The sequence below is a fragment of the Gorilla gorilla genome, chromosome 13 (genome assembly GCF_029281585.2).
Source record: "Gorilla gorilla gorilla isolate KB3781 chromosome 13, NHGRI_mGorGor1-v2.1_pri, whole genome shotgun sequence".
NCBI lineage: Eukaryota > Metazoa > Chordata > Mammalia > Primates > Hominidae > Gorilla > Gorilla gorilla.
Window position 1 is genome coordinate 50,662,546 of NC_073237.2, and position 72,089 is coordinate 50,734,634.

The window sequence follows — 72,089 nt, forward strand, 5'->3', positions numbered from 1 at the left end:
TACCGAGGTTTCTTGAATTGTATTGTATGATTTCATTCAGAAAACATTTATTATCTCTTTACTCTCCTTCAAAGCCTTGCTTAAAGTGCTACAGACCTAGAAAAGAAACTGATACTCATTAGGTACTGATTTTGTTTTTCCACATAGATTATAATAAATTCAATCCTCACTCTAATTTTTTACATTAAATATCACTATATTAATTTCACATAACTGAGGTCTCTAATATGTGAATGCACCGCAGCTAACACAGCAAATGATAGACCCATAATTTGAATTAAAGTTTCATATACAGATGAATAAGACACAACCCCTGCCTAGGAAAGCCCCAAGTTACTAGGGGAGTAATGTATTAATAGAAGATCTCAATCCAAGATAGACCAAGATTAATGTTGTAATGAGTGTGTAGCTTGGAGCTTTGCACCTAGTAAGCATTCTATAGATGTTTATGACGTTAATGAATAAAGAATATGCATGAACAATGTGGATGATAAATATAAAAACACCCTTAAGTATGAACTCTGAAATAGCGTTTGTAAGACAATAAGTTTATATTCAACCTAGGAATAAAACAGTCTATGAAAGGAATCACATGGGGCTTGGATAAATCATTGTACTATTTTCAGAATAATTTTTCAGCAACGATTTAGAGAGACTGGCTCCCAATGTTTTTGCTTGCCACACAGACCTCCAAAAAATGAGGTCATCATAGGTTACATTTCTGTAATTCATTTCTTTGCTTACCTATCCCAGACACAAAAAACCTCTCACCTCAAATACATGTCTTGATGTATTTGGGGTCCTAGCTGAGCCAAAGCTAAGTTTAATTTTTTCTGGTGAGTGGAATTGAGTGGCACTTTCCCCCTTTCTCTGTCTCACTTCCCCAAGCATCTACTTGCATTATATTAGAAGTCAAACATGGGAGTAAAAAGAAAATAAGATATATGAACCCCACCTCTTCATCAAGGATGAGCCTGGAAAGATGCAAACCATTTATTTCAGGAAGAAATCAGCTGGTCTTTGAAAGAATAAAGGCTCACTCAGAAGCCCAGCCAGAGGGCTGGAGGAGAATGAGGAGACATCTTTACAGTTGGAGCTTGGGCCTGGAACCCAGTCTGATTCAGTCAGGAGGTGATGTGCCTGCTGATGTAGAGCTATCAACGTTCCCTTTCTCTGCGTGTGACCTAAGAGAGCTCACTCAAATTGTGAAACACCTAACAGAAGCACCCAGGTACAGGCCCCTGAACAGTTACACCAAAGTATGGGAGCTCTTTCTCATTTTCTGGCCAACTACTGTTTGTTGGGGGCCCACAAGTATGAGGGACATTGATGCCTGGAGACGTTGGTGAATATCTGTCTGTTGGAGTGAGGGTGAGGGCAGCATGGAGGCTTGGCTGGCCCCAAGAGTGGCAGCAGTGAGGACATCTGGATCCACAGGTCCTGGCTCTAGCAGTCTAGAAGACAGCAGAATCGTGAGTCAGCAGCTGAGGAAAGGGTGGCTGAGGAACTTGACACTCAGGCAGCCCCACACAGCATGGTGACAGGAAGGAAGGTCCTGGGGACTCCTGAGCATGTGCAAGACACTCCTGGGGACATTCACAAAATGCCATGTGGACTTTTCAAGAGTTCCTCTGTGAGCTGGGATGTTTTCACTGTTTGAAATAATGTTTAACTTCCTCTCTGCATCAACATGAATAATTCTCAAAAACAAAATGTTGAGTGAAAAAAGCAGATTGCAAAAGGATAAGTACAATATGCCGCCACTTATATATATGTTTTAAAATACATGAAACATTGGAATATATTTTTTGGATGCATATACATATCTATGGTGGCATTTTTCAAAAACAGGGATGGGGAAGAACACAAGTTGCCTTGGGATGGTAGTTACCCCCAAGAAGATCTCCTCTGAGAAAGGGGAAACTGTGAAGGCACACACTGTGATTCAACTCCATGCATTTCATTTTCCCCCCAAAACATTTCTGAAGCAAATATGGCACAATTTGAATGCTTGTTCTCTCTAGGCAATGAGTTTTTTATTCTTGTTTTTTAAAATGTTTGTTGCAGTCTTAAATGTTTTGTAAATATTTTTTAAATAGAAAAAATCAGGTTTACATTTTAATGTTAAAACATTTGTATACACAGGTTGATGAGGCCTGAGGCTTTTGGGCTACATTCATAACTTTATTATCTTTAAGAAAAAGGATTGAAATTATCCAAGAGATCTACTTTCCTTGAGAATTAGACACATGGAAAGCTTCAGCTTTATACTTTGTATGGCTTGGAGTTATCCATACACAAAATGTTCTCTTTAATTGTTATAAAGGTAGAAATGTGATTTTTAAAATTATCCTTGCTTAGCTCAAAAGCAACTGAAGACATTATGTTCAACTTATGAAAAGTTTATTTTTGGGATAAGACCAAGATAAAAGTGCTCAGAGTCCAAAAATGTTAATACATAGAAAAGTTTTTGAATGAAAAAGTAGCTTATGCAGAAACTCTGCATATAATTTTAAGTCTAGTCTGCTCAACAATGAATGCTATTATTTATTACTCCATTTTAGACCAAGCTATTTGTCTCTACACATGCATGCCATCCCTTTGACACACGTTTTTGGTTTGGATTACTTTTGCTTGAAATCAATAGAAGAGAAAATGGAATCCTAAATACACGATTCCCCAACTTTCAAAAAAATTCAACAGTTTTACATTTTCTATTTTTAGTATTCTCCTTCCCTTCCTTTCCAGCAAACATCTTTGAGTATGGAAAACAAGTAGACTAGCTGTATTTTATTGACAGGGAACAAAATTGTGAGATGGGAAAGAGAATGTGCCTTTCTAAAATTCCAACAAATAGCACTAGAAGTCAAATGTAAAGTGACTGCAGCTTTTGGGGAAAGTTATAATTTATCTTTGTGTGTGTGCGCGCGCGTAAGCACCTGTGTGTATTTGGTAGGAGGGGGGACGGTAGAGAGGGGAGTTCTTAGACCAAACATTTGGTCTATACTAACAGGACTATGGAAGCCATTCCAATGGTCTTGAAGAAAGACAGCAATTGTCTTAGATCCTGCCTGTTTTTTCCCTTATTCATTCTTTCCCCACATCCCTCATTCTACACAGAATCAGATTTCTGCTTTCCTTTTCACCTTCTAAAATGATGACACCTCTGGTAACTTCTGTCGTATCTGTATTGCACACACATATACGTAATGCACACCAAGAGGAGCTGCGTTCTTTCTGGTGCTGCTAATAATTTCATGAGTAGTATTCTTTTCTCTAACAGGATTGTAACTTCCTTGTGGATATGGGACTTACAAGGTTTTTATTTTGTTTGTTTAGTTCACACAGCAGTACAGTAAATGAGACAGAAAGATAAATCCTAGGCACACTCTGAAACTAACTGTATATAGACAAAATAGAAGCACAGAGGGTGGAATGTTTGGTCCAGTGATATGCAATGAGGGGGCTGGAGTGAGTTCAGTCCCTAAACCCTGATGGGAATGGACTCCTACCCTGGCCTCCAGCCTGTTGGATTAGAAATATGAAATTCTGCCCCCCGCCCCCCCCCGCAGTATGTGTCTCTCTCTAAGTTTGATTGATATGGCAAGAAATCATAAAATTTAGAGTCAAGCGAATGTTACTGCCTTTAATTGGGGGAGTGGCATAACCTTACTGAGTATCCATTTGCTCATCTGTAAAAGAGAAATGATAAAACCTCTATATAAAGTGTTGGTGAGGATAGACTTAATTTGAGTAGTTGTATGTTCGTTGCCTACCACATACCAGATGTTCAATAAACTGTAGTTCCGTTCTCCTCTCTGCCAGGACCTTCTATTTGATGGCTAGCATCAGCTTCATATACTGTAAGCTTCAGGGCTTAAATCTTTTCCCAAACCAAAGGAAGTGACAAAACATGTCAACTACAGAATTGTCCTCCCTCATCTTGCACTTCAAATATGTGGTTCTTCACCCACTCTCTCATTTAGATATCACTGCAACTCAATTTGAGCCCCAGATTTTCATGCCATTTGAAACTTATGAGCTGCTGGTGGTCTTCTTTAAGCATCAGCCAGATTAGTACATGTTAGTACATGTTCTCAAAATTCCTTCCCTTTCCCATTGGTCCAATGCTGAGATATGCGGTGGCTAAGCTAGGCTTCCCTTCCATGAAGTTGGAGCTTAGATAAGATTTGAATCCAGCTGCCATAACTCTTAGTCAATGACTCCTCCTATGCTGCTTGTCCACACTAGACACCCAATAAATAGTTGCTGATTGATCTGCTGAGATACAGAAAGATGGACCAGACCAAAGCAAATGACTTTGTAACTGATGAGGAGTGGGCAGATATGTACCAGAAAGGTGGATGAGGCTGTTGGTGCATGTGGCCAGAAATGAAATAAAGGACTGAGCTGGGAGATATTGAATAGACTGTTCTATTGAAAGTCCAGAAGTGGTAAGTCATATTGCATGCTTAAAATGGTAAGATTCAAGAGTGGTTTCTTTCCAGACAAGAAATGTTCAAACCATTCAGGTTTTAAGTGGATCCATTTACTAAGTTGGCCTGCTTCTAGCATTATATTTATCCATTCTGCTATTATTCATTTGACAAACACTGACTGAGCACCAAATCAGATGGAAGAACCCTCTCCCATTTCCTTGGCCTTATTTCTGTCCTAGGCCCTCGGCCACTTGGTTTTGGAGAGTTCTGGCTCTTACTAGTACTGCCACGGCAGCAGCAGTGACTATCTCTGGGGAACACCCACTTTCTCAGTCTTCCCTGGTGAGTGCTCAGCTCCGACACTATGTCCATCATACCCTTTGCGGTAGAAGCCACACAAACCTGGAACTCAGGCTCGACTTAACAAAATTCATAAGCCTCCTCTTCCTCTTACCACTTTGCAACTTAAATAAAGCATTGTAGGCTGGGCACGGTAGCTCACACCTATAATCCCAGGACTTGGGGAGGCCACGGTGGGGGGATCATTTGAGGTCAGGAGTTCGAGACCAGCCTGGCCAACGTGGTGAAACCCCATCTTTACTAAAAATACAAAAATTAGCTGGGTGTGGTGGCACATGCCTATAATCCCAGCTACTTGGGAGGCTGGGACAGGAGAATCCCTTGAACCTGGGAGACGGAGGTTGCAGTGACCCAAGATTGTGCCACTGCACTCTAGCCTGGGCAACAGAGGGAGACTCTGCCTTCAAAAATAGTAACAATAATAAAGCATTCTAACACAGGGTCTGCCATCTGGCTTCCCTAGTGGCTTCCCTGAAGTAGGGGGATTGAGAGTACCAGCGGCTGGGTAGGTAACTTCCTACTGGAGAACTTTGATCAATGAGAGAAAAAAGGATATAAACTCCTTTCTTTTCCTTTCTCCAATCCACCGTTCTAAGGTGCAGGGACTCTGTTTAGCTCATCTGAACATATCCTTTATAGCTGAGCAACAGACTGTGTCTCTTGGGAAGCTACAGCAAGCTTGGTAATTGACAGCCCTGACTATGACCTTATATTTGTGTCTGTCTCCTTTTTCCTTATTTCACTTTTTTTCCCCTCTCAGCCTTGTTGCCCAGAGATTGTACCTCCCAACAAATAACTATCACTAAGGTTTGCCTTGGCACATCTCTTTGGCGGCTTTGCCAGCAGACACAAGCAGGTAATGTGAACCAGACACCGTGCTAGGTGTGGGACATCAAATGGTGAACAAGACAGATTTTTGCCCCACCCTTATGCAGTTTTCGACCTAGTGAGAGAGACAGCCCCTATGCTATTAAACAACAATAAACAGAAAAAAAAAAAGCACAATTTGTGATGAGTTCCATAATGAAATAAAATTTACTTCTGGTAGGACATAGTGGTGGAGGGGTTGGAGAAAATCAGTTTAAATATGGAGAATTGAAGAGGTCTCTCTGAGGAGTTTATACTTAAGTTGAGGCATGAGCCAGCCATGATAACAGCACAGGGAAGAGAACTCTCAGATGCTAGAGTATACAGCACATAGCAAAGCCCCAAAGCAAGAATGGGGTTTGAGTGTTTGAGGCACTTGTGGAAGATAAGGATGATTGAAGTGTCATGATCAAAGCAAAGAGTGGCTGACTTGAGGTTGGGGAAGATGCAAGAGTCAGATCCCGCAGACTTTGTAGGCTATTGAATCAGGCTGAATTTTATTTTAAGTGCCACTGGAAGCCACCAAAATACTTTAAGCAGAGATATTACAATAGAATCTGGTGGAATGATTCTCCTTAATTTATTAGCATAATGGCTTTTACTTATAACCTTAATAATAAAAGAACACAAGGATTATGGCTGTAAATACATGGAAGTAAAGTTTATAACATATTTTATGTGTTAACACAAGCACAAATATATATATGTACATGTACAGTTAGGTACATATACTCTATATACATAAGCATGTATATACTACATATGTACATGAATTATATGTGCTTATGTATATATAGTATATGTACATATATAGTATATATATACATGCTTATATATACATATATGTATAATATATATGTGTATATATAATATGTATAATATATATGTGTATATATACATGCTTGTAACCATCACTGTCTCCTAAGGAATCATAATTTATTATACTACTAATTTTATTTTTTTGTCCAGTTAGTCCAGCAGTGTTTGCTTCTTTGGCTGCTTTGCTCATGTCCATTCATGTTGGTTTATTTCCGTGTATTAATTTCAGAAAGTTTACAGTATTTGTGGCTGCAATTTCTTGAAGTACAGAGCTTCTTCTGTCTCAATTAGAGTTTCTTCATTAACTGTAGTTCTGTTGCTATGGCTGTCATTAGTGTAATCTGCTAATTCACAAATTCACGGAAGTACGGAAATACATTTTGCTAATGTGCATTGCAAAAGGCCCTCTAAAAAATGCCTCCTATATAATGTGATTTTCAAAATGCCTGCTGCAGCTGCCAGGGAAGGGCTTTTATAGACCAACCTGGATTTGGGTGAGAGCAATATGTCTTCTAGGCAGAGAAAGCTCTCCTCTACCACTCTATAAAGGCTTTTCTCGATGGTTGCTACCTGTCTTTGACCCTCGGATGTTTCCAAATTGCCTCTCTGGAGTCAGCTTTTTAGCCAACTCACTTCTATTTAAGCGTGTTGTGTTAAAGAGCTGGCAAGATTTTTTAGAAGAGTTTCACCAAACACCAATTCCTGTGAAAATTTAAACTATATATTGATATCACCCTTGCGCAGATCACACTGTTGCAGGCTTGGCAGTAAACCCACATGCTACGTTTTGGGGAGTAACGGAATTGTTAAATTACCAAATGTATTATTTTCTGGCCAGAAATTGCACCATGGAGATACATCCTTTTTCTTTGGTTGGAAAGCTTTGTCAATTCAGGGGATCAGTTAGTAATAATTTAGCATGGAATAGTTCACAAAGTTGATTTTCAGAAGACAATTGCCTGAGATGAAATGGGATATGGAATAGATACTGACAGAAGAGGACAGACACTGTCAGGAAACACAGCGCTACCAGGGAGGTCTATAAACAGAGAACCCCAGGGAATGCTGGGTGCCCAGGAGAGATGGCTGCATCGGTGCTGAAAGCAAAGATGGTTGTGCGCCAAATTTTAACTTCAGACTTTTGCCTCAGGCAGCACTGTTAGCACTTCAAGTCCCATTAAGGACCCTCTCTTTGGAGCAGATGGTGGCTTCAGTGATAACAAAGAAAACAACAGTGGTAGGAGAAAAGATGGCCAGACTGAGCTTCAAAGAAGCAAAACACCAAGGGAAAAGTTATTCATGTTTCTTGTGGGGAATGAATCACTGAAAAAAGTCTTTAAATGGAGATGATAGAATGGAAATAATTTATTTACGAGAGTCAGTATTATCATGTTCATGATAACCTTGGCTCTTTTCAGACTTTCTGCCTCCGTGTAGATTGGTGAAGAAATAGAGATGTATCTGATTTGAAACCAAATATAAGTGTTCCAGATTAGAACATATTTTTATACTGAGTATATTCTGTGCCCAGCTGGGATAATTTACGTGGAGGTTTGAGAAGGTCTTTGTGAGGAGAGGATATTTAAGTTCAGCAATAAAACTAAGTAATCAAAATAATATTTTGCCTTCCAGTAAGAAACTTTCATTCCATCAGAAACCACAATGTCTTTGGCTTAGCTAATTTTCAGAATTAAGCTAATTTTGATATTGCATATTTAAAAAAACCTAAACTTATAGAAATTAAGTCAGCAGATAAAATGAAAATTATTTGTTGCTTATATATACCATGTGACTTTATGCATGCAGGGAAGTGTATATCTATACATATGCTCACATCCGTATGTATGGACCTGATTAAAGTATGACCTTGTTGTATATGTGTGTATGTGTGTCTCTGTATATACACACACACACACACACATGATCATTTGGTGCCAACAAGGTCTACTTATTTCAGGTGATCTCTTATCACTGGCTCTATACTCCAAGTTTCACCTGTGAATGTGGACAAGTTTAAATTAGTCAAATTTTCAAGATTTCTTGTCATTCCTGCCACATGTTGGCTGTTTTGACTCCTTCTGATTTTTGACCCTCTTTATTGTCTTAACCTTGCTTTCATACAAGGAACTCCTCAACTCTTATTTCATATGCATCTGGCTTCCATTTCATTTGTGGTTTCTGGGCACTACCTAGCCCTTTATGTTGTTTGTCAAACACGTCTACACCTTCCTGATCCTGGATGCTCACACTGTCTCCAAGAATTATCCTGAGGTGAGCACATGGAACTTTCTACCTTCAGGCTGGTTTAATAGGAATCTAAATTTAGGAAAATGTTTGGCCTTTTATCCCTTTATTTGTGGCATCTAATAGCCTTCTATTACCTACCATATACTGATGACCTAATCCGATTTGCTGTGCTGATTTTCATGTATGCAAAGATTAATAAACCATAGTGTCTAATCCCCAAGGGCTTAGCTGCAAATGTAGTAGGTGAGAGAGACATATAAATAAGTAATTTCAACATAATACAATAAGTATTGGGATAGAAGTTGACACAAAGAGAGGAAGCATAAAGAAAAGGGAATAATGAACTTGACTTATAAGTAAGGGATAATACATATCAGTTTGCCCAGAAAAGTCCTAGGTTATGACCTTGCCTCAGAATCTATTAGAGTAAGCATTAGTCTCACGCTTTTAACTTTCCAAGGTGTCCCAGTTGAGACCAAAAAAAAAAAAAATACATGGTGACCCTGCTTGTATTAGTCAGTGTTCTCCAGAGAGACACAACCAATAGGGTAGATACAGATAGAGATATATGTCATATAGATATATGTTATAAATATATAGATATTTAGATATATAGATATATATAACCATGCTACCAGCTTCAGGGAAGCTGGTAGCACGGTTCCGATCTGAAGGTCTAAGAACCAAGAGGGGGCACTGGTGCAAGCACCCAAGTCTGAGGGCCGTGGGTGTCCCAGCTACAGAAGAGAAAAAGTAAATTCAGCTTTCCTCTGCCTTTTTGTTCTGTCGAGGCCCTCAGCCAAGCAGATGGTGTCCACCCACACTGGGTGAGGGTGGATATTGCTTACCCTGATTCAGATACCAGTCTCTTCTGGAAACACCTTCACAGACATACCCAAAAGTAATTCTTTACCAGCTATCTGGGTATCCCTTACTAAGTCAGTCAAGTTGACACCTAAATAAACCATCATACTATTTATAGTGAAAAGGTCAACGTTTGTAAGAGAATGCAAGAAATATGATAAAAAGTATCAGAAGAACTTTGCCAATCTAGTGAGACAGAAGTGGAAATTACTGGTGGAAGAAATAGGCCCAGTGACCTGAGCAATGTGTTGATCTGGAGAACGACCTATCGTTCATGGGACTGTGCCCCGTAGGAGAGGGATGACATGCTGTGGGCTGAAGAAGAAACCAGGAGCCAACAATGGTGAGCTGTCTCTGTAATGTCAAGAACCTTAACTTTTTCTTGTAGACAATGGAGTCACATTAAAGGTTTTTTTTTGAGATGGAGTTTCACTCTTTTTGCCCAGGCTGGAGTGCTGCAGCCTCAGCCTCCCAAGTAGCTGGGATTATAGGTGCCTGCAACCACACCTGGCTAATTTTTTGTATTTTTAGTAGAGATGGGGTTTCACCATGTTGGCCAGGATGGTCTTGATCTCTTGAACTCGTGATCCGTCTGCCTTGGCCTCCCAAAGTGCTGGGATTACAGGCATAAGCCACCGTGCCCGGCCCACATTAAAGTTTTTAACTGAAAATATGACCTAATTAGATGTGTACTTTAGTATTTCTATGTGGTATACATAGAAATAATGTACAGAGTAGATGAGTAGGCAATAAAATATTAGGCAGACAGAACAACTGGATCATAATAATCCAAACAAGAGATGCCGGGGGCCTAAGCTAGGGCAGAAGCAGTGAGGACGCAGAATAAGGGATGGAGCTTTAAAATAGCCATTAAGAAACTGATAAAAGAATCAGAGTCAAGATCATACTCAGTTGGGTACATATAGGTCAGGAGCTCAGAAAAGAAGTGTGGGCCACAAGTATAGATATGAGAATGTGAGTGAGTGAAAAAGAAAGGTCTGAAATTAAAAGATAAAAAGATCAAAGCCAGAGCCTGCCCTTCTAATTTAATCAGAACAATGTAAGAATATAGGATAACAAATGGCAAAGTTTTAGGAAAAAATTGTGTAAGAGATTCATAGGACCAATTCATTTTGGTTAAATAATTATGACGAATGTTGGCGCTAGAGCTTTAATTGCCTGCATAATTTTTGTTATTTATCGTATATCTTATTCTTTTTGAATGTGGTATCTCTGAACTCCCATTATGTAATGGGGATTTTTTAAATAGACAGAACAGAAAATCTTCCCCCACCCATGAAGGGTCCATTTTTGAATGATTACTATGTATAATTTAAGCTATTGGTTAAGGTCCAAGTCATATTATATGAATCAGTAGTAAGATATATTTATGACAGTGTATAATTCTAATACTGCTTGTATTTGGGCAAAAGTAGAATACCCTACTTGAGAAGAATCCTGCAGTTGCTACAATCATGTAAAAAAAAAATAGTTGAAGTATTTTTCTCAGTTGATGAGTGTAGATCTCTAGACATTAAATAGTATTAAACCTTCTGGGAACTTTAGATGAAGCTTTCAGAGTGACATTTCTAAATTTGACCAATTTTTAAGTAAAGGTAAAAATGTCCAACAAAAGAGAAATTATTGATATTATATTCATTTTCTATATTATAATTTCTGTTTTTTTCTACTGATCTATAAGTTAATTCAGAAGATAGTTTTCTATAAGTTAATTCGGAAGATAGTTTTATGTAATAAAATGTGCTCAAATTATGATACATACACTTCCATCTAAGTATAAAGTCATACATAAAGCTCAGATTTTTCTAAACATGTTGGCATTGATTGTAATATGTTCAAGTAGCTAGACCCAATACAGATAAATTGTTTATTGTCTCTGAGAATACTTTCTAAAGTACTACTTGAAGACTCAAATGTCTTTTAATGTTCTCAAGGCAATAATTTCTTTCATATCAATAATTTACACCATAGTAAGGTTTTTTTCTTTCAGACTATGCAAATTAGGAATAAGAACTAATTCAGACAATATTTACACAAAATAAATGAGAGTTTAAAACATTTGATTTACTTCTTAATTTTCAAGGTGGTATTCACCAAGAAGATGGAATTGGGTTAAGAGCAATAAAATTGATAGTTTCCTTTTTTTGAAATCAAAGAATTAGGTAATAACAAAATGTTTCAAATGCTTTCAGCTTCTGTTCTTAGCAGTTAATTTTAAGAACATATCTATTTATCATGTTACATAAAGTTAATGTTTTATAATATCTTGTGTTTTAAATTTATTTATTGATATCCATTTATATATCTTAGTATAATATAAACACACTGAGCAAAGATATTTTCAAAAAGCAGTCTGAAATTCAGTAATTTAATTAAGATTAGCTCCCTCCTTCCTACTGTATTTTTTATAATTAATTAAGTCTTTCCATGTCATGTAATCTTTGAGCAATGGCTTTTGTTTGTTATGGGTGGATGCTATAGCGTGCCACCCAGATCCCCCACTCCATCCTAGAATTGACATTTACCCCAATCTCTGGGAGGGATGGCTGCTGAGACTGACAACTCAGTCTCTCTCTGGGAATTGCCTTTTGCTGAAAAAAGCTGCCTCATCCAAGCTTGTCCCCTTCTTCTCAGGATGCAGCCTCCATCTCAAGGCTGGTCATGGAGTGGTACAAAAGTTCTGTCCCCTTGCCTCAGTGTGAGACATCTCTGTATGGCCACCCTAGCTTCAAAACTTTCTCTGGAATCAACTGATGACTTGATTCAGGCTGCATCACAGTTCCAGTCTTGCTTCCTTTACCTTCCTACAGGTGTTGCTCCTAAAAGTATTTCCCAATAAGTCATCTAGATGAAAACTGCAGCATCTCAGAGTCTGTTTCCCTGGGAAACTGACATATGGTGCCAGCAATAGTTGAAGGAACCAGGTTATAACAGAGTTTTTGAACAGGTTCCCATCATTGATGGTAGATGGGTGCAATGGAATAAACTGTGTTCCCCCAAATTCATGTACGGAAGCTATAACCTCAATGTGATTATTTTTGGAGATAGGATTTTTAGGAGGTAATTAAGGTTAAATGAGGTCCTAGGAGGAAGATTCATATTCTCTCTCTCTCTCTCTTTCTCTCTGCTTTGTGAAGGCGACCATCTGAAAGTCAGAATTAGAGCCTTCACCAGAACCCAACCATGCTGGCACCACAATTTCAGACTTCTAGTCTCCAAAATTGTGGGAAAATAAATTTTTCTTCTTGAAGCCACCCAGTCTATGGTAGTTTGTTGTGGCAGCCCCAGCAGAGTAAGGCGGGGGTTACTGAAAACCCTACCATGCAGTAGAGGTGCAATTGTTATAACTTTTACAGGTGGTGAATTCAGATGGGATTCTGGTGAAAGAGAATACACTTGTCAGTGAAATATCTCAAGTGTTTGAATAGTTCTGGGGAAATGGTAACTATAAAGATTACAGAATCAGCTTTTTCTAAGGACTATTGATGCATTGACAAAAACAATAACATTTAAGGGTAAATTAACAACCAATTCAAGGTAAAATATGAAAGCCAGAGGGCCTCCTTGACAGCATATGATAAGACACTCACACAGCTAGAAGCAGAAAATGCAGAGGATTAGGTATGAAATTGTTATGAAAGAATAGCAGATGTACAAAAAAGACTGACTTCTCAATCCCAGCAAGTCTGCTACTCTGAGGTCAGAACCCTGCTTAGCAAAGAGTAGGATCTTGAGATTTGAGAGGGGAATCTGGATCAGTGAATTTGAAAACCTTGAATTTCTAGATTATCCTCTACCCTCTGCAAAGTGGCCCGTTCTTGCCTGTAATAGCTATCTTTTTCCCCTTGTTTGAAGATGAAGCAGAAGTCTCAGTCTTGTAGGACAATACACACTTCTCTCAGGATCTAGCTCCACTTCTCCATTGGCACCAAAACAGTAATTACTTTTATACCACAACATAATGCAACCATGAAAGTGCTAAGCCTGATGAAGAAAATAGAGCATACCACAAAATTACTGCAGGTCCAAGTCAAAATGTAGCTGAGATAGTAACTAGAATTCTTAGCATTCTGATATCAAGGGTAATGGACATGAAGTTGGACAATGAAGAGTTTATTTCTGTGATACAGTTTTTAACACCCTGGCAATGATCCTGATATAAACTTAGAGAAAGCAAAGGTTCACACTGAATGAAGTAGAGCCACCAGAACTGCCATGAGACAGCAGAGGAAAGAGTTAAGAGGCTGATGGTAGTAGACTTGGTGAGAGAATACACTGAATAAGGCCAGCAAACACTCCATGTGATTCTGTTCCATGGGACGGCCCAGGGTAAAAAAAATGACCCTCTCCAAAACATAAGGACTGCTCACATCATCTGAAGCTCTGAAGGCCAGGCCAGAGCTGAACATAAGAGATGCTGCTACAACCAAGCACCCTGAGAGCAATGCAGATGATAGAATCCCAGAATGATAGAGGCCAAGTGGCTGTTCAAAATAGGCACAGTAGTAATGACAGCATGGCCAGCGTGGTAGTGTATGTTGCCTGAGCTACATAAAAACATGGAGATACTTGATAGAACCCAGGAGAAGGATAGGTGGGCAACTATCAAAGATACTGCTCAATCTATTTGATGAAAATATCAGGAGACTATTGGAAACCAGCCAGTAGAAAGTCATGATCCCTTTTCCAGTTTCCTGAATTACATTAGTATTTCAGCTTCAGAACTCACATACTGAAGGAGATGCCAAGTCCCTGGGAAGGCCCTACAACTCCACTAGTATATAAAGATGCTCCAGTTTCCCACCTAAAATAGTTTCAGCCATATTCTTAGTAACCATATACTAGAAAATAGGGTATACCCAGACATTTCAAGTAGTACGGACACAGAATCTAAGTTGATATTAGTACCTGGGGACAGTAGTTGTCATCATGGCCCTGCATAAGCGTGGGAATTGGAAAGCCAAGTAATAAATGAAGTCCTGACCCACATCTGGCTCACAGAGGTCACTAGATTCAGAGATCCAGCCCATGATCATTTTCCTGGACCCTAATATATAATTGGGATGCATATACTTAGTAGTTGGAAGAATCTTCACAATGATTTCTTGACCTGAGGTGCAATAACCATCATAGTGGGAAAGACTATGAGAAAGCTTCTTAAGGTGCCCCTATACTCCAGCCAACATAGGAAATAAAAAAATAATATTGCATCCTTGGTGGAGTGGCAGAGATTAGTGCTATTCTTAAAGATATGCAGTATACAAAAACAGTAGTAATACAAAAACATTTAATTCATCAGCCTCACTGCTGCAAAATTCAAAAATGACAATGGAGCATTTAACACTCAACCAAGTAGTAGCTCCAAATGTAGCTGCTTTGTCAGATGTTATGTCTTCATAAGCACATAACCACACAGCCCTAGGAACATGATATGCAGCCATTGGGCTGGTTTGTGTGTTCATTTTCAACTCTATTAGGAAGGAGGATTAGAAGCAATTTGTCTTTACATGAAATAGACAAATGTGTGCATATATAGTCTTTCCCCAGAGCTGTGTTAACTCTCCCACCCTCCATAATTATATAGTTAAAGGGACACGTATTGACTGGACATTCTGTAGAATATCACTTTGACCCACTATCTCAAAGACATAATATTAATAAAACCAGACTAGCAGGAAGCAGCAAGAATTTTAGGTGTTTTGTTAAGCCACATACACACACACTCCAGGTGAAAGACAAACTTTATAAAGAAAGATTCCAGGACCAACCGTATCAGTAAAGTTTTAGGCATCAGTGGGGTAGGCAGGAGCATGCCCTTGAAGTACAGGACTGTCCTTGTACTTCTCACCCCTAAGGAGGAAACACAGTGCCTGATAGGTCTCTTTGCATTTAGGAAGCAGTGTATTCCTGTATCCACATTGGAGTCAACTCATTCTGAGTAGGAGTATGATTTGTTAAATGAACAATTTGTTTTTTCAGTTTTAAGGGCATTTAATCAGAAGTTAGGGTTTGGGAAACTAACTCAGGTGTATTAATTGTTTAAGTAGAAACACAGTTTAATTTTTGCTTTGAAGTTGGTTCTTCTTAATTTTTTTAACCTACTTACTGTTGGAAAGATCTTTCCAACAAGTTCAGTAGGTTTGGGTAATAGTAAGTTGCTACTGGCTTCTGACTCATTGAATGATGGTGGGATTGCAGTTTTGTCTTCTCTATAAACTTGCTCTTCACTGGCAAGTTTAAATGACTTGGAAGGCTGTCAGCTTTGAGTAGGACCTAGCAGGAAAGCTTTGCAGCCGTTCTAGGCCGCAATGCAAGTGGCCCTGCTGCTTGGGTCTTAAGGCCTGGCAGACCCTATGTTATTATACAGAGTATATGGTATGATAACAGAGATAACTGTGGTGGAAAAGATCCTGTATGAAGTATATGGCAAACCACAGTAAAAGCACCACAGTGTAGGTACGTATGTTTCTGGAACAAAGATATGCCATCTGCACCAGAAAATTATGCCAAAGACCATGGTGTGCTACTACCCTGGTAGCATGATGGTAGGACATGAAATGATTTTGTGACCAGAACTTCCCACCATGGTTTTGGTCCTGTCAGATGCATCAAGTCATATGATGAGACAAGCCTAACAGCAATCTCTTGTAATATGGAAGTGGTGCATCTGAAATAGAGTCTAGGTCATCAGATACTCTGGTGCTTGCACAACTGACTCATGAACAAAGTAGTTATGGTGGCAGGGAAGGAGTCTTTACCTAGACTTAACACTACAGACTCTCACTGATCAAAGCTGATTTAACTACTGCTGCTGTTGAATAGCCAACCTGCCAGCAATAGAAACCCACACTGAGCCTCTAATGTGGCAACATTTCAGGAAGGACTGACCAGCCTCTTCATGGCAAGTTGATTATATTGAACTGTTTCCACTTTAGAAGAAACAGCAATTTATCTTGACTGAAATCAATACATTCTGAATATGGGTATGATTTTCTTTCTCCCAGGGCCTCAATCAGCCCCATTATCTGGGGCACATTTGATCCACAAACACAGGATCATATATCACATCAGACCAAGCAGCCCACTTTACAGCACAGAAGGGACTACTATGAACATATGACCATGGATCCACTAATCATAACAGTTGCAGCACTGCCCAGTAGCTGCTGGTCTGCTGGACCACAGGGATAGCATTTTCAAACAGCAGCTGATGTGCCAGCTTGGAGAGGGTGCTGTAAGGAGGGGGCTCCATCCTATAGTATACAATGTACACTCACATATAATGACCGTTACATGGTATTATGTCCCCAGTAGGTAGAATAGCAAGACTTGGGAAGAAAAGTGATATTGGAATTGCCCCTGATTATCTCCACAGACCCATTTGGATAATTTATGCTTTCTGTCTCTGAAACTGTGTGTGTCAAAGACCCATAAGTTCTGAACCTCAGAGAGGGAATGCTTCCACCAGAGGACATAGCAAGAGTATCACTAACTTTGAATTCTGACTGCTACCTGGTTACTTTGAGCTCTTGAATGTGGGATGTCCCTTAGATGGGGTGTGTCCTAAGAGGAGGTAGCTTTCTTTGACTGAGGTCAATGCCGAGGGAGGAACTCAGCTATGAGCCTTCAGCAGCCATGACTCCTGGCATCTGAGGTAATGAGTGTCTTCATCTTAAAGAGGGGATTGGCCAACAACCACAGCATCCACTACAGTCCATTCCTTGCACTGCTGGGCAGCGTACAGCTTTTATGGACATTTCACCCCATCTGAGAACAGCTTTCTCAGGATTCTGGTAAGTTAGTAGGAAATCAGTGACACAATTTATAATTCCCAACACTGGAGCTGGTCTTAGGGACACAATGGATGGTCATCATTTTATCCATCTGTTGTAGCCACACTACCACTCAACTTCTCCTCTGCCTCATCTCCTTACAGCTATTGTTTCTGTGAGCAAGCCCTAGTGGGCATGCAACTCTCCACCACGGAGCCTTATTTCCAAGGACTCTGCCCTTCATATCTCAATTTCCCCTTTCCTCGGAGGGACATTAAATATTTTGCAATAAATACAGTGCTTACAAATAGCCTTACAGAGAGTATATTGACCTGCAAACATAATATCATCTGCTCACCTATGACAATTTTCAGCTTGTTTCTTTCTCTAAAACTTACCTGGAAAACTGGTAGAGAATCCTCTCTAAGAGTTTTAATTTTGAGGGGACACAAGTGCAAAAAAGCAGTTACACTTGCTATATTAATTAGTTTGCAAGGGCTGCTATAACCAGCACCACAAGCTGAATGGCTTAAACAAAAGAAATGTACCTCTCATGGATCTAGAGGCTGGAAGTTCAAGAGTAAGGCATTGGCAGGTAAGTTCCTTCTGAGGGCCGAGAGGGAGAATCTGTTGTCGGCTGTTCCTCTCACCTAACTTCTAGTGATTTGCTGGCAATTTTTGGTGTTCCCTGGCTTATGGGGCATTACCCCAATCTCTTCCTTTGTCTTCACACAGCATTCTCCCTGTGTGAGTGTCTCTGGTCCAAATTTCCCTTTTTATAAGGACATCAATCATGCTGGATTAGGAGCCTACCCTATTCTACCATGACCTCATCTTAATTTAACGAATTATATATGTTATGACCCTCTTTCCAAAATAAGATTACATTTTGAGATACTGGGGATTAGGACCTCAGCATGTGAATTCTTGTGAGACACAATTCAACCCATGGAACTGAACTTTGGGGAAAAGATTGCATTTCTTTGGGAAGTTAAGTGGGAGAAAATACCAACTGCAGAAGTATTAGGCCTGGGACTCTTTTCATGTGGAAAATTTAGATCATGATTCTCCAAGAAAAATGACTTGCTGTCCACTTGCTGTTTGGGGCATCTCCTGCATGGCTGACTTTCAGATGAGGCAGCAGAAAGCACTAGACTCCATTTGTATCCTGACTTGTACCTGTCTGTTTGCTCCATCTGAAAACTGTATGGTAGAAAAAGAATCAAGTGTCTTCTCTGCATGAGTCCCTAGTAACTGGTTATAGCTAATCTTCTGGAGAAGGAGAATTCAATCTAGCAATTAGAATTATGGGCACAACTTCTGGAAGATGAAACCCTCATCATCCTGTTTGGTTCACTGAACCTGAAAGGCCTGCATGCCATCTCTCATGGCCAAATCGAACATCTGCATTTTGGTTGCTACATGCCTTTGGAGTTGGCACTGGCCCTGTGACCACAGTGCATTCTATTGCAGCTATTCTAGTGGCTTGGCTCTTTTTTATCCCCTTAGGTCTTCTGGTGGAGCGAGAGGACACCCATGGTGGAAGCCAAGAGAGTCATCTTAATGAATAGCATATTACAGCCCTTGTGAATGGGACTTGCATTGTTCCATAGCATAGCTGGCCAAATTCCTGTGATTGACGGGTCAAGTTAAATCAGGCATAAAAGTGATGTGGAGTCTTTTCTTTCAGGAAACCTGTCACAAAAGCACTCTTGTCCCAACCAAGGCTCCTTTTTGTATGCACTCTTACAGAAAAGTTAAATATTATATATGAATATGGAGCATGTCCTGTGTCGGAGGACTCTGGAACTAAAGTTAGTCAGACTTATAAAGTAAAAAGCTGTCCCATGCCCTTACTTGTACCATTCATGCGGTGGATCTGGGTGCACAGACCCCTGACTATAAAACCTGGGTCAACGCCTCCAGCTGTGGCCTCTCCTCTGACAACCAACTCATTAAACGCAGGATTCAGGAACCTGGTGGAACTTGGCCACAACTGCAAAAAACATATTTCAGTCCCGAAGTGTCAGAGTCGGGGGCAGAGGAGGGAGGATGAACCAAACGCTAAAGCAAATAAAAACATCTTTTTAAAATGTTGTCTGCTTGCTGCCAAATGGGAGCTCAGAGGGAGTGCCACCAGGAGCAGTTCCACATGGCGAGGCCTTCCGTGGAGGAGCCTGGCTGGCAGGCTGGGAGGATTCAGTAATTAACACTGTCAAAGCCTCATGAGGCCCCATTTCAGCAGCTCGATTTGGAACCGGCTGCCCGAGTACAGTCACCCTTCAGCGGCACAGCTGGGGTGTGGAGTCCATCAGCAGCTAGTGCATGTGTGGCTTAAACTTTGCTGTGAGGCAGAAGGAAATCGGTGGGGATTCTTTTGGGTGCTTTAACCCTATGGGGATGGGGGCTCACAGTATCTGATTTTTGAATAGTCAATTAAATGAGGGGCTTTAAGAATGCTGGAGCAGCCCACTCTTGGAAATAATAGCACTGAGATGGCTCCATAACAAGATCAGAGCCAGAGAGCCACACAAGGATACTTCAGGCTATAGCCCTGTACATATGGAACAGGCTGTTGTGGGCTGGAAGGAGGGCTGAGGAAACATTGGGAAGGATAGATAAAGTTACAACCTGTGAAATAGACTCTGAAACAGGGTATGGTAAGGAAGAGTGATGGCCATCTCTTAAAAAAATTAGTGAATAGGAGCTGTGCTGTAATGGAAGAAATGTAAACTGGGTTTATGGTTTCAATTCCCAAGACCAATACTCTTAGCACTGTGAAGTTAGACAAGTTACTCAACTTTTTTTAACTCATTTCTTTATATACATAAAATTAGGATTATGATAGCTCATATGGAATATTTATCATGAATATATATGTAGACCAATACTATCTAGTAAAGAAGCTATAAATATATGAATATATACACATATGTATAGTTTTGTGTATATCTGTCATTTATTGATCAACTACTATGCACTCAACAAACATTTACTGAGTACCTCCTATGAGCAGGCAAGTCTTGATATGTAACAAGTGAGATTCCTCTTCTCTTGGGGCATACATTCTAGTAAACGAAGAAAAGAAAACAGACAATTGAACATGTAAATAAATAATATATTTTCAGATTGTGGGGAGACCTATCCTCAGCATTTAAAAGGATGGTATGATGAAGAACTGATAAGACTGCTTTAGGTAGAACAGTCCCAGGATATTTAAATAATTTTCCTCATGCAATTTTGCTGATATCCCTGTTGTGGTAGGCACTACTGTTACCATTCGCCAACAGAGAAACTGAAGTTCTATAGGTTAGCTCTAACAGAGCAGGTTTAAAAATGTGGATATTCAATCAGAATTGAGTGAGCTACACTGAATACAACCTCTTTAGTACATGGACATCTAAAATCAATGGATGTTTCCAGCCCACATTCGCTTTTCTTTTGTAGGTAAAATATTGTTTGCTAGAACCTATATGTATTATATATTTTGAATGAACGACATCCACTGAGAATTTTGGAATATAGGTTACCTATCATTAAGCATTGGAAAAGACATGAAAGGACCTAAGACCATTACACTGCTAGGTTACAGACCAGGTTCCCATCACAGGCATTTCAAGCAATCTTAGGAGACTCTTTCACAATAAACCAAGACTCCTCTCAAGAGATTAAGACAGTTGAGTGGAACTGCTTCGAACAAATATCTTTGAATTGGGAAAGATCGCATCTTCGGTTTTATTCTTTTCATGTTTCTTACTAAAGCCTTTATTACTTGTCACGTTGTATATGGTTTAAGTAAAGGGCAGATACCTAAACTTGCATTGTGGGGAAAATATTGCAACGAGGAGGAGGAAATTAAATCATATACATCTTTGTCAAAACATGTTTTTAGCTAGATTTGAAGCATCGGTATCTTTTTTCTATTATGCCAAGTTATAAAATTATGTGAAACATATGTCTCCCTTGGGCCCACAGGAAGGACGCAGCTAAAGAAGGGTAAAATGGTGCTAATGAGAAGCTAAAACCATAGAGGTGAGAGCCAGGATTCAAGCTCACATCTCCATAATCATTGTTCTTTCCAGATTACTATATTGCTTTCTGCATAAAGAATCATGTAAATTTGCCAAACATCGCATCAGGCACAGGGTAGACAACAATAAATGCTGACGTCTGTATATGGCTGAGGAAATGAACGAACAAATGGATGATGGCACAGATCCCCTCCACCACTGCTTCTCTCTCTTATGTTTCACCCTCTCTTCTTACTACTTCCCAGTGAAGCCCCTAGGTTCCAGGCACTCTAATTCTTTGGTTGCCCCTGCCTAACTTTTGCTAACCTTAAATGTCTTGCCTTGTCTCGTGTTATTTTGTCACTCCTTTCTCATCAGACTTTCTCACCCCCTGAGTGTGCAAAGGCCTTCCCAGCTTCACCTCTCAAAAGGCTCCCAGACTTAGTAAATACTATCAGTCTTGTCTAAGATTTGGCCCAGATTTCTCTGACACCACTGAGTCCCAAGCACTTAATTTTCACCCTTTGTTGTCTCACTCAACCTTTAAAACAACCCATATGTGGTATGGTTCTCATTCTACACTGAGGAAAACTGGAGCCCAGAGCATTTACCAGCTTCTCCAAAGTTGCCCTGCTGGTAAGTAGTGGAGTGATAAATAAACCTATGTCCTCTGCCCTGATTTGCTGGCCAAAAGCATGACAATGGATCAACATTGGTTCTATTTACCCTTCCTTCCTTAGTGGTGAGTAGTCAATAGGGTGACAGTATGTAGGGAAGGAAAATAACTGTGAAAGAAAGATCCTTGCAAATCACCCCGTGCAGAACCAAGTAGATGAGTACTGGGGAGTGGTAACTAACATTTTGGAAAGTAGCATTTTGGTAAAACTTTGATGGTGAGCTTTGTCACACACTACATTTCCTAGATCTGCTCTGTTAAGCAGCTAATTAATTCTCTTGGGGCAATTACCCACCTACCAGAAATGGTCTGCTGCAGGCCCATGCCCCTAGGCACAGTCTGTGTTAAATAAACAGCAGAAGAACCCTGAAGTGGCAGGGTTGTAGCCACTCCTTCCTCAGGTCAGCACTTGGAACACTTGCTTGTTCTGGGCTGGGCTGCACAGCATCATGCACAGGTGGGTGTTCTGTAAGTGCTTTTTAATGATGGTGGTAGTGGTGATGTATGAAGGTCTGTTTATACTTGCAGAGAGGGTCGTGTATTTTAACAAGGAGGACTTTTGATTGGCATTTCAAAGAGGCCAGTGTTGTTGGAAAATGTCAGCACCCTGCGTAGGAGGGCACTTCATAAGTGTTAAGGGATTGGGTCTGCTAAGGGGATTAGGATAATTGTTTTGGAGTGAATGGGCAGGCTCAGTAAAGGTGACCTGAAGTCATTTTAATGGGCATCGTGGAACTCATGGTGACAACTCAGACTAGTGGATTAAGATGCTCTGATGGAAATTCCCAATCACTGCTTAGCACTGGTTCCGTTGGGATACTGGATGCCTATTGTATTGCTATGCCTGGTAGGGTGACTCAGTTTCTGGGCTCTAGTAAAGAAATGCTGATCAAAGGAACTGCCACCCCACCATGTGGCACAGGGCTCCTTTGCCTCCAAAGATGAAAGGTGCCTATTTCCATGGCACTTATTATTCAGGGAGAGTCTTTTAATGTATGCCAGTTAAAGATCAATCAGGGATGAAGTCAAACAGTCTCAGAATAGAAAGTCCTATGAATGAAAGCAAAGAAGGGAAACTTTCTCCTGAGTAAGCACCAGGCCTGCTTGCTGAAAGTTAGTATTACATCTAGTTTGCAGGCTTTAGGAATAAAAGATAAGCTTCAGAATGAATGCACACGTAGATTCTGAGTTTAAAAAAATAGTGGTTTATATTATGTACTAGTAGTCCACGTCTACCTGCAATCCTTTATATATGATAGAAATGTTGGGTAAAAAACTTAAATTTCAAGTACTGGTTGACCCAGCCAAAAATTATTGAATCGGGTCCTTTTTTTGGCCAAAGGCTGGGATGCTATCATTGCCCTTCATGTTTGGATACTTTTGCTTTATGCAACTTGAATTTCTTTGTGCATGAGACTATCCAATGGCCATAAGTATCACAACCACCCTAAAAGAACTAAAAGAAGGTATTCTCGAAACAAAAACTGGCTTTCTCTGCAACTTTATTTCATCATGAATATATGAAGATAATTACTGATTGGTGATTTCAAAGTTTATAGTGCTGTCAGCTGGCATGGGGGCTTTAAACAATAATGCTCTGAACAGTTATAGTTTATCTAAATCAGATGCTCATTAAGGAATTGGCTAGAGTGGACAAGGAGGGAAGCATAGGGCAGGCAGGGCAACACATCAGCTTAGGAGCTATGGAATGTCCAGCTTTGCTGCATTGTGAGATTTGCTCCCGCAGCAAACAAACTTTGGGTTCCTATAGAATACAAATTGAGGAACTGTATACACAAGTAGCACTCAGTCTGGAAATTCCATGCCTTCCCACACTGGTTTTTGTAAACAGAGTCTTAACACCCACATTACATACCTGGCCTGGGCTGCCTATAATCATTCCAGTTCTTTTGGTGAGTAGACAATGACTGTTTCAGATACTAGACTCTTTAAGTTTAATGCTTATATGCTGTATTTATGGAGCATAACTGGTCCAAGATAGCTCTTCTTTAAATTAAAAAATGCATAATATGTAATAAAATTTACTGTTTCTCTACGCAACATGCTCTTTCTCTACACACATTCATCTTTGAAATTCCTCACTCAGGATTCTCAAAGGGCCAAGGAGAGTAATGAAGATCTTGATGAAATAGCCCAAAACTTTGAAATATTCTTTCTCTAGAACAGTGTCAGAACCACTGTGGGTGGTTGTTAAAAATTGAAATTCCTGGAATTCAACCCAGGTCTACTAAATCAAAATCTTGTGCTGCTTCAGGAATCTTCCATTCATATAAGTCTCACAAGCACTTTTGTGAACCTCTGCCAGATGCCACCAACTTGTTTTCAGGGACAACGCTACACCTATTCTGGTGTTTTGGGTGAGTAATTCTCATGCTTATAGAGAAATTCGTCTAAGTTTGCTTACCTACATTTTTATCTGATTCTAGGGAGATGGATTAGTGTCTAAATAATTTATCTAAAACAGAAACAAGGATTGAAACAAAAATCTTCTTCCTGGTCCTTTCTGCTCCTCCCTCTCCTCCTTTTCTCTCTTCTTCTTTTCTCTTCTTTTAAAACTTTCCTGGCCTCAGTTACAAACATATGTGTCATACTGAGGAAGATAGAGGGTAAAATGCCAGATAACAATAAAATGTCAAGGTGAGCCAACCTCGTTTTTGGGATTCACGTAGAAAGTCTGAGGGGGGAAATTTTATTTACAGGTGGGTTCTCCAGAGGAAGAATGGCACACTGCAAGGCTCTTAGGGAGAGCATAGGAGAGCTGGAAAGGTGAATGCTGAAGAATAAAATAAAGACATAATTTATGAAAGAGGACAAACGGTAGTAAACTGAAGATACCGAGGGATGTAAATTTTACACAAAATACAACCCAGCGTCACTATGCTGGTGAATGTTGTGTGAGGAAGAAAAGAGTTTAAAGAAATTTATTTGACGTCTAGCTGAGCCAAAGAGGCGACTACTCACCTACTTATTACCAAAAATATGGAATCACAAAGTTTTAGCCAATATACCTCCATTGCGACTATCCTCAAGTCCTAAAAGTCACAGGAAACATACCCGGATAACTGTCTCACTCTCATAAAAATCCACATTGGCTGGGCATGGTGGCTCATGCCTGTAATCCCAACACTTTGGGAGGCCGAGGTGGGCAGATTGCTTGAGGTCAGGAGCTGGAGACCAGCCTGGACAACACAGTGAAACCTCATCTCTACTAAAAATACAAAAAGCTATCGAGGCATGGTGATGGGCACCTGGCAAAGCATGGTATGATTTGGCGATCCATAGGCCTCTTCTGGTCTTATATGATTCCCTAATCCAGCTACAGAGCTTTTATTCATTTTTATCAAGAAAGCCATTCCCTTGGCTTAAGACCGAATGCTTTAAAAAGTCCAAAATCACAAGGCACAAAAACCCACTTTACAACCAGGTGCTCAGTGAAAGTAGCTAGAAAATCACGGCCCAGGGAGGTTGGGCTGGAGAGACACGGATGGACAGATGTGGTTGTGAACTGTCTGAGGCTGGAAGCCCTGGCATTGTGTCCCAGAGTTGGAAAGCGGCTGCAATCAGGAAGAGCATTACCAGACAGTAAAGGAAACTAAAGGGCAGCATCGAGTGAGGAAACTTCAAAGACAACATTTTCTTGCTTCATAATAATTCTCAAGGCTAGGTCTGATTATGACATTAGTGGAATGAGTAAAATAGGTGGAAAACCTGAGGCAGGGAGAAGTTGGATACTTCTTTAATATGATGCATGGACATAGCCAATACTAACAGACAGACTGTGTGTCAGGCAGCTATTATTTTCTCTAAATTAAACCAACACTGAGGGATTATTTAGAGGAAAGGATAGACTGATATTCTAATTTGTCAAAGGCTAAAGAAAAATATAATCAACCTCATTCTCCTGTCAATGAGAGAACAATATTCATGTACTCTTTTTCTTTGGCAGGATTAGTTCTAATCATTCATGTCTGTGAGAACTGAATTTCCTGGAGAAAGGCATTGGGAAAGTTGAACTTAGAGTTACATGTTTTCAAACTGATCATAAAATCTTTTTCTAAGTGGAAAATAGGTTAAATAATGTGGTCTTATCTTCTTACCTACCCTGTCCCTCCAGTTTCTGGCTTCTGGTTGTGTAGCAAGGACTTTAGGGTTGGGGGAGCAAAATAGTTATAAAATGTTGAGCCCTACAAATGGTAGATTTGGCTTCTGTGATCCTGCTAATTGGGTAGGTTCCTGCCTTCTCCCTCACCCATACATCCCCAAGGGCTTCACTGCATGCATGGAGACAAGTTCAGGGATTGATTCTAAAGTAATGGGATCAATGCTCACAAACTTGTGTGAATATCAGCCTTATTTAGTTCTGGGATTCAGTTTTGTCAGTGTGCTTTGGTGTGAGATTAGGAAGTAAACAAGGCCTTTGGTGAAAAGGAAAGAGTGTATCATGTCCACATGGATTCAAATTTGTATTAAAAAACACAAACCCTGTGTAGTCCAGCAAACAAAAATAATAAAAGCCCAAATATAAAACTGCAGGTCAGAGCCTTTGCGATGCCAGTTTATGTCTTCTGTTTTAAAGTCATATTTCATATTTATAAATGCTGTTCCAAACTCAAACTGTAAAGCAGGTTTGGATTTGGGGATATTTTTGGTCATCTACCTTTCTTGCAATACTCTACTTGCCTTTCAATTACTAGTTTAATGATAAACAGGAGCCATGCATTTCTTTGACTTTTGAAATGGAGTATACATGAACCTCAAATGTTGAAATTTATCTAAGTATATATACTATTTTATTGATTTGATTATATATAGCTGAAATGTTTCTTAACATATTATTCTAAGACAGTACTAGCAAAAGGAAATGATTTTCAAAAATATTCTGAGGAGCACAAGAATGAAAACAAAATGATACCACACTATTGGGAAGCAGAGTCTGTGTAATATTATTGTTGTTACTGTTAATAATAATATTTCCTAATCTGTAGCAACATTAACTAGTATATAGTAAGAGCTTAACTCATGTTGAATTAAAAAATCAAAGTTCTATAATACTCCATCTTCTACGGCGTCTTATATTTCGAAGTCCTGGGTAGAAATGTCAGCATAATCAATAACTAACCTGCCAGCATAGCAGTGTAACAGAAGTCTGTATCTTAAGACATAAAGAAAAATACCTCTACTCCCCAGGTCCCATAGATAGAAAATGAGTCGGTGATTTTGTAATTTGCTCATGTCTCATTGAAATAATGCATTGTAGAACTGAAGCATCTACTGAGGACGAATGTGCAGCGAATTCAAACCAGTTAAACCTTAATAGTGTAAATGAAACCTTTAAATTGTGTGAACCACTAGCAGCCTTGCAACTCTTTACATGTGCAAAAAATTGAATGAAGACATATGGTCACCATCAACTTGGTTATTTAATTCTGAGATGACACACGTATTAATCTAACTGAAAAGGGGAAGCTACTATATAGCTGGTTGTAATTAGCCCACCACAAATTTCTATAACTACTTCAGTCTAAACCAAAAGCCAAAATGGCATTTCATGATTACACCGTCCCACCCAGATTTGCATTTCTTGATGAATTCCCAAGGTTAGGATATGAGCCATACTGTAAAACCAACCCTCAATTACACCTTTTTAGAGGGGAAGATTAGTGGCAGGTGGTGCCTGCTATAAAAGCCTCATTAAAACACCTTCTGGTGGAGTTTCACAAAAGGAAGCCACCAGATGGAGACCCATCTCCACATGGCAGTCTTACCTCAAATGAGAGTTTCACCTGACACTTTGGGGACAGACAATTTTTTCTCACCTAACAAGCCACTGAGGTTCAAAAGACGATCTATTAGGATTAATCGTACTTGATCACTAATCCATTGTAATGCCATATGCTGAAAGCGTTGTTCACTGTTAAGCCTGGAGCCAGGTAGAGCCCCTCTGGTAATGTAAACCCTCCCATTTTCCTGCAGCTAATCTAATTTCACCTCCTCCCAGACCTCGCATGCCAGGAATGATGCTTAACTTCCTCCACTGCCTCTGATGCATTTTTGAATGGGAGCAAATCTGATCTCAAAGGTAATGATGCTGAAACCTGCTGACTAATTGGAAAATGATTTTCCTGGTGGTGGTGTTTAGTGGGGCGAATGGATAAAAGGTATTCATTCTATTGTGCACAAATTCAAAGACTTAGCCCTGGCCTTCTTATCTGCACAGCTTGATACTACTCATCTCCTCCTCTTCCCTCCTTCTCTAAATATGTGTTTGTTGAATCTGTGATTTATTGAATTTGAACAATCAGCCAGCTGGGCAGCAAGAGTGAAATTTATGTCTCACAGAGGAAATTCCGTCACCTTATGCAGTCCTTGAAATGGCAAGTATTTTTTCCAGTGGTTTGCCTTTGGTATAGGTCCAAACCATTAAGTGCCAAACAGCTTAACTCACCACATATATGCGTGCACATACACATATATAGTTTTCTTATGTGTTTTGTGTTATGCTACTTACAAAGCACCACCCACAATGCACTTTCTTGCTCAAGGCCCCATATTTCTGAGTTGCACACATAATCATACACACAGGCGATATGAGCCCCACACATTTTGCTCTATCCCTGATCTCCAATATGAGGAGTTAAATGGAATAACTTTCAAATTCCTTGCAATATTTTATGATCACTTGGTTCCAGCCCTAAACAGACTGCTGGAGGGAATAGAGAAAATATTCCATCTGCAATGTACACTAAACAATGTCATCAAGATGACAAGAGTCGTCCTAAAGTCATATCACGCATTAAGCAAATGAGGCCAGGCCCCCAGTGCATACTAAATGCTGTGCTTCACACCTTCCTAAAAAGTGCTACCCCAAATGCCATGCTATTTAAAGCATTACTATAATTGAAAGATCTAATCAATGTTTCAAAAATGTGATCCTAATATTGCATAATGACTAGATTGAGGGAAGGTGCTTATTAAAATGCAGATTCTAAGAGAACAAAATACCTAGGAATCCAACTTACAAGGTATGTGGAGGGACCTCTTCAAGCAGAACTACAAACCACTGCTCAAGGAAATAAAAGAGGACACAAACAAATGGAAGAACATTCCATGATCATGGATAGAAGAATCAACATCGTGAAAATGGCCATACTGCTCAATATAATTTATAGATTCAATGCCATCCCCATCAAGCTACCAATGACTTTCTTCACAGAATTGGAAAAAACTACTTTAAAGTTTATATGGAATCAAAAAAGAGCCCACATAGCCAAGACAATCCTAAGCCAAAAGAACAAAGCTGGAGGCATCATGCTACCTGACTTCAAACTATACTACAAGGCTACAGTAACCAAAATAGTATGTTACTGCTACCAAAACAGAGATATAGACCAATGGAACAGAACAGAGGCCTCAGAAATAATCCCACACATCTACAACCATCTGATTTTTGACAAACCTGACAAAAACAAGCAATGGGAAAAGGATTCCCTATTTAAGAAATGGTGCTGGGAAAACTGGCTAGCTATAGGTAGAAAGCTGAAACTGGATCCCTTCCTTACACCTTATACAAAAATTAATTCAAGATGGAGTAAAGACTTAAATGTAAGACCTAAAACCACAAAAGCCCTAGAAGAAAACCTAGGCAATACCATTCAGGACATAGGCATGGGCAAAGACTTCATAACTAAAACACCAAAAGCAATGGCAACAAAAGCCAAAATTGACAAATGGCATCTAATTAAACTAAAGAGCTTCTGCACAGGAAAAGAAACTAACATCAGAGTGAACAGGCAACCTACAGAATGGGAGAAAATTTTTGCAATCTATCCATCTGACAAAGGGCTAATAGCCAGAATCTTCAAAAAACTTAAACAAATTTACAAGAAAAAAAAAACCATCAAAAAGTGGGCAAAGGGATAGGAACAGACACTTCTCAAAAGAGGACATTTATGCAGCCAACAAACTTATAAAAAATGCTTATCATCACTGGTCATCAAAGAAATGCAAATCAAAACCACAATGAGATACCATCTCACAGCAGTTAGAATGGCAATCATTAAAAAGTCAGGAAACAACAGATACTGGAGAAATAGGAATGCTTTTACACTGTTGGTGGGAGCGTAAATTAGTTCAACCATTGTGGAAGACAGCGTGGTGATTCCTCAAGGATCTAGAATTAGAAATACCATTTGATCCAGCAATCCCATTACTGGGTATATACCCAAAGGTCTCTAAATCATGTTACTATAAAGACACATGCACACATATGTTTATTGTGGCACTATTCATAATAGCAAAGACATGGAACCAACCCAAATGTCCATCAATAATAGACTGGATAAAGAAAATGTGGCACATATACAGCATGGAATACTATGCAGCCATAAAAAAGGATGAGTTCATGTCCTTTGCAGGGCCATGGATGAAGTTGGAAACCATCATTCTCAGCAAAATATCACAAGGACAGAAAACCAAACACTGCATATTCTCACTCATAAGTGGGAGTTGAACAATGAAAACACATGGGCACAGGGAGGGGAACATCACACACTGGGGCCTGTTGGGATTTGGGGAGGGATAGGGTTAGGAGAAACACCTAATGTAAATGACGAGTTGATGGGTGCAGAAACCAACATGGCACATGTATACCTACGTAACAAACCTGCACATTGTGTACATGTACCCTAGAACTTAAAGTATAATTTAAAAAAATAAAAAATATATAAAAAAATGCAGATTCTTAGACCTCAACACATACTACTGAATCAGAGTATCCAGAGGTGGAATCTGTGCAATTACATTTTTGTTAACAAATTTTCCAGATGCTTCTGGTGCACATTAGGTTTTCAAGTTGGCCAGTACAGTGGCTAACACCTGTAATCCCAGCATTTTGAGAGGCCAAGGTCAGCAGATGGCTTGAGCTCAAGAGTTCAAGATTAGCCTAGGCAACATGGTGAAACCCTGTCTCTACAAAACATACAAAAATTAGCTGGGCATGGTGGTGTGTGCCTGCGGTCCCAACTATCTGGGGGGCTAAGGTGGGAGGTAGAGGCTGCTGTGAGCCGTGATTGTGCCACTGCACTCAAGCCTGGGCAAAAGAGTGAGACCCTGTCTGTCTTAAAAAAAGAAAAAAAATTTTAAAGTCCAAGGAAAAGAACACAGGATCCCATTGCCCTTGATTCCTTGAGCCAGCAAAGCCAGGGCCCTCAGACCACTATACTCCTCTTTCCTCATCCAGAAGGCCCTGTGACACTGAGGTCAGGCAAGACAGTGGCACTGGTTGGACAAGAAAGGGGATGAAAAATACCCCCACTGGCTTTCTGGATCAAATTTGTAATGTGCAAGGTTGCTATGAGTGTTTTGTGTTAGCCAAACAGTATACATAATATGTCCCATACTGTACATGTTTACAAACCCTTAAAAAATCTTAAGTTTCTAATGACACCTAGTAAATAAATGACTCTAGCTTTGTTCTTACAGTTTATGTAGTCACCAGACCCCAGAGATAAAAATATAGCCCCAGCTTTCTGCAGCTGGAAGAGTTTATTTTGTCATACAAGAAAACTGCTAGATTTGGCTAAGCAAGAGGGAATCTCTTAGGATTTTTATTTTTACCAAAACAAAAAACACCTCAGTAGTCAATAGTAGTCTATCAGTTAAAATGAAGCAGGGAGTCCACACTTTTCTTATAATTACACACAGAGCATATTCCTTGTCTATCTGATACAACTGCCCTTCTGAAAAAGCTTGGATAATACCTAGTTTCATTAGTCTCCCCTTTTGTTCATAAGGACAACTTTTACTTTAACATATTAAGTCATGTAAGATGTAAACATTTTCTTATAAGTTTTGGTAATCATACTTCTGAGAGGTAGATCCTAGTTCATCCTCAGACAGCTGAAACTGACCTTGTCTTCCTCTACCCCACCTGTAACCCACCTCCACTCTGAGCATCCATGGCATGAGTGCTTTGATAAAGGAGAAAGGAACCCAGGAGTGAGGAGTATCCTGCACTGAAGACTGGACTCAGAAGAGACAAGTCAAAGAGAGATCAGCCAGGATAGGCCTCCCCTAGGCTGGCCCTGGGGCCTAAATCTAACCATCAAGAACCATATGATCCTCTCTCTGTATGCAGGAGAGAATTGACTCTGGCCTGGTGAAGAACATGGGGGATCAGGAAAGATCAGGAAGCAGCTGATTGGGCAAGGTAGCAATCTTTCTGCGGCGAAGTCCCCATTTTCCTTGGGACTTGCTGGGACCTGCAGGGGGGTAGCGAATTATTCCCAGGTGCGTGGGTCTCTAGAGAAGCCAGAAGCATCAGGGGGGCCTCCTACTCCTTGAGTATTTGTGAACTAGGACCTAGGAAAAGGGTCTGAAGGTTTGTGTCAACAGCTGACCAGTGAGGACAATCTGATCCCTAGTATCAAGCTCTCAGATCCTGTTTCTACCTAGAGGCTGGTTAGGCCTAAAGATTTAGGTTCATCTCTAAAAGCTGAAACTATTTAAATTTGCCCGTTGTTGCTGTTTTGTTCTGCTTTGGTTTTTTTATGGTGTGCTCTTTCTCTCCTTATCTCCTTTTCTCCCTTGCTGGCCTGCTACTATTGGAAGAGAAAATAAACTCTGCCATGGTGCTTTTCAAGAAATATGACTTCCAGTGACTCTCAGGAAGCCATAAGGGTGAGGAGGGGGAGCTCAGAATTGAGTTTGTGACATAACAAACACAAATGATTCTGAATTTTCTTTTTCTTTTTCATTTGTATTGTTTCTTTGATAGTAACATCTATTGCTATAAAATACTACACAGCCCATAAACATCAGGGCACAGTTCAAAGCTTTTAGTATAAAATAGAGTGTTCTGCTTTGATAAGAAGGCAAATTCTTACAAGGCAGCATTTATTTTTGTCTTCATCTACTATTTGTAGAACGTTGCGTTAACTCTAAATTTTCCTTGCCACATTTCCCTCAAACATGCTTTTTTCTTTTCCTTAGTTAGTTATTATTTCTTAATTTTATCAAAATGGCTTCCCGGACTCTCCCTGGTTCTGTCTGAAGGATTCTGGGTATTCCTCCTTTTAAAAGTTCCTGTTGTGGCTACAGGTTGGTCATCGCCACCTTCAGGAAGTATTTGTTCTTCCTCTTGACATTCTTTTTTTATTTCCCATTCCCTAAATAGTTTCCACTCTAAAGTCAGAATTTCTGTGTTTTCTAAGAATATAAAATATTTAAGTTTTATTCACTTGTGGCTGTTTGCTGTTCACATTTTTGTGGATTAGGGAAAAGTGAACACACGCATGGCTCAGTCTTCAGCTTTGCGTGTGCTAATATGTGGAAAAAGCTCTTGGTTCAAGAGTGAAGAGAGATGGTCATGATATCCAAACAGCAAACCCCCATTTTTTTCCACACTCCTTAGTCAATTTAGTTATCAAAATAAAATATATATTTTTTCTTCTGCAAAGCATTTACTTGTAGAGCTTTTATCTTCTCCGGTTACCTCAGATTTTTCCCAAAGAAGAAATCTAAGCCCAATTAGGGTGAGTGAGGGGAGGGAGGGGCAGAATTAGGTACCAGAATCCCCAGCGACTGCTTTCACTGGAACGGACCACAAGATTCTCTCAACCAACCCATTTTTTTCCCCATTTAACTAATAGAAGGCTGGGGAGTGACCTTTGCAGGCCAGTGGGCAGGAGCTGAGAAATACTCCCCCAAATGAGCCAGGATGTATATCTGTTTACTACACAGCATGCTGGGCTGGAGCTAATGACATTAATCCCCCTACTGCTTTTCATTAGGTGACAGACAGGGAGCCACACTTCGGAGGGCATCTACTGCTTCTCCCCATCAGCCAGCTGCGAAGAGGAGTCGCTCTGGGAACAGCGCCGCCCTCCCCTCGTTTGCTTTTCTTCCTCTATTATTCCTGACATGTTCACTGAACTACAGACTGCATATGTTTAAAAATAATTAAACGCGCTCCAAACAAATAGGCAATGTTTCCACGATCCCTGCAATGAACGTTCTGCGTGTTTTGACAGATTTTTCTGCTCGTTGGATTCATCAAGCAGCCTGGCTCTTTGCTGTCATTCCCGACAACCTTACAGATAAACCCCCAGGGCAAACTCTTTGGCCTGAGCTCCTTTCTGGGCTCTGATCTTGGGCACAGAGAACTTCCAGCCTGAGAGTCTCCAGACCTTGGGGAGAATCCGTGTCTGGGCTCCCATGGCAGAGTGGTTCGCAAATAGAGCCACTAGACAAAAGGCAGAAGCGCTAAATAAATGTGGGGCTCTGTTTTGAATGGCGCTGCTGTATTGCACGGAGAAAAGAGACTAGAAGGACATCCTATGAGAACGCTGAAAGACTACTGTGGGGCATCAGGACCATCCTCACCCCACCCCCTGGCAAATCCTGATCTTCCACATCCCTGCATGTCACCCCCTCATTCTTATTTTTTCAAAACTAAAATTCCTCTATTAAATGATGAAGATAAAGGAGAAGATACAGCTTATAAAACTACATAAAATACAGCATAACCAAAGAGATGAAAACATGTATAAAGAAAGCTAATTAAAGAGAAAATAGAGTAAACAGGTAAGAAAGAGACTTGGTGAATTTAGGGCATAACAAAGATGCTAAAATTAAGAGAAGCCTAATTGTTTTCCCAACAGAGACAAAGGTCTTCCTCATACAAAGGATACACTGGGATATCATCAACAATGTCCTCATCAGTATTCATTCAGGAAACAATTGATAAGTAAGAGTGTCTTTCTCCCTCAATATAGGCTTACTACATCTTGCATAACTATAACCACTCTGGAGGAATTTGGAGGAGTAAGGAGTGTGTGGATGTATATGTCTGAGTTGTCACAAAGGAGGAGGGTGAGGGAGGAAGGGGAGGAGTAATCAATACAGTTTGATTCTGAACATGGCTGTAATGGTCTGTCTTAATCCAAGGACAGCTTTAAGAGAAACCGTAGGAATGGATATTCTTTAAATCCTTAGGAAATATGCTCAACGGTGATTTGAATCAATATTGACAGCAATTAATGTGCAGGGACATTAATTTACCCACTGACTGCTCTAACAGTTGGTGGTGTCCAAGGAAGTCTTAATATCATGTGAATATTAAAAAGCCAAGAAGAACCTGCAGGAAAGTTCAAGTTTCTCTGCAAGAAGGGATTTTTTTAATATGCTGCAAAATTGTTCATCAAAGTACTAAATTCTACACCAAGAATTGGCAAACCACAGCCTGTGGGTCAAACCTAGCCTGCACTTGCTTTTGTATGGCCTCTGAACCATAATCTGGGCCTTTTTTTTTTTTTAATGGCTGAAAAAAAATCAAAAGAAGAATAATATTTTATAACATGTGACAATTACTTGAAATTCAATTTCAGGATCCATAAATAAGGTTTTATTGGAACCCAGCAGGCCGTCCATGGCTGTTCCTGTACTACAATGGCAGAGAGGCAGCAGAGACTGTATCGCCTACGAAGCTGAAAATATTTACAATGTGGCCCTTTGCTGAAAGAGTTTGCTGACCCTTGTTCTATACCATAAGCAATAGGTCATGACTACAATATTGTTAATACTTTTTCTGATTTCTACGCTAAAAACAAGTTCCCAATTGTTTAGGTTTTCTAGATGGCTATTTGATAATATGTACCAGATAACATAAAGCATGTTTGCCTTTTGAGTAATAAAGTCCACTTCTAAGGAATTTATGCAATACTGGAAAGTGGGAAACAGCATAGATACCCAACAATACAGCAAATGATTAAGTAAATTATGATACAGCTATACAGTGAAATGCTCTACCCATTAAAAGAATGATTAGCTATGTGTTATCAGGACAAAAAAAAATTAGTGGAAGTATTCTGGTTAGTTGCGGTGGCTCATGCCTGTAATCCCAGCACACTGGGAAGCCGAGGTGGGTGGATCACTTGAGGTCAGGAGTTCGAGACCAGCCTGGCCAATGTGGCAAAAACCCGTCTCTTCTAAAAATACAAAAATTAGCCAGATGTGGTGGTGGGCGCCTGTAGTTCCAGCTACTTGGGAGGCTGAGGCATGAGAATCACTTGAACCTGGGAGGCAGAGGTTGCAGTGAGCTAACACCACTGCACTCCAGCCTAGGCGACAGAGCCAGATCTTGTCTAAACAAAAGAAAACAAAACAAAACCAGATTGGGCTTTCATTGTGCTAATTGAGAAAAACTATGGAATTAACTGAAGCCCTGAAAGGTTAGATTTACATTTCATGGGCATGGAGCTACTTTTATTTTTTATATTTCATGGGCATGGAGCTACTTTTATTTTTTATTTTTATTTTTATTTATTTAATTTTTTTAGAAGGAAATGAATCTGGGAAAGAAATGGATCTGGATTACCCTAGACCGTTAGAGCCATGTTTGGGGCCTAAATGTATTGATTACTCGTCCCCTTCCTTCTTTGTGACAACTCAGATGTATTATATCCACATACTACTTACTCCTCTGAATTCCTCCAGGGTAGTTATGCTTTTGCAAGATGTGGTAAGTCTATATTGACAAAGAAACTCCCTATCAATTTGTTCCTGAATGAATACTGATGAGGACATTGTTGATGATATCCTAACGTATCTTTTGTATGGGAAAGACCTTTGTCTCAGTTGGGAAAGCAATGAGGCTTCTCCTAATTTGGCAAGTCTTTTTATGCCCTAAACTCACCAAGTCTTCCCAATCTTTCCTCTTTCTAGCTTATCCTATTTCTCTTTAACTTTCTTTATATGTATTTTTATTTGTTTTAGTATGTTGTGTTTTATATAGCTTTATGAACTGTACTTTTTCTTCTCCTCCTTTTTTCTTCTTCATCTTTTAATAGAGGAATGTCAATTAAAAAAGATCTTGTTCAGGGGAAGATAGACAGAGTAGGATATATTAGTGTGTTTGTTTCCTAGAGCTGCTATAACGAAGTACTACAAACTGAATGGCTTAGAACAACAGAACTTGATTTTATTCCAGTTCTAAAGGCTAGAAGTCCAAAATCAAGGTGTTGGTAAAACCATGCTCCCTAAATATATTAGGGAGGATCTGTTCCAGGTCTCTCACTTTCTCTCTTCTTCTTCTCTTTGCCTCTCATAGCTTCAGGTGTTCCTTGACTTGTAGATGTCTGTCTTCTTCCTTCCTTTGTGTCTCTTCACATCATCTTTCCTCTCTATCTCCCTGTTCAGATTTTCCTTGTATAAAGACCTCAGTCATATTGAATTAGAGCCCACCCTAATGACATAATTTTATGATTACCTCTGTTAAAACCCTATTTGCATATAAGGTCATATTCTGAGATACTGAGGGTTTAGGAATTCAAAATATATTTTTTGAGGGGGAGACATTTCGACCCACAACAAGCAGACACAATGAAAAAATTAAAGAAAACTGGATTTTAAAAGATAGAGATGAGATCTTCTAGGCCCTTCAAAGAGAACTTCAGTGAGACAACTAGTTGAAGAGAGTGTTTAGGCTGTTTTTCTATCATGCAAAGAATTCCTTCTTTGTATTTATATTTTGCTGGTCCATTTCTCTTTGACTTTTCGTTTCCTTTCTTTTTCTTCTCTCTTCTATTTTTTAAGAGGGAATATACCCTCTTGGTAAAAAATTCAAAAGGTCTAAAAATTTAAATTTACATATTTTACAAAGTAATGCAATATTTATTCATTTTATAAATATAAAAAAATTAATATGTAATCATTTTAGAAAAGTTTTAAAATGCACCATTAAAAAAGCACAACAAAAACAATAAACTTATGCAAAATTTCAAACCTAACAGATCATCACTGCCAATTTTAGGATTTATATGTTTGTTTTATATATACAATATAGTTGGATATTTTATACAATCGATATTATTTCATATACCTATTTTCTAGTCCTTTTAGCACTAACAAGCATATTATGAATATTTTCTCCTGTCACTAAATATCCTTCACAGCATGAGTTTTTGCAGTGTTCTGTGAAATAAAATACCATAATATTTTCAAAGTCTTTTGTGGTATATTTAGATTGCCTTCAATTTTACAGTACTATACAAATAATTCTGTGATGAACATATTTGTAAGTAAATCTTGATTTAACTCCTTGACTACTTTTTAATTTTCTTCTAGAAATGAAACTGCTATATTAAAGTGTAAATACATTAAAATACTCTGGATAAATGTCAAATAAATTATAGCCAAACATCCATCATGGCCACTAAAAAAGTCTCAATAAACTATTTATTAAATGTCTAGTTTTATCACATGTGACTTTCCTAGTTTGCCATCTAAGACAACCTAATTAAAAATTACTCCCTTACGTATTATAGCTACATAAGATAATTAGCTACGAAATACCTATAAAATGTCTACAAAAATGCTTGTTTTACTTCAGAAAAGTTTAGACAATATTTTTTCCCACACAGTAATCTAGTGCATGAAAATAAAATGTCCAAAAAATTTATATCAGAGTTTAAATGAGTATGGTGGTTTCTGAAACAGATGCAAATCCTTTTAACTTTCCTCCCATTGAAAAGTGCAGTCTATCTTTCCTTTCCTTCTCCCTGGTAGACTTGTGACCAATTCCACCAATAAAGGATGGTGGAACTGACACTGCAACTTCTGAGGTGACACTATGCAAAGGCCACTTGGTTTGCAGCTTCCATCTTGCTTTAGTGGAATACTTGGTTGTCATGGGGGAAGTGTTCCTTGAGCCACCATGTTGGAGAGGGGACCTACAGACACTTGGACCTATAGTCCCAGCTGAGCTCAGCCTTGCAGCCACATCCACTGAGGTGTCAAATATTAGGTTGGTGAAAACATAATTGTGGTTTTTGCATTTTTGAAATTTGCCGTTTGATATTGGAATACATTCTTAAACAAAAGTGGTTATGTTATACATCATGTTAATGTACATTTCTTTATGTTTTTTTGACAATGAATTATTACTTTAATTTTGTATTTATTTTAGACTATAGAAATGGTGTGAGACAAAAAGCAAATTTAAGCGATTTTCTTATTCTAATTCAAAATGGGTCATAAAGCTGCAGAGACAACTCGTAACATCAACAATGCATTTGGCCCAGGAACTGCTAACGAATGTACAGTACAGTGGTGGTTCAAGAAGTTTCACAAAGGAGATGAGAGCCTTGAAGATAAGGAGCACAGCAGCCGGCTATTGGAAGTTGATAATAATCAATTGAGACCACTCTTCGAAGCTAATCCACTTACAACTGTTCGAGAAGTTGCCGAAGATCTCAGTGTCGACCACTCTATGGTCATTAGGCATTTGAAGCAAATTGGAAAGATGAAAAACTTTGGATAAGTGGATGCCTCGTGAGCTGAGCAAAAATTAAAAAAAAAATAGTCATTTTGAAGTGTCATCTTCTCTTATTCTACACAACAACGATCAACCATTTCTCCATTGGAATGTGATATGCAATGAAAAGTGGATTTTATATGACAACCGGTGATGACCAGGTCAGTGGTTGAACTGAGAGGAAGCTCCAAAGCACTTCCGAAAATCAAACTTGCACCAAAAAAAGGTTATGGTCACCGCTGGGTGGTCTGCTGCTGGTCTGATCCACTACAGCTTTCTGAATCCCGGTGAAAACATTACATCTGAGAAGTATGATCAGCAAATCGATGAGATGCACCAAAAACTGCAATGCCTGGAGCTGGCATTGGTCAATAGAAAGCGCCCAATTCTTCTCGACAAGCCTGACCACACATTGCACAACCAAAGCTTCAAAAGTTGAACAAATTGGGCTACGAAGTTTTGCCTCATCCGCCATATTCACGTGACCTCTTACCAACTGACTACCACTTCTTCAACCATCTCGACAACTTTGTCCAGGGAAAATGCTTCCACCACCAGCAGGATGCAGAAAATGCTTTCCAATAGTTTGTCAAATCCTGAAGCACAGATTTTTATACTACAGGAATAAACAAACTTATGTCAAATCCTGAAGCACAGATTTTTATGTTACAGGAATAAACAAACTTATTTCTCATTGACAAAAATGTGTTAATTGTAATGGTTCCTATTTTGACCAATAAAGATGTGTTTGAGCCTAGTTACGATTTAAAATTCATGGTCCAAAACCACAATTACTTTTGCACCAACCTAATAAGAGCCTGAAGAAGTCATCTTGAAGCCAATCCTCCAGCGCCAGCTGTGGCAGTCCCCAAGGCATTTAAATCACCCCCAGTTGAGTCCCCAGATATTATGAAATAGAGGCAAGCCATCCCTGCAGTGCCCTGAATTCCTGACATGCACAATTTCTTACTAAAATGGTTATTTTTTAATGTCACTAATATTTGGAGTGATTTGTTATGCAGTCTTAACACCAACAATGATTTTTTTTTGCATTCTTTACATTGAGAGATTACATATTCAACTCACTCAAAACAGCTTCAAATAATTTAGGTACAATGTTAAAAGATATAAAGGCAGAAAATGCCTGTGTTTTGTCCCAGTGGAATTTATATGATCCAACAACAGACTATCACCATGAAATCATACTTTGACGCTAGGGTTCTAGTACAGAAGCTATGCAGAAGAATAAATAGCCAAGAGTTGAATCCAAATCTCTGCAATCTAGTTCAAATTGATTCCCATTTGTGAAATCAAAGGGCAGAAAAAAGTCAATAAAATCTGCAAAGAATCTTATTATTTCTAAACTTTTCTCCAGAAGAAAGCAAAAAGCACAACTGTCATCAACAGTAAAAAGTGTTCCTGAAGTCACTTGGTTCTTATGCAGACTGTTACCTAGAAAAGCCCAGACTAGGTTGGGCACAGTGGCTCACACCTATAATCCCAGCACTTTCGGAGGCCGAGGTGGGTGGATCACTTGAGGTCAGGAGTTTGAGACCAGCCTGGCCATTATGGCAAAACCCTGTCTCTACTAAAAATACAAAAATTAGCTGGGCATGGTGGTGGGTGCCTGTAGTTCCAGCTACTTGGGAGGCATGAGAATCACGAATCTGGGAGGTGGAGGTTGCAGTGAGCCGAGATCACACCACTGCACTCCAACCTGGGTGACACAGCGAGACTCTGTCTCACAAAAATGAAGGAAGGGAGGAAGGGGCAAGGAGGAGAAAGAATAAAAGAAAGGCCCAGACTTGAAACTTAAACTTATAATTCAAGAAAAGGACACAGGTTTTAGATTTAATGCATCTATAATTTGAGCAAACAAAAGGTTGCTCTGAATTAGCTAAAGCCAGGAAAGATTATTAAATGATCAATTTTTACCCGGTCCAAAGTATCCATTCCAAAGACAGTATAAGGAAGGGGAGTTGGCAGGGGAGTACCATGATAGATTTTCTATTTCATGCCCAGGGGATCAATTTTCCTCTAGACCTACATATGATCTTCTGTGCCATCAGATTCTGTTTTTATATAATATTGTTGAAAAGTTTTTGTTTTGGTTACTCTAGCAGTTGCAAATAATGGCCTACAGGGAAGTACTGTTCCATCAGATCGGACATCAATCCTCTTATTGAGATTCCTGTAGATAGACTAAAAGGAAGCCCTATTAACCATCCCCTTTCAAAGATGACTGACTCTCATGAGGGCCATTTAAATAAATAAAAATTAAGTTCATAAGGCAAAACCATATACACAAGCATGCAAGGCATGCCATGACTTAAAGGCTTTAAATGTTAAGACATGATTGTGTTCTGCTTGCCAGGGAGTCAGATCAGGACTAGAAGAAAAAAAAAAGCCTGTTCATTAACCCAGAAGTTCAACAGCAGCTATTCCACTTGGGAATGTCGCTGTGACCACTGACAACTTCATGACTGGAGGGAGGGTCCACAGGGAGAGAAAAACTATCCATGACCTTCCTTTGCCTTCAGTGCTCTAGAAGGACACGCTCTGTGTGTCTGCCCTTTCTTATGAGATGCAGACCTCAAGAATAGGCATGGGTGGTGGGAGAGAGCAAAGACTTTGGAGTCAAGAGGACATAACTGTAAAATGGTTAAATAATGGTACCAACCTCAGAGAAGAGTTATAAAAGTAAATGAGGTTATGTACAGAAAGTGGCCAAGCATGCTGACTCATGCCTGTAATCCCAGTACTTTAGGAGGCTGAGGTAGAAGGATCACTTGAGGCCAGGAGTTCGAGACCAGCCTGGACAAGATAGGGAGACTTTGTCTCTACAAAAATTTTTAAAAATTAGCAAGACATGGCCAGGCATGGTGGCTCACTCCTTTAATCCTAGCACTTTGGGAGGCTGAGGCAGGTGGATCACTTCAGGTCAGGAGTTCGAGAGCAGCCTGGCCAACATGGTGAAACCCTGTCTCTACTAAACATACAAAAAATTAGCTGTGCGTGGTGATGCATGCCTATAGTTCTAGCTACTTGGGAGGCTGAGCACAAGAGTTGCTTGAATTCGAGGGGCAGAACCGAGGTTGTGCCACTGCACTCCAGCCTGGGCAACAGAGTGAGACTCAGTCTCAAAAAAAAAAAAAAATTAGACAGATATGATGGGAACACAGCTGTAGTTAGAGCTACTCAGGAGGCTGAGGCGGGAGAATGGCTTGAGCCCAGGAGTTTGAAGTTACAATGAGCTATGATGGCACCATTGCACTATAGCCTGGGTGACAGGATGAGAAACTGTCTCTTAAAAAAAAAAATCAGCCAGATATGGTGGCAACACACCTGTAGTTCTAGCTACTCAGGAGGCTGAGGCGGGAGAATGGTTTGAGCCCAGGAGTTTGAAGTTACAGTGAGCTATGATGGCACCATTGCACTCTAGCCTGGGTGACAGGATGAGAAGCTGTCTCTCTTAAAAAAAAAAAAAAAAGGAAAGTGACTATCACATTGACTGGCATGTAGTGTGATGTTACTTCCTACCAAGTGCTTGATACTCCAGTGCATCCTTGATATATTCATATGTTGATTCAGTAAGTATTTATTGAATTTCTCTAATGTGGCAGATCTTGTTCCAAGGATTATATAAATTAGTAAACAAAACAGCCTTGCCCTCAGGAACCTTATCACCTAGATTTTGATAGAAGTCTGAAATTTGAAAATACTTTGGGTTAAAATTACATATGAATCCTGGGAGAAAAAGAGGGTTTATCATATTTCCCCTGAATTGTTCAGATCAGCTTCTTCTGGCCGTATGGAGGTTAAACACGCCCATAGCATTTATTACGGAAACTTTTTTCCATCCTAATAAAACTGCTTGAGTAGAAAATTCCTTCTACATAAGCTCATTTCATATATTTTTAACAGACAGCTTGGAAAAGTGCAAGTGTGTATGCATCTATTCTAGGCGATTGAGTTAATAAAACATCATCATTAGTAGTAGTAATCGTCTTAAGATCTTGAGTCAAAGAGTAAGAAAAAATAAGGGCATTTATCCACTTCTTAATAGGTCACTATTATCTAAACACATATAAAACAGGCACTGTATCATATTCTAGGAACACAAAGAATGCTTCCTGTTGTGGAGGGAAAGATATACATACAAGTTTACATATAATAGAACATGCTGCTACAGAGATGTTAAGTACAGAAATCAGAAGCACAGGCATTAATTTTTCTCTGGAGCAGGGTGCTAGAGGATATGGCATGGGCAGCAAGGGCTGGAAGAGTGGAGAATAAATGGCATTTGTGTCTTGGTCTTGATCCATAAGAGAAGTTTGTCAGCCTGACAAAGGGTGGACTGCTCAGAAATTTTCAAGCTGAAGCTACAACATGAGCAAAGCACAAAAGTATTGCTTTAAACCTTGCAATGTCCCTGTGAGGCCGATTTAATTATCCTCATTGTAGAAAAGAGAAAACAGAAACTTTGAGAGAGTCTTCAGAGAGAGTTAGTTATACTGCTCAAAGAGGAAGCGCCAGCATCCACTTTGCCTCCACTTTGGCTGACCCCAAAGCATTTTCTTTCTCTTCTCTATTGAGCTGTGTCTTTTTTTCATAGAATAAGGACAAAGGTACGTGCATATATATTATGGTTTCATAAAACTGCTATTGTACTGTTAAAGATCTGAACCTTTCTTATCAGGTACTGATTCGTCATTTAACCCAACAAAATAGTAAACCTTTTTTTTTAAGACCTCAGACATAAATTGAACAATCACTGAGTATGTAGTATTTAATAAAGGGTTTTGCATGAAATCCAAGAGGATGCAACCTCAAATACCTACAGAACAGAAGATGGGTTAGGGGACCCAGAGTGGACTTGAACACCCCTGCCCTAGGTAAAGGTACAGCTGCTACCCAGCAGATGCCAATTGTTGCCATGAAGAATTGTAGCCCAAGGTGGTCAGACCTGATTTTTTCAGAAAGGCAAAAAATATAGATTTTATTTGACATCTCCCCATTTTTAAATTTTGGAAACTATTTTTTTAGAGAAACACCCTAGAGGCCAAACAAAATGTTACTAGGAATGTGACTATGAGGTGCCTATTGAAAATGTCTAGCTATTTAAATTGCATTGGCAGGTAGTGGAGTTTAGTATAAGGGGAGCTGGGTTTGAAGTAAACTTGGGGTTCCATGTAAGTGTTCAATAAACATGTCATCTAGTATTTTATGGACCTTCTGAGATCTCTGGCAACTTTCTGTCCTTGTTTCTTGCATTAAATCATTTATCTTGGCACTTAAAAGAGAGTACCATGCTTCCTGACTGGTCTCTTGGGGCCCCTTTAGTATCCCAGTCTTTGCCATGGAAGCATGGTGCTGCACATTTGGCATGAGCTCAGGTGACACATTAAGATTTTGCTTATTGGCCAGGCGCAGTGGCTCAAGCCTGTAATCCCAGTACTTTGGGAAGCTGAGGCGGGAGGATCACGAGGTCAAGAGATTGAGACCATCCTGGCCAACATGGTAAAACCTCGTCTCTACTAAAAATATAAAAAAAGAAAAATACCTGGGCATGGTGGCACACGCCTGTAGTCCCAACTCAGGAGGTTGAGGCAGGAGTATTGCTTGAACCTAGGATGCGGAGGTTGCAGTGAGCTGATATCGTGCCACTGCACTCCAGCCTGGTGCTAGAGCAAGACTCTGTCTCAAACAAAACAAAACAAAACAAAACAAAAAAGAAAAGAGAAGTTTGCTGATCAAGTTCTGCATAATCCTAACCTGATCTGTCTCCTGGAGAGAATGTGGTTGCAGCTGCCTTTGTGGTAGGGTCTGTCTCCTGCTAGCTCCAATGCTGACTTCAAAAGAAACACAAATTATAGCAATTGTATAAACATACCATACATCTTAAGTTTGTGACCAAATGACACCTACAAAGGTGACTCCCAGGAGATAGACCAGGAAGTTACATTATTTGTGCTGTGAACTTTCAGTTAAATGAAAGAAAATGGTCAAGAGTCATCAGAGATTATGCAATACATATGATATATAATTCATACAAATTGTATTACCTAAAGAACCCATAAGGGTAAAGGTTATAAGACATCTTTTGAATGATTTGGATGATTTATGGCTGAAACCAGTTAAAGTTAGATTTGGTTATATAAAAAATACACACACAGCTCTTACATAGCTCTTTCTACATGCTAAGTGCTGTTCTGCTTTATTTATTTACTCTATAACAATAAAATAGAAACTATTGATATCCCTACTTTAAGGAGAGGCACTGAGTCAAAGAGAGGTTAAATAATTTGCTCAAGGTTACACAGTTATTAATAGAGCTTGGATTTGAACTTAAGCAGTCTGGTTTCCAGAGCTATTTTGTACTTACGTGTATACTTTAGTTTGATGTTTATGGCATTCTTTGGTGAAACCAATCTCTCATACAGACATGACAATGGGTGAAAGAGTTCAATATTTTAAGTTCAAAATAGAAGAAATATTTAGGAATGGATTAAAATATACCTTAATATCAGATATCCTGAATTTTGGTGGTCCTTAACGTATGGGAGGCCACAAAATATAGTGGTTGCTGGATCTGGGCTACTCTGACTTGAAACCAACTATGTAGCAAACAAGTTACTGACTGTTGCATAAAATGGGAAATAAAAACTATCTATTTCAACCTGTTAGAAGTGTTGACTTAGAGTGTAAAACTCTTAAAGCTGGGCCAACACATAGTAAATGCTCAATAAATATTAACTATTAGTCATCCACTTATTTACTCATAAAATAAATCATGTACAAGGCTCATATGAACTTGGACAGTAGAGGATGCAAATATGAGGAGAGCAGACCTTCTTCCCTGACAGGGTGTATAGTCTAACAGAAGAGACAGGTGCATAAAGGAACACTGTTTCACTCTGTGATCAACTGCATGGTAGAGGTGTGTCCAGAGAAATACAGAACAGTGTGGAAGAGTGGTCTGTTCTATCTGGCAAGTTGGGAGGATTTCACAATGGAGTGATGCATGACGGCTGTATAGTTCCTCCCCAGAAATAACAGTCTGAGCTACATCATGGAACCTGGAAGTGCTGTGTGTCTCAGAGGGAGTGGTGAGTGATCAGTATGAACCAGGCAATGGTCTTACCTGTGGAGCAGACTCACCAGCCAGTGCCAGCCCACTTCAAACATTCATGGTGGCACCTGGCTACATTTAGTACACTTTATTTTTTTAGAATAGTTTTAGGTTTACAGAAAAAAAAATGAGCAGATAGCACAAAGATTTCCTATATACTCCCTCTCCCTTGAACATCATATATATTTAAAACACTCCACAGGCAATTCAGATGCACTGCCTGGGTTCAATATTCTTGGCTAAAATCTAGAATGTGAGAGCAGTGGGTTTTTGAAGTGGAGGGTTCTGAGAATGGAAAGAGGGAAATGAGTCAGATAAGTGAAAAGACTGGCAAGGTCAAGGTCAGATAGCAACATATCTCATTAAGCCCTGCCAAGGGAACTTAATCCTGAGGACAGTAGACAGTCACTGAAAGGTTTTAGGTAGAAAAGTGAGATTTTCTGATTCATGTTTTAGATAAATAGGGCAGTGAAATTGTGGAGAATGGATATAATTATATGGAGAGCCTATGGCGTAGTGGTTAAGCTACTGTGTGGTGAAATTGCCTAGGTTTATTCTAGATGTTATAAAAATGTTAAAAGAGTTTTTTTAAAGGCAATAGCCGCTGAGTTGTGGCTTCATCTTTGCAGGTAATTATCTGATCACACACGCAATCACTGCATATTCCTAGGGAGTGTCCTTAGATTTGGGTGCAAGCTTCCAGCGTTGGGACCTAAGACAGACTATCAAAATTTGGAAAGAGAAGTCAAGCCACAAAGCTGCATTGAAATGGATATTAGATTAAGAGAGGTCAGAGTGGTGAGCTAGAAGCTGGGTGGGGAGCCAAGTGGTTGTTGGACAACAAAGGCAGGCAAGAAAGAGCAAGAAACATGAGTGGAGATGGTTTGGAGAATCCTGGAGATAGGGTGTCAATGCTTGTAGCAGCTCTGAAACATGTCCCCAGTGCATGTCTTCCTGGGGCTTAAACAGGGCCAGGATGGGACCATGATATAAATTGGTGAGCAAGATGCAGAGGTTTTTTCAGTTAATGCCCAGACTGAGTAACAGTGTTAACTCTCCAAATGATATAAAGGCACTAAAATTCCATTGCTTTGATTCTTTCAGATAAAGCAGTAGCCATCTATCTTTAAAGAGTTCATGTCCTTCCTCCCTTGCGATGGGGTCAGAAAACTCTTTTCACGAACATCTGATATTTGTAGGAAGGAGTGTAATCATTTAGTTTCTTTCTCCCCGGAGGGTGCTGTCACATTTTTCTGCGGAGAAGCTGCCACACAGCTGAGGTTCAGGGTCTTGCCCAGGGTCACACTGTGCGACAAGGTTAGAATAGGGTTATCATTTACTGTGTGTGCCCACTCTCGGTTTGGTTCACTGGTTCACTCTGCTTGTAATCACGGCAGCCCATGGAAACAAAATCGAGAAAATGTGATGCCAGACAGTAGCCAGAGATTTCAGAAGTGGATAATCATCTGTTCTCACTGTGTCTCTTAGAAGCAGCATCATGTAATAGAGACAGTTGGGCCTCACTATCTCCTGGACCAAGACTGTAACTAATAAACCACTTCAGGCACACAATCTGCCCAGCTTCCATTTCGTTATTTTAAAATTTGTGAGATGTATGTGCAACGGGTTCCCCTTTGTAGTCTATCTTGTAGGGAAATGGACGCTCTCTCACCCCACTGGTGAGTAAGAAAACTGTTACAACTTTTCTTGAGGGCAATTTGGCAATATTGTTCAAAAGCCCTTAAAATGGGAACTGTCCCAGAAGTTGCACTTTAGGAACAGACAATAAATAAGATGGGCATCAAGTTTTATGTACAAAGATGTGCATCCAAGCATCACCTTTTGTAGCAGACTTTAGAAACAACTTAAATGTCCAACAGCGGTGTAGTGATTAAATAGGATCTGGTTAAAATTGCAGAATGGAACTCTATGCAGTCATTAAAAATGATGATGCAGAACAGGAGCTGGCAAGCTATAGCTCGTGGGCCACGGTAGCCCGCAACTTTTATGGGAGAACAGCCACACCCATCATTTACATATTGTCATGGCTGTTTTTTGAGCTACTACAGCAGCTGTGCAGCTGTGACAGAGTCTATATGACTCTCTTTTACATCTTACAATCCTTTTAATATTTATTCGATTTTTTTCCTTACCCCTGGAATATTATGACAACTTTGATTGTTAGACCAAAATCTTACAGTGATGTTGGTTGCAATACACAGTGTTTATTCAAAAACAGCCCATCTAATATGTTAGCCAACACTTCAGTCTTAAACATAAGGATTCGCCATTCTTCATTCAGCTGGCCTGCTAGGAGCAACTATAATCAAACTGCCTGCAACCAACATTGGGAGTTGTGGCATGTAGCCTTTCTTTCCTATTTCCCCACTGTTGATGTCCACCCTTTCTTCTCTATTTGGCTAACCCTGAGGAGGATAGAAAAAATTGCATAGAGGACAGGAAAGATGGCAAAGGACAGAAACATTCTTACGCAAACTGGTGCTTTCAAAAGATGGCTTCACAACTTCTGGCCTTGGCAGATTGACTCATTGTTGGGTACATGTGTGTTTTGTTTCTTTACAAAGCCAAAATGTGATGGAACATCCCATGATGCAGACAATTCATTTTACTCCAGCTGTACTCCCCTTTCTTTTCCTGTGGTCTTCCACATGGACTGTCTCTATCTGAGTCCCCTGTCCAGCCCTTTTTAAGGGTATCCTGTTGAGCAGGATTTGAAATGTTTCACATTTGGCTTAATCCTCCACCTCCACCCTGATGTCCTGCAGTAAATATTCACGCACATTTCAGCTTGACACACTCTAGGCAAGCAGCTCACCCCAGTGTGGCAACAGTTCTTTTTTTGCTTCACTAGCTAACCAGCTGGATGACTCATCTCTGCCTTTAGATTTTCCAGGTGGATGTTGGACATTGGCACATTCTGCTCACCAAACTCCTGCATAAGCATAGCAAGACCCAGAGTTTCCTTGACAACCTCTCACATGCATAAGGGGAGAGGCAGCTCCTCTCTGCCTCCCTTTCTGAGAGGCAGTGAATCGGTGAAAACAACAGCATAGCCCACTCCCAGCAAGTGCTCCTCACAAAATTCCAACTGCCCATTCTTTACTGGTGAGTTTCCTAAACAGGTTTCCTCCATGAGAATTTTCTCTAATTGCTGTCTTAATAGGAGATTTTTGTTTCCCCCTACCTGTATTTTTAATGGACACATATACCTTTCTGATAAAAATATGTAAAATATTCTGTTCATTTTTAAAATGTCACATTCAAGTCTTTGAGCATCTTTTGTTCTTAATATTCACGTCTATAAAATGGGCTAGAAAACAGCATCATTGCTCAAGGTGTAAAGCTACTGGTTTATTTAGCTGAAAAGGTGTGCAAGGACTATTGAAAAAAGAAATGTTCATTCAGAAACATGGGCTCTTTTATTCTGTACATATCTTACAGCATAGGATTTTTTCCCCTGGTGTATATACAAAGATCAGCCTCAGCTAAAAAAAAAAACACATATGCCCCTAACTTACTGCTTGCTTCCAACTCAAGCTAATTACTTGAACAGCACCTTTCACGGGAAAAAAGCTGACACAAGAAACTGGACAAGGTCTGTGTCTCAAGTGCTCTGAGGAGAGAGCAGTAAGTAAGGTGTTCTGCACAGCTCAATAATTTGCACCACAGGAAAGCCATCCTTCCAAGGGCAGGCAATATGTCTGCAGTATCCTCCTGGAGGAAGGAGGGCCAGGAACTCATCTTTATGGCTTGAGGCTTGAAAGCTGCTTAACTGGGCGGAACGCCACCTCCTTGCCATCAAAGCTGTCCACCTGGCAGTGAATCTCAATGAGACAGCTGACTGGCTCAGCAGACAAGTTGCCTTGCCAAGGGGATGAGAACTTAACCAGAAGGTCTTTCAGGAAATCTGTTTAGGATGTGGGGGATGAAGAGGAAGAGAAGGAGCAATTCATCCCCTGAATGAGGCAAATGAGAAGGAGTAGCTGTTCTTTGGTTACACAAGCCACTTTGAGCTTTTCTGTGCCCTTAGCTCATTTAGCCCTAAATTTTGTAAGACTCTGATTTTAGATTCTGATATTAGCATCGAACATTGAGAATCCTTTGTGACTATAGTAGGAAAGTGGGTTCAATTCAAAAACTTAAGCTAAGAAAAGACCTCAAAAACATTTCCATTTGAAAATAACCGATATGAACAAGAATATTATAGGGAAGGCATGAAGCTATTCATTTTTAAAATTGGCTGTTGAAAAATGCCTTGGATTGTTACTTTTCACCAAAGGTTTAGAATTGTAAACCTAATAATTATGATAACTCCTATTTGCCCAGTCCTTGCTAAGTGCCAGCTACCATATTCAGCACTTTATACAAATGCTTTCATCTAATGTCCTTGAGAACCTTATGGGTAAGTCTTCTTAGCTTCACTCTACCGGCAGAAAAACAAAATTCAGAGAGGTTTCATAAATTTTCCACAGACATACAGTGAGTAAGTAATAGAAGAACAAAGATTCAATCCCCAGTTTATCCCGATTCAAAGCCTAGATGCTTATCCACCAGGCTGCATATACCAAATTTGCTGGAAAACATAGCACCTTATCACATAATGAATGATCGGGGCTACAAAGAGAAGATTGTGTAGACACATATGTGGGGTATAAGAATATTCCATCAAACTACTCCCAATTTATCCTACATTTGTCCCATGGACCTGAGTGTCTGCTCCCGTCTCTGGATCTCTGGTGGACATCATATTCAGAAAAACCTGCATGTCCCCTGAAATAGACTCTTGCGGGTGAGTTAAGACAACAGCACACCATTCTGTGCCTTTTTCCTAGCTTCTGGTGGTGGGAGGAGGGGCGAAAGACAAAATGAATGACAGCTGAGCATAGTTTTCACAAAACCTGGTTTTCTACCTCTGGCTCTGGGTTATGACAAGAGTTTCTCCTCTGTCCTTGACAATAATGAAAAATTATTCATTTTTGGTCAAATTTTATATATATAGCTATTACAAAGTGCTATATAACTTGTCTTTTTTAGTGACACCTCTGTTTTATTTTGAATTGAATAAGATAAAATTCAACAAAAGTAATAAGATAGCATGGTATGAAAGAGCTTCAGATGGCATCTCCATAAAACAAGCCTACTCAGACTAAATGGATATTTGGAAGCAGTATTTGGAAACAGCTAAATAGGTCAAGGCACAGGCCAAGTTTGACTCCCAAACTCACTGTTTCAGGCTGTGTAATGCTGGAGGAGCAAGTTAGGAAATTTAAATCGTGTCTTCCTCATATGTAAATAGGGACAATAGGAATTACCTAACAGGTTTGCTGTGAAAAGATACATGATATGATTCATACACAGTGCTTAATATAATAGTTAGCCCATGGCAAATACTCAAAGCTCATCCACTATTAACTGGTCTTATTAATCTTGAGGACTACTCTAGTTTTAAGAACTGAAAAAAATGTACCGTTGGCCTAGGAAGCTGCTTCTCACTCATTCTACAAGCTTAAAAGTTAACTTCAATAAAGAACTGACTTCTTCATTTCATCACTGAAGAATGAATAGGAAAGAATTCACCTACTTCTCTTCCAAGGCTGGGTTAAGTATTCTGGGTGTTCCCATAGCACCTTTCTCTGACTGCTATCGAAATATTTGCCACATTGTGCTAAAATGGACTATTTAATCATCTGCCGTTGCCTTGAGGGCAGAGCCTGTATTTTATGTTTTATCTCCAGCATCTATAGCAGTGTTTGAAATGGTTTACAAAACAAATATTTTCAGAAAGAATGAATTAGAATTGACAAAGCGATACATGTGACAATGTTATTAGGAATGTTGTTATACTCCTTGGGTATTTTTGTTACTTGCAATAATGGCTGTGACATACAACTATTTCCACTACCTCTTTCTAATAATACTAACAAAATCATTTACTCATTTGCTATTTAAATAAAAGGATGACGGATATCTTCCCATACCAGAGCTTCACTAAACGAGCAGTTTTATCTAATTTTTTTCTATATCAAACAATATGGTAGCTGGTTTTAAAAGAGAAGAGTAGGTGTATAATCACAATTAAGAGCTCATACAAAAGCCACTTCTGGTAGTGTCTATGAGGCTTTCCACAATTTCTATGCTGATCTCATGTAGGGAGAGCTCCAATAACTGAAGTCATGAATACTTTTTACTGATGATGACATTCAAACACTATTTTATCATCGTGATGCTGAAAGATGGAGGATTTTTTGTGAATTCTTTGTTGTGGACTCTTTCTCAGTTTGCAGCATAGATCTCTGGGCTTTGGAAGGGTCTTAGTTAGTCTTCTTGGGCTGCAGATGGGAGCAAGAAAAAATGGCCACTGCTCTGGAGTGAAGGGCAGCGAAATGAGCCAAGGCTTTGTATCTGCTCATTACAGGCGCAACAGTTATGCAAACTAAGAACCTAACATTTTACTAAAGTGATGCCAAAAATCCTGTCCCACACTACAACAAATGTTTGAATCTGCAGAGAGCCTATGTAGAATAAAATCAATATGCTATTGTTGGAATACATGTCTTTTGATGAAATTGGTGCTTAAAAATGCCTTGGACAGTTATTTTGAATGATCCTTATCTAATAGCAAATTGGATATGCATTTTCTCTCTATTAGAGATAGAATTCTTGAAAACGTTCTTTTTTTTCTCCTCAAAAATTCTGTTGGGAAGAGACGTGAGGAGAGCAGGAATGAACAATATTGTCCGAGGCAGTTTCCTCACATGTAAGATAGTTATTTAGTATCTCTCTTTTAGAGATGAGAAAACTGAGATTCTGAGAAGTTAAAAAAAATTTTTTAAAATAAATATTTGAAGCAAATATTTGAACTCAAGATTGTATGGCATCCAAGTTTATGCTCCTTTTACCAAACTAAGTTACCTCTTGGGAAAGGTGGATGTAGCTTGTGGTTTGGTTAAGTTACTCCGATTTTTAATTTCTCATTCTGTTGACAGAAAGCCAATCACACCCTCAATAACAAACCATTAAAGTGTAATTTGCTTCATTGTAGGGGAGATGAAAACTGGTCTAGTACTTGCTGGGTCTTATGGTTAAAATATTTCTTATAGATTTGGGAGTCCCTTTGTTGAAGGAAGGAATAAATGAACAAAAATATATGAACAAAAAAGTAGTCTTCTAGACTCTACGTTTTCTTCACATTTCCTAGTCCTAGAAGTTGTATCTAAATTCACCAGAAAGTTCCTGCAAGACCACAGGGACTAATGATATTGATCTTTCCATTTTTGTTTATAGAATTGGGTGACAGTTCCATTTATCCCTAGTTTCTCTTCCTTCTTTATAATTAATCAACTAACTCCCTATATTCTTTTAAGATTACTGCATTGTTTTCAAAATCTTATAAATGAAAAATGTATTTTTTGCTTCCTTTAATAATCATTTGCCCAGGACAGATGATTTCAGAACACAATTATACAACAGATGGTTAGTATTAAAATCCCACTAATTTGGTCACATTTATTATTCTGTGAAATTCTATTTGCCGAATTAGGACACAAATAATACAGCCATGAAGACATATCTGGAAAGCAAATTTCTTATAAGAACATTTCATCCGATTGGAGTGGGGATCTGGAGAATAGTCACACACACACCAGAAAGAAAGAGCAGGTGTTAGGTGATGAACAGAGGGTAAGAGAGAGTCAAGTTTAATTTGAATGAGGAAGTTCCACCAGGCCTGTGACAGCTGGGGACTGGGAAGTCCAGGCAGTTGTGAGTCAGGGATGTCTAATATAAGTGAAGTTGTAGGTAATGCATACTTAATACGTTTATATTTACATTTTAAACTACTAGCTTATTGGGCATTTGATTTTTGTTTGGGGTGAGGTAGGGATCCAACTTTATTTTCTTCCAGAAGGAGAGTCAACATTCTACTTTTCTTTTTTTTTTTTTGAGATGGAGTTGCGCTCTGTCACCCAGGCTGGAGTGCAGTGACACAATCTTGGCTCACTGCAACCTCCGCCTCCCAGGTTCACGCCATTCTCCTGCCTCAGCCTCCCAAGTAGCTGGGACTACAGGCACCCACTACCACACCTGGCTAATTTTTTTGTATTTTTAATAGAGACGGGGTTTCACTGTGTTAGCCAGGATGGTCTCCATCTCCTGACCTCATGATCCACCTGCCTTGGCCTCCGAAAGTGCTGGGATTACAGGCATGAGCCACCTCGCCCAGCTGAGAGTCAATATTCTTAAAGCCACTGATTAAGTACTAAGTCTCTTCCACCAAACTCGAATGCTACTTTTATAATGTAATAAAATATACACTTTAATCAGCTTCTTGACTCTCTCTTCCCTCTCATTGTTCTACCTGCTTATTCATGGACCAAAATTGTGCTCTTTTGATCACGTTTGCTTAATTCATTTGTATACTGAAATAACAATTATTGAGTGCGTGCTATTCTTCTGGCATTGTGTAGGTTCTGGGAAACGTCATAGACAAAACCTTTCCCTCTGGAATCTTACATTGTGAAGTCTTAGTGTCTGGTATGGAAAGGATCCTTCTTCCATTATTCTCATACGTTACAGATTTCTTGGCAATCACCATACACTTATTTTCTAAATGAACCTTTAAATCACTTTGTCTAATTCTAATAAAAATAACCTTATTGGACTCATTCAATTTCTTTATTATATGAAAAGAAATAATTTTATTTTAAAGTATATCTTTGGATACCAGGACACAGGATGTCCTTTGATGTATTCGTTTGGTATCCAATCATATTATCAAATCTCTTATTAATGCTGTTAGCCTTTTTCAGTCTTTTGAGTTACCAGATATGCAATTATATCATATGCATATAACACTGTTGACTTTCTTTCCACTGTTAATGCCATTTATTTAATTTTACTAATTTATTACCTCAGACTTTCCCCAAACAATGTTGTTTAAATTAATGCTGTTTTCTTGGCTTCTGCTTTTTAATGCTCATGGTTTTACTGTTTATTTTTTTAATTGATACATTGTGATTATACATATTTATGGGGTACAATTTGATGTTCTGACACACATATATGTTGTATAATTATCTAATTAGGGTGGTTAGTGTATCCATCACCTCACGTATTTAACACAGTGCTGCAATAAGTGTAGAAGTGCAGATATCTCTTCAACAAAAATGATTTCATTTTTTGGATATATACCTAGTAGTAGGACTGCCGGATCATATTGTAGTTTTAGTTTGAATTTTTTAGGGAACCTCCATACTATTTCCATAATGGCTGTGTTAGTTTACAGTCCCACCAACAGTAAGTGTTCCCTTTTCTTCACATCCTTACCAACACTTGTTTTCTTTTGTCCTTTCGATAATAGCTATTCTAACTGGAGTGGGGTGGTATCTCATTGTGGTTTTGATGTGCATTTCCCTGGTGGTTAAGGATGTTGATCATTTTTTCATATACCTCTTCACCATTTGTATGTCTTCTTTAGGGAAATGTCTCAAAAGAGATATTCGTCCATTTTTGAACTGGGTTATTAGTTTATTTGCTGTTAAGTTCCTTATATATTCTAGATATGGATCTCTAGTCAGAAGCGTAGTTTGTGTAGTATTTTTTAATATGATATTTGCTACTGGTATTCATTTAAAAGTCTTTGAACTTCTATTACATTCTCTTCCCTTTTTAAAAAAACCTGGAATTTTGTTTCTAAATTACACATGGCAGCTATTTTTAGGAGATAAATAATGTATTTATGTTTTTTTATTTAACTTATCAATTTGATAGGTTATGTTCTGATATTTTCTAATGTTGAACTATCCCTGCATTCCTGCAATATACTCTGCTTGGTCATGGTATGCAACAGTTTTAATAGACACCTGGATTTAACTTGCTGATTTTTACATACAATTTAGGTACTGTATTGCATCCATATTCATCAGTGAAATTCTTTAGAGTGTTCTTTTTATTCTATCTTTGTCAGGTCTGGGAAGTAAGGTTATGCTAGCTTTGTTAATTGAATTGGGAAGCTTTCCATCTTTTGCTATGGTCAGAAATGTTTTGAATAACATAAGGATTATCTGTTCACTGAAAGTTAGATAGATTTCAGCTGTAAAACCATCTGGGCCTGACACATATTTTAGTAACTAGATAATTTTTGAAGAGGGTTTGTGGTATAGTGGGAAGAAAACTATCTTTGTAGTCAGAGCCTTATATTTGATTTCCTGTCCAAAGCATTGTTGACCGTGTGACTTGGATAAGGGACTTCTTTTTTTTTTTTCCTGTGAAGTAGTGATCTACCTGTTACCTACCTACCTATTTTGGAGGGAAGACTACTTCCTTGGAAACTTTATTAATGAGAAACATTAAGTAAGGAGCTGAGTAGTATCTGACACGAAGTAGGTGTCCAATAAATAGCTATTTCCCTTTCCTTTTAGTCATTTTCATTGCATTCATTCCTGTGTGCATTCTTATAATCCACCTCAGCAATAAATAGATTAATCTGCAAAACAGCTGAGTTAAATTTCCTAATCTCTCTGCAATGCAACGTCCCTGTGCACTGAGCTGTGACAGTTGGGTTTGCTGGAGGAACCACTCCCTAGGTGCTCTTCTCACTGTGTTACTCTTTCTAATTTTGACTAAACTTCAGAAAAAAATCTGATGAAGAGGTAACTTCTGGTTTCCATGATTTCCATTCAATTTACTTTTTTCCTTGGGTATCCAAGGAAGCTTTGAATGACATAAACACAGTTTGGGGAGTTTTGCTCTATAAGAGAAGGTTATCTGACAGCCCTTTGGGCCAGACACAAAGCCAAGTTTATTGTTTAAAAGTATTTGTTTAGTGCTTTAGTTATTTATTTGAGGAGAAGATGATAACCCCATTCATTCATAGCTAATATTTAATCCTGAAATATTTCAATGCAACAGATTGTTTTTTCCAGTGCAAGGTACTATACAAGATGCATGAGTTGCTACGTGAGCAGTTTCTCAACGAAATTAAAGGGAAAGCAAACTATTATTTTAAAAATTACAACAGAGAAGAAAAATCTACCCAGGCTGCATTTGTATGATGCTAAGATGACTCCTGAACAATTAAAATACAAAAGACTATATAGTATATAGTAGATCCCAGCTGGGTAGGTGAAAAAATGTATATAAATAAACACATTGGGATAAGTACCACCATTTTTCTAAAGGATACATTAGAAACCATTAACTTTACATTTAGAAGAAGAATGTGGGATTCCTGGGGGTGAGTAAAGAAGGAGAGAGATTTACATTTTATTTTAAATCATTCAGACAGTATTTTAGCATCAATTTTTTTAAGTTAATTTATCTTATTTCATATGTGTTATATTATATGGTGATACTGACCTTCCCCTCTTCCCCACTGAATTTATTATTTACTTGAATTACAGAATCAAAGGCTTGAACCTAGTTGCACATTTCTTTGAACTCTCTTATTCCCTCACTTGGGTACCAAGTCTATCTTAGTTCCATTTGTCCTTCATCTTGCATTAGGCCCTCCAAGGAAAATTTACTACAAGTCTGGCACAGAAAACATTTCTGGAACTTAAGCTTTGTTTGGGGGTGTTTTTGAAAAGAAAATTTGCCATCATCAAGTACAGTATCTTGAGCCCACACAGAGTGTGTGGCATGGGTCCAATCGCTCTTTTCTGGTTCCTTTGAGATTTGTTTATTTCTTTGAAAATCAGAATTTCCATAAAACAGCGTAAGACTTCCCTGCCTCACAGCTCAATAGAATAGCTGAGCAAAGAGATTTAACTTAATTTTGAGGGTTGGTTTTGCCACATGTATTAACAACGATAAAAGCAACAACACAGAGCAAAAGAACCATGACCGCATGAGCATACAGCATAGGAAACTATGCTTTAAAAAAATTTCTGATGCAACCTTTAGGGTCAACAATAATGTTGCTGGGTTTTGCTGGGCTGACTCAGACCTATTCAGATGCTTGGGTGCAGAGAGTTAACATTGAAATAATCATCCTTGAAGGGGTGGATTAGGAACGGGTTATAAAGCATGATGTTGTTGGCAGCTAAAGAAAATTGTCTTTCAGTTTGAGTGCAAGAGACTTTGCTCCTGGGGCAGGCTTTGCATTTCAGTGCCCTTCCTGCTGCTCTTGCTCTCAGCATCTGAGTTCTCAGGGTTGTTTACCTTTGATCATATGGGTCAGACCCCCTAGCAATCTCCTTATTATTGGTCATCTAGTGATAATTTGCACATGCTTCCAAGAAAGTTCTCAATTTCCAGAGAGAATTATATTTGCCCTGCAAATATTCTTCCTTCTAACATGGGTTGTTCTCAAATTTAGACTTAAATCTGTAAAAGGATGTGATCATATTTTCATTAGTCCATACTGAAATAAGAAAATAAGAACAATATCATCTACAGCTGTGGCACTCATCAGTGTTGCCTGTCAAATGTATGCTGCTTGTCAGATATTCCTGGCTCACCTGGCACATGGTAAGTTTGCACTTTCTGGCCTTCTTGTAATTGGATTGGACCATGTGACTAGTTCCAGCCGATGAATCATGCAAGAAGTCATGTATATTGCTTCTGCACTGGAGCATTAACTGCTGATTCAAGAGTATCCAGAGCTCTCTTTCCCCCTGGCACAGTGGTCAGCCACATTGGAGATGGCTGCTTTGACAGTCACAATCTCCAAGGGGTGACCACTCCTGTCTACCCATGAAAAACATGTAGCATACTGTTTTAAGCTGAAGAGACTGGGGCAAGAGTGGTGGCAATTTTTACAACAGCATAATTCAGCCTATTCCTATACACAGCTAGTGTGTGTTGGTTATAAATGCCAACTCTTCCTAGAAGCAATTATAATTTATTCTGGTGTTTTTTTCTACTTTTAAAAATACTTAAGTTTCTTTTAATGTCCTTCTTTGAAATTAAAAGTTGGCACTCCTGGGGCAGTCTCTTTTAGTTGTTTTGTTGTTGTGTTTTAATTGTATCCATCTATGAAATATTTAACTCTAGGAATTACTGCTTTGGGTCATCTTCTTTGACCCATCAAAATAGTGCAAAGATAGAGTTTTCTAAGGTATACCGACCTTGGCTTGTAAGATTCAAATTCTTCTGTAATAACAGATATAATTTGTAGGTATCTGTGACATCTAACCTTACCCCACTGTCTACAGTTCTACAAAGGCTCAACTTTTGGACACCCTATTCCTTTGAGGCTTTCCATGCCTCACTTCATGCCAGCTGCAAGAGTTCATTCAATTGTACTGAACCGGTTGGCAGTTAAAGGTAAAGTTTTTGGATTTTCAAATCAAGGGAGTCATGTTGCAGATCCAAAAACTTTCTTCAGGAATGCCAGATCTAGTGGGGCAACTGCCTATGTTACTCACAGGGACTTCGGTAAAACAAGAACTGAGAAGTTTTTGTCTTCTTTGTTTACCGGTAACTTCAGAGCTTAGAGGAGTATATGGCACATCATGAGAACTCAAGAAGTATTTGCTAAATAAACTAATGGGATGCATATATGTATTCATGGGTTAATGTTAGGATACTTAATTTAAAATGTGCAAATTCCTCTGATTGTTTTCCATTTTTAGATAATGGCAAGTTTAGACTTTAAAGGCCTTCCATTCTTCAACAACCAAATGTGCAATTATTACAGCCCTGCTTGAATAGGTTAATTTCCCACTGAAAGGACAGTCTTTCTTTTATTTCATTCACCCAGTCAGACAGGATCATCCCCTTTGGTGTCTTAAGGATATTTCAAAACCGCAGGTATGTGTGTGGTTTTTAAAGCCTGAAAGCACAAAGCCACATATACTTTTTTTAAAGTATTACTATTTTCCTTTCTATTGTTAAAAGTTGAAACTATTCACGTATTTACCCTAGGGACAGTCATGCATGACGGAGGTATATGCATGGAAAATTCTTTCCTTGTTTCTTCTGCTGTCACCCATCTGTTTGGGCTCAAAGACAGTTCTTTGTTCACACGGTGAGGAAGGTCTCACACTGACTGAAGACACAAAGCATTCAAATTTGCCAGGGCTTATAGTTTATGTGCACACACACACCTTAGCCTGATTAAGCTGCAACTCTTAAATCTTGTATAGTCTGTGTATCTACAACTTCCATGTCGCTGATACTTGGTTTGAAGTATTTGGAAATTGTATCTCCATCAGCATAAAGTTTATGCCCTGGACTTGAACACCAATGATTGTATTTGGGTAGCTGAAGTTTGAGTGATTCTTAACCTCCTCTTATTTTTAATTTGCTGCATTTTTCTCTTGGCAGCGTGTCAACAAATGTGAACTCCATGTACTGTCTTCTCAGCTCCATGGTGAGAGCTGGAAATACAGAGTAAAAAACAGAGGATTCCTGCTCTTGTGGTTCTGATAGCCCTTCTCAAATTGCCAATAAGAATGCACATCATTTTATAAAGGGGGCATGTAATTAACACATTTTTAAAGGAATTAAATATACTTATCAGTCTCTTATATAGAATTCAGCTGAGTTCTAAACTGAAAACCATGTCTCTAGCACTCACTTGCCAGGTCTCCCCTGTGCCATTAAATAACTAACTTTAGCAATGCAGATTTTTTTTCAAGACGAATTATGTTCCCATGTGTAAAGCATAAAGACTGTGTCTGCCTCGTGGAACGTGCATATTCACAGCTGTAGGCACACATCCTTGCAGAAAGCATCACCAATGAGGATTTCCCGTTTTCTTGTTTTTAGGTGACTCCAAGAAACCTGAGGGTATTTAGACTGATGAATTATGTGCTTGACTCCAGTCTTGTGCCTGACCGGCTCCAGAGTTTATCTGCTTTCTGTTTGTTTTCTGTGCTCCTATTAGGTTGTTGTTAGTTACATTCTGATGTTTGTAGTTTGGGGAAATCTGTATCTTTGTTATTTATGTTATCAATAATGTGACCTGGGCCTTCCTCAGCAATGTTCCAACTGTTCCCAGGTCCTCAATCACTAATTATGCAGATGAACAGATTGTGGAAACTCTTTCCTTATGGCTGCATTCTGGAGGAGTTGTTTTTATTAAATTGCCAGTGTCTCGAATTATAATTAGGTACTGGCCCATATTTATAGCATTTCTCTTCTCTCTGTCTCTCTCTCCTCCCGCCCCCCACCCTGTCCTCTCTTCACTTTTCTCGCTCCCTTCATCATATCCTCTCCTTTTCCACTATGGGCTGGAAACTTAATCAAAAGAGAAAGAGTAAGAAAGGGAAACCTCAAGTCATAAGCTTCAGAAGCAAGCTTGCCTAACAGCAGATGACAGGGCAGAGTGTTAGATATTAGGAGGTTCTGTTTCTTGCAAAAAGTCATTAAGATGTGGAGCAGCCTGCCAGACAAAGTGGGAGAAGCCAGGAGAGCTTAACAAGTTCAAGGGGAAGGAAGGGATTCATTTACAACCTTGCAATTCAGCCTGGCCAGTCCACTCAAGGAAATTTAACAGTGGTCAGAGAAAACAGAGAGAGAAATTTGGGGACCTTGGGGACCTCCAGTTTACTGCAGTTAGCCAAATCCTTCCGTGGTTCATCTACTTGCTCCTTATACAAATTATACTGATCTTACTGTCTGAAGTTTATTAAGCGTTCAAGGCGTGTTCAACACTCTAATGAAGGTATGAAGCATGACTTTTCCCCAGGAGCAGCTTGCCTTAAAGGAACTTTACAGGCTTTTGCTTGAACAAGGCACAGAAGATGAAAGCTAACTATGATTTTAAAAATATACATATGTATATATACATACTTGCTGAGGGAGGGCAGAATGTGGGACAGAATAAGTATAGAGGTTGTGATGGAGGAAAAAATGGATTAAGTCCCAGATACAAACAAAACAAAGCAAAACAAAACAAAATAAAAAAATTGCCTTGGTATTTTTTATGGCTTAGTTCCAGTCTTTCATTTATGGCTACAAAAGAGATATGTGATTTCCTTTCCACTTTTCTAATCTTGTTTAGAGACTTAAACAAAAGAATGTTACTCTAGAGACAAGTGTATATAAGCACTGGACCTCCTATAATTATGGGGAAAAAGATTTATGTAAGAGTAAATGTGCAGATTCTTCCATCATGTCTGTACATTCCCTCTTACCTGCACGTTTTTGGTGGGGGAGGGGAGAGGAGGGAATCAGGAGAACTTAGTGTAAACATTAATATTAATTTGCTAGCACATGGAAGATAACTAGGTGCTAAGGAACAGTCATTATAAAATTATCTGGAAAGCAACACATGCTAAACAAGCCTGACTCCTTCATACAGTTGGAGACAGTAAAACATTTAGTATAGCTTGATGAGAATAAAGCTTTTTATACTATTATCACATGAATGCATGATTCAACGCAGGTCTGAAAGAAATTAGGCCTCTGTGAGAATGTTAATATGAATGGAAATTATGTTTACCCATAGGTAATTGATATCCAATATCATTAACTAAATTACAGACTCATAAAACAATGGAGCCAGAGGGCATCAGAGCTTTTGGATTCCAACCTATCCATCTTAAGACAGCAGTACACTAAGGAATTCCTAGAGAGAAATAGCTTATTTCTTTAAACACTTCCAAAAGGGAAGGCCTACACTAGTCTGTATTAAGGTGTTCCGGTGATTTATATCTCCAAGGTTGTCATTCCCAAGCATGGCTGTGAGGTTTACATTGCCAACAAAAGGGCTTCTTGTTTCTTTCTTTCTTTTTTAGGAACATTTTATTTTAAAATAGTTCTAGATTTATGTAAAAATTGTAAAGACGGTACAGAAAATTTGCATGTTACTTTCTCACAGTCAAGCAGTATTGATACATTTATTTTTCATTAAAATCCATACTTTATTCAGATTTCCCTAGTTTTTACCTAATGACCTTTTTATGACCCAGGATCCTAACCATTGCATTTAGTTGTTCTGTTTCCTTGTACCAGTTTCATGTCTTCTGGAAACAGTTTCTCATACTTTCCTTGTTCTGGATGACCTTGAGTTGAGTATTGAGGAGTATCATTAAGGTTTTTGTAGGATGTCCCTCAATATTAATGTGTTTGATGTGTTTCTCATGATTAGAATTTGGTTATGAGTATTGGGAGGAAGACCACAGAGGTCAAGTGCCAATCTTATCACTTCCTATCAAGGGTTCACACTGTCAATATGGCTTACCACTGTTGATGTTGACCTTGATCACCTGCCTGAAGTAGCATGTGTGTGTCAGCGTTCCCTCCTGCAAAGTTATCCCTCCTCCTCTTCTTATACTGTACTCTTTAGAAAGAAGTAAGAAAGCACAGCCTACTCTTAAGGAGAGGGAAGTTATGCTCCACTTCCTTGAGAGTGAATTATATACATAAATTATTTGGAACGCTGTTGTTTTAAGACATTTCTCTAGAAAAGTTGTTATTTCCCCAATGCTCTGTTTTGTCATCTGAATTAATTGAACTGATTTACATATCTTGTTTTTTGAAAATATTATGTTTAACTTAAAAATTATACTTAATTTTTTTTACTTAAAATTCTGAAATAACAGTCTTTACATTCAATCGGCTAAATAAATTTCACTTTTTTTGTTTTTCTAAATACTAGCTTACTTTTCTCCCAACTATGATTGTTGTACATTATTTCCAAGATATCTGATCTAATTTAGGTGCTGTTTAGAATGCAGTTGTAACAACATCTAATAGGGTCTCAGACGTTTCTAGTTTGTCCCTTCCTATACCTCCCTATCACTGCTTTTTATTGTCTTCTATTCTTAAGTAGCTCTAAAAACATCAATTAAGGAGAATGTACATGTTAACATATCTACACTGAGTCATTTAAGATGCCAGGGTTATTTTATTACCTGGTTTTAGGGTTTCTAGATTAAGAATGGCAAAGCATTTTTATTTCATATACCTACTTCAGATAGTTATTAGGAGCCACCCATAGAGCTGTATGAAGAATTCTAAGGAACTGTCAGGCTCGTAGAAAAAAGAATTATATGGCAGATAAGCCATGGGCATGAGAGAGAGAAAATGTGGAAAGCCACCTCTGGATGACACTTGTACCATCAAATACTATGATCTTATCAAATAAATCACAAGCTAAATCAATTTTTTAAAGACTTTTTAATCCTACTTGATCCTTTACACTATCAGTTTATCTTCTTATCTTGTGGAAAATAAAATCTAATAGTCATTTTCCATTTTCTGTTGTATAACTTAGCAACATATTTGTCTATGGGGAAAACTTGAACCAATTATGGTTACAATAGGAAGACAGTAGTTGAAGAAGACAGGAAGACTTCTCTTGCAGGCATAAAGTCTGTTTTGTGTTAGATCTTTTTGTTTTGTGTAGATTTTCCCACTCAAATGAAGGTGCAGAATGGGAATATGATAGAGAGGGCCCATGTTCTGAGAAAGGAGTAATTTCAGATTTTAAGAATGACACAAGTTCATTTCTGAAGTCTGTTTTGGTCCATTGTTCCTTTAGTCCTTGATCCCATCCAGCCCTGGCTAAAAATAGTAATGGAAACTCTTCAAATATTAAAATCATTTATCATAAAGATGAAATCATTCTCAAGCATAGAGTTGTGTTAAGACCAGTACTCAATGGACCAGTTCCAATTCAATTATAAATGCAACATATATGCTGACAACATGGATTTGAGGTGTCCAGAAATTTTCCCCTGCACCTGAGCATCTAAGTATCTTAGATTATGATGCCTGTATTAGTCCATTCTCACATTGCTATAAGGAAACACCTGAGGCTGGGTAATTTAAGGTGGCTTATTGACTCACAGTTCAGTATGGCTGGGAAGGCCTCAGGAAATGTACAATCATTGTGAAAGGTGAAGGGGAAGCAAGGCACCTTCTTCACAAGGTGGCAGGAAGGAGAAGTGCCGAGCGAAGCAGGAAGGGCCCCTTATAAAACCACCAGATCTTGTGAGAACTCACTATCATGAGAACAGCATGGGGGAAACCACCCGCATTATTCAGTTACCTCCACCTGGTTTCTCCCTTGAGATGTGGGGATTATAGGTATTACAATTCAAGATGAGATTTGGGTGGGGGCACAGAGCCTAACCATATCAATATCTGAAATTCCGCCCAATGGTGAATTGCTGCTTTGGAGAGTCCTTTGCACACCAGGTTTATTTTTTTTTTATTTTTCATTTTATTTACCCAGGAGGAGGTAATACCTAAAATAAATTCATTGTAATACATCATAACTACGTTTGTTCTGAAAGAAAGAATCTGAGCTAGCTTAAGAATAATGTGGATATGAGGTAGAAATGGCAAGTGTAAAGTAGAGACCTAAATGTTGGGCAAAGGCTGTTTAAAAAAAAAAACAAAACACCAAAACAAAAAACAACTCTGGATTGTTGGCAACAATAATAAATTTTAGTTCTTCCTACATTCTTCCTGGAGCAAGAGGTTAACATTTTTTTTTTTTTTTTTAATAGACAAGAGTCTTGCTCTGTCACCCAGGCTGGAGTGCAATGGTGTGATCTTGGCTCACTGCAACCTCCGCCTTCCAGGTTCAGGTGATTCCCCTGCCTCAGCCTCCTGAGTAGCTGGGATTATAGGCACCCGCCACCACCCCAGGCTAATTTTTGTATTTTTAGTAGAGACGGGGTTTTGGCATATTGGCCTCCCAAAGTACTGGGATTACAGGCATGAGCCACTGCGCCTGGCCAAGTTAATATAATATTTTGTACTAGACTTTAAAATATCAAATTTTCTAAAATGATTTGACAGAAGAGTGAAGAAATGTACTTAAAAATTTGCAGATAATGGGTTGCCAGTGCTACAGAGTTTAGAATTAAGACACAAAACAAAATCATCACATTAGATGCATAATCCAAACCAAATGAGAAGATCTGATAAACACTAATGTGAGTGTATTTTACAGAGGAAAATAACAATGTAATGCATATGCTCAGCATATATTAATTGGGCATTGAGTACATTTCTAGTAATGAAAAATCTAATCAAACATCCATCTACAATAGAATGCTGAGTTTAAAAAAACAACGCACAAAATATAGTCATGTGTCACTCAACAATAGGGATATGTTCTGAGAAATATGCCATTAGGGGATTTTGTCATTCTTCTAATGATATAGAGTATCCTTTGCAGTTATGTGTGTATATGTATCAATATATAGATATATAGATCTCATATCAAACCTAGATGGCATAACCTACTACACACCTAGCCTAGATAGTGTAGCTTATTGCTCCTAGGCTACAAACCTGTACAGCATGTTCCTGTACTGAATATTATAGGCAATTATAGCACACTGGTATTTGTGTATCTCAATATAGAAAAAGTGCAGTAAAAATACAGTATTATAATCTTATGATATACATATGGTCTATTGTTGACCAAAATGTTGTTACGTGGCACGTAACTGTAGTACATACTGCATGATTCCATGTATGTAAAGTTCTACGACAGGCTAAACAAACCTACTGTGTAAGATGTCATGAGTGGTTACATTTGGGCAGAGTGTGACCTGGAAAGTGACTGGAAATGTGCACAAGGAAATTTCCGTGGGGATGGAGTGATCTGTTTCTTGATCTAGATGCTAGTTATCCAGGAGTGTTCACATTGTAAAAATTCGTTGAGTGGTGAATTTATGACTTGTTTTCTGTTTGAGTGTTATTTTTAAATAAAGCTTTTTAAAAAATCTATATATCTTTATCTATACATACATAGATGTATCTAAAAATATATATTTAGATATATATCAGATGTATGTATATCTAAATATATACATTTTAGATATATAAATATATAAATGTCTAAAAACATATATTTTAGATATACATTGAATGTATATATATCTAACTACATACATTTTAGATAAATATATAAGTGTCTAAATATGTATTTTAGATATATAAATATATAAATGTTTAAAATAGATTTTAAGATAAATATAGCTAAATATATAAATATCTAAATGTCTAAAAATATATATTTAGATATTTAGATATATCTATATGTATATATTTTGTTCAAAAACTTTAAAAATAACAGATATTATATATTTAGATATATCTAAAATATATATCTATATATCTATGAGCTATAGATATCTGAAATATCTATATATCTGTATGTAACTACATATATATATTCCTGAGATATCTATATCTCATATCTATATCTAGATCTCACATCTAGATATAGATATATAGATATGAGATATAGATATCTTAGAAAGGCTAATGCGACTCATGTGGTTACAATCAAAGAGTTAGACTTTGAATAGTACTTATCATTTAGCACTCTTAGGACCTTTTTGGCTATTCTACTAGCCAGTATCCCTTAATGTTAGCTGAATTTTCTGTTTTTGGCTTTAGGTTTTTTGAAGTAATGGTTGATCTGTTTCTGTATCTGCATTGCTATCTTTTAAAGTATCTTGCCTTTTTTTGCTTCTAATGGTTTGTCTCTGAAACCTAAACACTTCATAGGGAGGGGGAATTGAAGGCTTTAAGGTCTTGATCTAGAAAGAAACAAGACTGAGTGTTTTCTTAAGCTTATGTTGGTGTGTCATGTCATGAATATGAGGAACAAAATAAGCACCTTGCTATTTTAGCTCTCATATGAACAGTGATTTTATGCATGTCACAAACTTCATTGTCAGCCTGAGACCTGCATGGCCATGCATTGTTCATTGGGGAATGGAGGATTAATTACCAAAAATGATAGGACTTACAGGAGGGAGAAGAAAAACTCCAATAAGATTTGCCTTTGATGCAAGGTGGAAAAGATCCAAATTACAGAGCCAAGGGCAGACAGAGGATTCTGGGATTATCCTGTTGTCTCCTGCATCTAAGGGAACCAATCTTGAGGCTGAAACAGGATATGTACATTCAGGTAGATGATGGGATCATAGTTTTGACTGATGTTCTTGACTGTCTTCACACACAGAAGATATAATGACCATTGTACAGAACTTGTTGGGAGGAGATCCAGGTTAGTGTTGAGTTTCAAATCCCTTAGGGGAATGGGCAGAGTTTATAACTAGAAAAATTTGAGTGTGTGTTGGGTGGAGGCTACATGTGGGACTGTATGGCAGTCCTAATGGTGATTAGTGTGAACTTTTGTTCCCTAGCTCTGCTGCTTACTAGTTGAGATTAAGAGTTGTCTAAAACACCAAAAGCAATGGCAACAAAAACCAAAATTGACAAATGGGATCTAATTAAACTAAAGAGCTTCTGCACAGCAAAAGAAACTACCATCAGAGTAAACAGGCAACCAACAAAATCGGAGAAAATTTTTGCAACCTACTCATCTGACAAAGGGCTAATATCCAGAATCTACAATGAACTCAAACAAATTTACAAGAAAAAAACAAACAACCCCATCAAAAAGTGGGCGAAGGACATGAACAGACACTTCTCAAAAGAAGACATTTATGCAGCCAAAAAACACATGAAAAAATGCTCATCATCACTGGCCATCAGAGAAATGCAAATCAAAACCACAATGAGATATCATCTCACACCAGTTAGAATGGCAATCATTAAAAAGTCAGGAAACAACAGGTGCTGGAGAGGATGTGGAGAAATAGGAACACTTTTACACTGTTGGTGGGACTGTAAACTAGTTCAACCATTGTGGAAGTCAGTGTGGCGATTCCTCAGGGATCTAGAACTAGAAATACCATTTGACCCAGCCATCCCATTACTGGGTATGTACCCAAAGGACTATAAATCATGCTGGTATAAAGACACATGCACACGTATGTTTATTGCGGCACTATTCACAATAGCAAAGACTTGGAACCAACCCAAATGTCCAACAATGATAGACTGGATTAAGAAAATGTGGCACATATACACCATGGAATACTATGCAGCCATAAAAAATATGAGTTCATGTCCTTTGTAGGGACATGGATGAAATTGGAAGTCATCATTCTCAGTAAACTCTCACAAGAACAAAAAACCAAATACCGCATATTCTCACTCATAGGTGGGAATTGAACAATGAGAACACATGGACACAGGAAGGGGAACAGAAGGGGAACATCACACTCTGGGGACTGTTGTGGGGTGGGGGGAGGGGGGAGGGATAGCATTGGGAGATATACCTAATGCTAGATGACGACTTAGTGGGTGCAGCGCACCAGCATGGCACATGTATACATATGTTACTAACCTGCACATTGTGCACATGTACCCTAAAACTTAAAGTATAATAATAAAAAAACAGAGTTTCTTGGAACTTTCCCTTATTTGTAAAAGAACTAGCAATGCTTATCTTAGAGGGCTGCTGTGACATTTAAGTAAGATAACGTATGTAAAGTACTTAGCAGAATACCTAGCACAAACACAGTGCTTAATACATTTCAGTCATTTTTCTTACTATCTTAGGACAACCCCAGGCAGGCATATCAGATACCAATATTAGAATGTGAAAAAAAATTCAAGACTCCACCTGCTAGAAAGAATGGGACCTCTAAAATAATGCTCAGATTTGGTTTGAATTGGTTCAGGGAAGAACTGAGCTTAAACATTGAAAGTTTTCAGCATGTGCCTCTGGGTAGGTCTAGATCAGAAAATGTCTAACTATATAGACACAAAATTTCCTCCATAGTCTTTCCTTGTCCCCTAAATATTTGCAGATATGTGTGTATCAAGTTTTCCAAAGAGATTATTCCTTTTTGAATGTTGGCTGCTTTGATCATTTTCCCCTAACATTTAAATAATGCAGTGACACAAAATTTCTTTCCAGAATCATATTGATGTTCAATTTTCTTCTACTTCAACCCATAAAAAGCATTCCAAATTCTTTTATGATTTATTTCCTTTTTTGAAAAGCTTCAACAGCATTTGCTATTTCCAAAGAATGCATTATCTCCAACCCATTCCTTCATATTCTGGAACTAACATTTATACACTCATCTGCCCTCCTTCAACCCCATTTCCTTACTCTGTAAATTCTCATCCTTATATTTACTTAAAAAGTGAATGTTCTTCCCAGTGCTCTAACTTGCAGGTCAGCAACTGGGGTAAGTAAACTTAGGACCAGACCTCCCATCACAATCATCTTCAAGACCCATGATCATCTTCAGGATCATCTTTTGTCTTACTGCACCCCATTCTGCTTAGTTTTTTTAATGTAAGACATACCTGCGTTGTTACAAAACAGTGGGGAAGCCAGGTAAAGTAACCTCATAAGAGTTATTCTCTTCTCCTGTGCTTGCTCTCTGGGTAAGAGCAGGGCATTTTTGCCCTGGATGTGAGTCAGCAATATTACCATATAAGCAGAGTCGTGAAAAGGGTGCTTTCAGCTCCCTTTCCATGTGGGCTCAGGAATTTATGTTTCTTGGCATATAAAGGAGGAATAGTCTGATTCATTATTTCCCCAAAGATAAAGCCATTGTTGAGAACCTTGGGATGGGCCAACTTGCCTTCTGCTGTATACAGGGAAGTTTACCCCCCAGGTTATTTACAATGAGTTATAAAATCAAATATTCAGAATCTTCTTCCTAGTAAATTATCACACATATATTTGCATGCTATTCTACATACATTTGTATAATAAACTAGGTAGTTTTACAAAATCATCCAAGATTCCTAACTTAAGGGAGGTAAAACAATTAATGAGACAATTGTGTTCAATTTTACTACATGGTTGGAGCCAAAGAAATACATGGCACAACCAAGAGACCTGTCCAGCAGTGGGCCAGTTCTTCTAGGCTGGTTTTGCTTACTCCTTCTATGGGCATTTGTTATAGACTTGGAGTAAAAATTCTTAAGATGAATAACAGTAGCAGTAGTTACGTCTGTTTCAATATCTACATGTATGTGTTATTTACGCAGGCACTCTATCTTTCTCAGCTCTAATTTCATTACCTGTAACTTAATTGCATTTATTTCTAATATTTTTTTCTATAATACAGAATTCAAATCCTAGCTTTACTGCTTCTTAGATATGTGACATTGGCAGTTAGATTTCCAAGCCTCAGTTTCCTTATCTATAAGTTGGAGATAATGCCTCATGGAGTTCTTATGAGGATTAAAATACGAAAGAAAGTGTCTGACAGGGAGTAGGTGCTCAAAAATTGCTGATTTTCTTCTTTTTCTACCTCTTACTGCACCCCATTCTGCTTAATTTTTTTTTATGTAAGACATACCTCCGTGGTTTCAAAACATCTGGCTAAAGGGTGAAAATGAACGCAATCACCCAGGTGTTTGGCCTGCATGATGACAGATATCAAACACTTAGAACCATCTGGGTGATTGGCGTATTTTCTTTTTCACTTTTATCCAGATGTATGTGGATATAGCATTGGCCAAAAGGAAAAAAAATCACCAGAGTTTTTCTTAAATCCTAAATTAATACTTTTTCTAAAAAATACTATTATTTGAATATCATTCATTTATTTCTTTTGAAAGATTTCTTGTTCAAGCTGCTTTTGAAATAAAATTGTTACTTAATTTCATTTCCTGTAACCTAGGAATTTTTAAAAAAGAAGGAAATGACTCCATAGATTTCAAACCCCTGTGTTTCTATTCAAGATAATTAAGGACAAGAAACACTAAGTGGTGATTTCAAGACATAG

The 72,089-nt window shown here is 38.7% G+C and overlaps 1 pseudogene; it reads left to right on the plus strand.

Moving 5' to 3' along the window:
• The first annotated feature begins 1,382 nt into the window (after window positions 1-1,382).
• On the plus strand, window positions 1,383-59,996 carry LOC129524479 (histone-lysine N-methyltransferase SETMAR-like; annotated as a pseudogene).
• Window positions 59,997-72,089: the final 12,093 nt, after the last annotated feature.